This window comes from Lissotriton vulgaris, chromosome 1_1 (assembly GCF_964263255.1).
Source record: "Lissotriton vulgaris chromosome 1_1, aLisVul1.2, whole genome shotgun sequence".
Classification (NCBI taxonomy): Eukaryota; Metazoa; Chordata; class Amphibia; order Caudata; family Salamandridae; genus Lissotriton; species Lissotriton vulgaris.
In genome coordinates this window covers 1,411,574,519-1,411,646,607 of record NC_141685.1, presented here as the reverse complement: position 1 = coordinate 1,411,646,607, position 72,089 = coordinate 1,411,574,519, and positions in this window count along the sequence as shown.

Below are 72,089 nucleotides of genomic sequence, written 5' to 3'. Positions count from 1 at the left end.
AGTCAGGAGCGGGAGCAGTAACTGGGAGCCTATTATATGGTCTAAGCGGACATGTAGGTCATGGACTGGTGAATAGTATGAGTATATTTTGTCGGCAGGGTGCTGTGCGCGCCATAGATCGTGCACTCCCCAGCACATTAGCCAGTCTCGTAGTGCCTGTGCGTTCGATGTTACTGCTGCAGCACGAAGGGGTTGGAAGGATCAGTCCAGGTGTGTGCCGAGAACCATATTAAAGTCCCCGCCTAGTATATGAATGAAGGGTTTGGTTTAAGTTTGCCAGGAATAAGGGTTGACCCGTGTTAGGTGCATATAAGGACCCCAGCAGGACCTCCTGTCGGTTTAGCCTCCCCTTTGCTAGAGAGTATCTCCCCTCTGGGTCCACCTGAGTGTCTTCACAGATAAAAGGGACACCGGCACTCACCCAAATCAGCGTGCTGTGCGCATGTGCTCTAAAGGTTGTACCATATATTTGTCCTCTCCTGCACCTGCGGAGCCTATCAAGTTCTATCTGGGACATGTGTGCCTCCTGAAGGAGCGCGATCCCCACCCTGAGTCACTGGAGATAGGAGAAGACAGAGTAGTGGCGCGATGGGGTGTGCATGCCGCGGATGTTCCAGGTCATGATGTTAGTGCATGCCATGTGTGGGGTCGTAATACAGCCGGTCGTGGGCCTGGGGGGCGCCCCAAGTGGGCAGTCTCTCAGGAGGGATTATCAGTGTGCCGCTTCTGAAACGTATTAAACAATAACTAATAGTGCAACAGAGTGGGCGAGTTTCCAACGGGGCATACATCCAAACCAAAAAGTGGGTCTACCACTTAGCGATGTGTTGTCTCACCGCAATGTGTATGCGGTGTAGCGCGCAGCCAATAGCCAAACTAAGGTGCTCCCATGCCTAAGGCCTTTTGGGCATCGGAGAGGTGCTGGAGGATGACTATGGTGATTAGGGTGCAGAACTAGTGCGGGCCTCCTGTACGGGCCTTTGTCCTCTTACTCATGAATCCCAACTGGGAGCAAGTGAAATTAAAGCAGCCAACAAGTTCATTTTTTAAAGCTACTACTGTAACAGTATCTATGACAGCCCACTTAGCTTCCTATGTACCTTCACTGCTCAGATTACACACAGGGGAAATATCTGAAGACAAAGCCCCAATGACAAAACCCTTTGGCTATCCAACCTGATATCTATGAGCTCAATAAATAGGGACAAAACCCATTAACCCACTGTTAAATGTTCAAGCTTATCATTGGCAGTCTCCACCTTCTTCCCATTGTCTATTTAGGGGTCACCAGTTATATCACGGAGGCAGCTGAGACTTAGTCCTCATTCTGGGGTTAATTCTGAACGCTGATTTGGATAAGTTACAACTCATCTCTTCTCTGTACCACCAGGTAACCTATATTAGCTCACTGTCAGGACTCAGGCCTCAGGCTCTATAACCTGGACCAGGATATAGGCCTTTTTGATCCATGTCTTGTTTAAGTATACTCTCCCTTTTGAGAGGATCCTTACGTTACACTGGTATAACCAGGCTGCACATTTATTCACACTCTCTTTCTTGTTTAAAGATAGTGTCACCGGAACAAGCCCTCGCTTGGCTTACTGTTCTTGACTTGTAACCCTGCCCTTTCCCTTCTCCTCCCTCTCCCTGGACTTCGTCTGTTTCTTGGAGACTACGCTACATTGTATCCTGACTCCGTTTCATGGGTTTGATTCATTGCCTCATTTGTTCTCGAGACTCAAGCGGTGTACACCAGCTTGGCCCTGGATCCCCGAAGGCTGACTTCGGTACTTCCGTAATACGGTCGCAGCTTTCCTGCATCCCCTCAACTCTGTGTGACCCTGCTACCTTTCACGCTACTTCTGCTGTGGAAAGCTCTATCACCGCTCACAGCCATCGGTGTCTTGCCTCTCTCAGACGCTGCTATACTTCCTCTGCTTCTATTACGGGAATCCCTAACTCTGTTTGCCGCCCTTCTCAAATGCTGCAACCTTCAACACCATTTCTCCACATGGAAGACCTCCTTCTTGCCACTCCCAGAACTATATATCTCTTGATGCTGCTATTTTGAGGTAACATGGTTACAACTTATTCTTTAACTTAGACTACAAAGGCAACAAAGCCTGACACATGCTATATTCTTTATGGTAGTTTGGACTGCTTTATAAGGAAGAAACATGAACCTTTCTTGGAGATCTCGTATTTTTTGGGATTTTGAGGAGTATTATTTCATTTGGATATTAGGTCTATCACATGGTCTATAAAGAAGCCTTTAACTGCAAGTTAATTAGGAGTGATGTTAACTTCTAATGTTCTTCTACTTAAAAGACTGGGAGATAGATAGCTGGTAAGTGGATTCTTCCTCTTATGCAAGACATGCATTAAACCTGTTATACTATGTATCTACCTAAGACATAACGAGATACTAATAGGTCTCCTTATTTCCTTTCAGGCCTCATCACCTCCTGTTCTCCTTCCTGGTGTGACGGGTTTCTCTTGCGGGCGGAAAGAGTGGTGGCCACTTTATGAATCCTTCCCCATATCTCCTCTGAGAAAGAGATCTGTGATTAAGTGTTGATCTTTACTCATCAAGACACTATATTGTGGGTGTGTGAGGGACTCCCCTTTGTTCCTGTGGAATCAAACCGGACACAGGTTAGTGGTGGCCCTACGCTTGACAGAAAGCCAAGCCTGCGCCTACCCCTTCCACCTGAACAAAAATGAATCCAGACGGGGCTTGTTCTCTGTTAGATACAGTACTACTGCCTGCACTGCAGAGCCCCTCAATGGAGGAGCTTGCTGTGCCATTAGTAGACTTGCAGGCTGAAGTAGGAAGGTTGAGATCTGAGAATCAACGCCTCCATTCGGAGGAAGTTCAGGTTAAACCTCAGATGTCCCCCGACACCAGAGCTACAGGCACCATACAAAAGAATAAGAAAAGTTATGTACAACTTGCCCACTTTACTGCTCCTCGAATGCTAGTGCTCCACCCAGAGGAGAAGGAAGTATTCCACCTGTCCATTTCATGGCACATACACCTAGTCCCGTTTCTCTAGCCATGCCTGAAAGATTTAATGAAGACAGTTCTAAGTTTAGTGTATTCATGAATCAATGTCAACTCCAGTTTCTATGTAAAACTGCATCTTTCCCTGATGATGCAGCCAAAGTTGCTTTTGTTATATCCTGTTTGGTAGGCAAGGCTGCCAGTTGGGCAGTGCCATTGGTTGAGAACAATGATCCTTTGTTTTATGATTATACCTTTTTTCATGACAAGATGCATAGTCTTTTTGTGAAACATACATTCATGCAGGCTAGCGACTATGAGTTTATGAATATTAAACAAGGGTCTAAAGATTTACTCATGTAAATCACCTGTTTCAATAGGTTGGTAGAAGAGACTCATTGGCCGGAGGAAAAAAGAGCCAATCTATTCTATTGTGGTTTATGTGACAAATAAAAGACCGCCTGTCCCAAATAGTAGACCCTCCAGAAGACTGCCCTGCCTTTATTGATCTAGTCGTCAAACTAGACCATAGACTGAGTGATAGAAAAGGAGAGAAATCTCACAGTTCACTCTCCTGGTTTCTAGTAGTTAGAAGTGAGAAAAAAGAGAGTAAAGACGCCAAAGATAGCTGCAATCCCAGGCAGATAGGGGGACTAAGAGGTCCTCTGTCAACCAAGGAGAAAGAAAAACGAAGAAAGTATAATCTATGCTTATATTGTGGGACAATTGGACATTACGCTCGACCTATCAAAGCCAAATGCAGATGCATTGAACGCCTTTGGAGAACGGACTACAGTAATGAACACAAAAGGGGCTACAATCTAGCCCTTGAGAAATACAAGGCAGCAATAAAAAATGCAAAAACTGTATACTGTACAACAAAAATTCAGGCAGGCAAAAACTCCTCAAAGGAGCTTTTTAAAACGGTGACAGCCCTATCCAGGCGTCCGCAGGACAGCCAATTCTCTCCTGACCAAAACTTTGTGAATAAGATTGCCTCCTCCTTCCAAAATAAAGTACAGACAGTCTATAATGAACTTCATAAGACAGCATCTAATCCCAGGGGAACAGTGAAGATTTGTCGGAGGACAATCCCACACATAGCAGTCTGTTACGGTTCTCTGTTTTAGCGGCAGAGAGAGTAAAAGAACTGCTACTACAGACTAAGTACGGCTCGCCTTTGGACCTCTGCCCCCGTATATCTTGCACCTGGCTCCCGGGGAAGTTAGTGTTCACCTGCCTCCCCTCCCAAACGAGGTCATCAGCTCGGGCGTCTTTCCACAGTGTTGGAAAAAATCTTGCATCAGGCCTATCCTGAAGAAAGCTACTTTGGACCCCACGGATGTGAAACACTACTGCCCAATATCATGTCTTCCACTTCCAACCAAAATTTTAGAAAAAGCCATGAATACGGAACTTACTGACTATGTAGATTGTAACAACATTCTAGATCCCACCCAACATGGCCTTAGATCTGAACATTCCACAGAGTCAGCCCTGATCATGGCCACAGAAGAGATCCGGAAAGTGATGGATGGGGGGGGGAGAGCCGTCCTCATCCTGCTAGACCCATCAGCAGCATTTGATACCGTGAACCATGCAGTATTGTTGCAGCGGCTGAAGGTAGCAGGTATCAGAGAGACAGCTCTAACCCTACTAACATCCTTTTTGGCATCTAGAGAACAGTTCATCCTCTGGGATGGCCTCAAGTCAGGAAACCTCTGCCTCCCATGTGGAGTCCCCCAGGGGGTCAGCTATGTCACTGACGCTGTTTAACATATATGTCACCACTCTGGCAAGATTAATCAAAGATCATGGTCTCACTTTCATCTCATAAACTAACGATACCCAGATAGTGGTATGGGTCATGCAAAAGATGGACAACCCAGCTGTCAGTTTCCGTAACTGTCTAAAAGCAGTCATGGCCTGGATGAACTCAAACATTTTAAAACTCAATGCAGTAAAAACTGAGGTCATCGAGTTTGGGCAGAGTCCTTCTATATGGAGCCAATTATGGTGGCCCTCCGAGGCTGGGAATTGTCCTGTTCCTGTGACTAAGGCCAGGAACCTCAGATTCATGTTCGACAACAAACTAAAGTTCACAAAGCAAATCAAGCAGGTATCTTCCACCTGCTTCTTTACTCTGAAAGTTCTGCGTGAAATCCTGCCATTTATCCCATTAACTCTTAGGAAAACGGTTGTTTGAGCTCTTGCCCTTTCAAGAATCGAATATAGCAATGCCTTATACCTCAGGACAGATAAAGGGCAGATTGGCAAACTGCAGTCCTTACAGAATGCGGCAGCTCGCGTGCTGCTTGATCTCCCTAAACATCACCCCACATCTGCCAGTATCAAACAGCTTCATTGGCTCCCAGTTCAGCAGCGAGTAGATTTCAAAGCCCTTTGTCTTGTACGCAAGGCTCTATACGGTGGGGGAGCTATGGACATTCAATGTTTATTTTCCTGGTACTTGCTGCAATGCAGTCCTGGTCAGCCAACACAGGACTGCTACTGGTCCCTAAGACCAAAAAAGCCAAATGGGATTTCAAGAGCTTCTCCCACCGAGCAGCCAAATTGTGGAATTCCCTCTCGACCACGATCAAACTACAACCGAATAGGGCTGTTTATAGGAAACTGGTAAAGACGTGGCTTTTCCCCTAAGCTCTTAGATTGGTGAACCTGTGCATTGGTATCTACTCACCTCAGCGTGCTTTACAAGTATATCAGTTAGTCAGTCAATGTCCTGCAAAACCTCATTATGCTCCTAAGACTCTAGCAGGTAGTGAGAACTATGTACAACAGTTGGGAATCTAAACAACTTGAAGAAACATGAGACCGGTTCTTCAAGTTGTTTGGTTTCTAAGGTCTCAAAATACTTAGCGAATACCGTCGCCCTTATGCCTAAGCATTTTACCTTGTCCGTTACACTGATTATTTCTTCTCAGAGTAGAAAGACGTTATCTATTCTTGTAGACTCAGGAGCCACAGGGAATTTTCTTGATATCAAATTGGCCCAAAACCTAGGGATTCCGTTCTTACCCTAATCTCGACCCGAACTGGTGAGAGCGGTGAATGGGACAGAGATGTCGTTGGGGTTGATTACTAATCACACCCCTGATGTGATTATGATTTGTGGCAATTAGGTATGAGCGGAAAATCCGTTCCGCTCGCGGATTTTGCGAATTTTCGGTAAATTCGCGATCCGCGAAGTCCCGCGAATTTACCGAGAATTCGCAAATCCGCGAGCGGCGGATTTTTCCGGGGGCAAAAGTTGAAGCCTGGCCTGTTGTAACTATTTTACGATGGCGCCGGCAAGCTGCCAGCGCCATCCTAAAATAGTTACTAAGTTAGCTTCAACAGGAAGCTCTAATAGATAAAATAAAGCAGGTGCTCGATTTTATCTATTAGAGCTTCCTGTTGAAGCAAATTTAGTAAGTATTTTAGGATGGCGCTGGCAGCTTGCCGGCGCCATCCTAAAATATTTACCATGCCCTTCCTGTGACTCATTCATCACCCCAAAAACAATCATGAGCGTCGTCGAGGCAGGTGTACCTTCTTCACAAATCTACCGTGGAAAATCAGCTGTGATGCTGGATAGAGGCTTTTGCATCTGTGACTTTCACGAGCTCCATACCCGTGCTGTTTCTGTGACCAGGAGCTTATTTCTCTTCATTTGCTGAACTGATCTTTCTCTGACCTTTTATACACACTAGAAGCATGTGTGAACTCGCATGGTAGCCCTGCCCGTTTGGCCCCGCCCACACACTCGCGGTTTGCACCGTCTTCCCGCCATTCACCCACTATGATGGACAGCTCACTCAAGGGACCCCTGCGCCCTTCGGGGCGATTGCATAGTAACACACACATGGTCGCTCGAACTAGTTGATGCTCAAATTCAGTGACTCATTCATTAGCCCAAAAACAATCGTGAGTGTCGTCGAGGCTGGACAGGTGTGCCTTCTTCCCAACTCTACCGTGGAAAATCAGCTGTGATGCTGGATAGAGGCTTTTGCATCCGTGACTTTCACGAGCGCAATACCCGTGCTGTTTCTGTGACCAGGAGCTTATTTCTCTTCATCTGCTGAACTGATCTTTCTCTGACCTTTTATTCACACAAGAGGCACATACCCTACTGGGCACATTGTGTTCGCACGGGTTTCTGCAAGTTCGCGCGTGTTTTGTACAATTTCGCAATTTGCGAAATTGTACAAAACCCTCGCGAACTTGCAGAAACCCGTGCGAACATAAAAAAATTAAAAAATCCGCGAATTCGCGGATTTTGCGGATTGCGAGTTCGCAAATCCGCAAAATTCGCGAACGCGAGATTCGCAAAATTCGCCCATACTTAGTGGCAATGGTCATTCCGAATCCTTCAGATTTTACTTAATCGATACACCAAACTTTGGTGCAATCCTTGGATCTCCCAGGTTGCAAATTCATAACCCCCATATTGACTGGACTTCCCGTAAAGTCACTTTGAAATCTCCTCACTGTATGTTGCATTGTTACGAGGAAGCCAGTGAGTGGAAGAACCCCCTATGTTGTTCCCTTGACACGGCTTGTGAGACACTTAATGTTCCGTATACATACGAGGAAATTCAGGTCTTTGTTGAAGTGAAAGCAACTATGTTACCTCCTTATTTGAGTTATGACTGCAGGATTGATCTAGTTACAGGGGAAGAGCTATCTGTAAGTAGAACATATGCTCTAACCGAACCTGAAACTGAATACTTACAAAAGTACATAACTGAAATGCTGGAAAAAGAATTTATAAGACACTCCACTTCTCCTGTATCCTCTCCAATATTTCTCATTGCCAAACGGGAAGGAGGACTACGCACATGTTTGGATTATCACACTTTTAATAAAGAAACCATAAGGAAACAAATATCCGCTCCCTCCTATTTAGGTCTTATTAGATCAAGTGTGAGGAGGAAAAATATTCACAAAGTTAGATCTTAGAGGGGCATACCATTTGATCAGACAAAAAGAGGGAGACAAATGGAAAACCGCGTTTCGTACTAAATTTGGTCTCTGTGAATACTGCATGATGCCATGTGGCCTCTGAAATGCCCCTGCAGCATTTCCAGTTTTTTGTCAATGAGATCTTGAGAGAATACTTAGATGTATTTGTCATAGTTTACATAGGCAATATATTGATTTATTCCCAATCCGAACAAGAACATATAGTCCATGTCAAAAAGATATTGCAACGACTCAAAAAAAACAGTTATTTGCCAAATTTGACAAAAGCACTTTTCATGCCACCCAAGTGGATTTTCTTGGTTTTGTGACTTCCGTATTAATGGTATCCACATGGATCCTAAGAAAATAGAAGCCCTGGTGAACTGGCCAAGTCCTGGCTCTGTAAAGGAAGTACAGTTTTTTTTAGGATTTGCTAACTTCTACAGAAAATGTATTGACCTTTTCTCAGAGATTATCTCTCCCATCACTCGATTACTTTGCAAAGGAGTCTTGGTTGTATGGTCCAAGAAAGCGGAGCAACCATTTGTAAAAGTGAAAGAGCCATTCACTACTGCACCCATCATAATACAAGCGGATAACACACAACCCTACTATGTAAAAGCAGATGCTTCCCAATATGCAATGGGAGGGGTCTTGTCTCAAAGGGATCAGAACACCAGGCGTCTACATTCTGTTGCCTATTTTTCCAAAACTTTTCTACCGGCAGAGCAGAAATACACTATAGGAGAATGCGAGTTATTAGCCATCAATCTCGCTTTTCAGTAATGGAGACATTACCTTTTGGGCACCCCACTCACCATTACTATCTATTCAAATCATAGGAATCTACAGTTCTTTAAGTCAGCCAGGGGCTCATACCTTGGCAAATGAGATGGGTTTTATTCTTTAGGGAATATGATTTTGTCATTATGTATCGTCCTAGTCCACAAGATGGTAAGGCTGACACTGTATCCAGAATAGGACAAGAAAAGACAAGAAATCCAAATACACGCCCTCCTTTTATACCATGTCATAAAATAATCAGTGGGAGACCAAAGAGATGAAGAGCCCACTTTATTTCTAGAACAATTATTGAACTCTTGCTCTGAAATACCTGCACCAAGTGGTTAAATAAACCTGTGAACCTTGTTAAAGATGGATTGTACTATCACAACAATAAGCTGTTTGTACCCACTTTAGAATTACAACTTCAGATAATTCAATGGTGCCACAATAACTCTCTAGCAGGACATCCAGGGCGAGAAAAGGCCTTACAGACATGTCAAAGATGGTTCTGGTGGGATGGGATGGCCAAAGACATAATAGCTTATGTTAGTTCATGTTCTGTATGTGTTAGACAAAAGTCTTCGCATTGTGCTCCTGCAGGATACTTACGAACCATTTCAATTCCCCCGGTACCTTGGCATTCCAACAGTATGGACTTTATTACGGATCTCCCACGAGCTCAAGGTTACAATACTATTTACGTGGTAGTAGATATGCTTACTAAGATGGCTCACTTTATACCCCTAAAAAATATTGCCTTTGTTAAAGAGCGGGTGCATGTGTTCCTTGAACAAATAGTCCGATTACATGGACTTCCCTCCATTATTATCTCTGACAGAGGACACACAATTTGTGTCTAGAATATGGCAAGGGACGAGTACCACTCTTGGTATTGATCATAGATTGTCCATAGCTTACTATCCCCAGACTGACGGCCAAACCGAAAGAACAAATCAGTCTCTAGAACTGTTTTTACGTTGTCTATTAACCACTATCACAAGTAATTGGTTACAGGCTCTTCCACAGGATAAATTTGCTTATAATAACACTACACATTATTGCACTGGAATCTCTCCCTTTTAATTGTCTCATGCATATCATCCCAGATTCTTGCCTTTCCCTCTGCCCTCCCCTTAGTTGAAACCCCTGCAGTCAAAACACACCATGAAACCCTTTTAACTGTATGGGAGAGAGGGGGCGTGGCACGGAGGCGAACAAGATGGCCGCCTCCGATTGAAGCTCCGCTGTTCGGTCGGCCAATTTACCACATCCTGCGGGCCTAAAACGGGACCTGCCCCTGCAGCCTACCTCCATCCTGAGGATGTGGCGATTTGCTACCATCTGGTACCCGTCTCGGGCTCGGGACTGACCAGAGGGGCGTCATCGGCGGAGGGGACGGAGCCTCGGCGTTCTCCCTATCTGCACCCGGACGTCTGGTGAGTGCTGTGCCGAGGCGTTTTACCTTGTCCCAAGCTCGCTCGGGGCGCTGGGGGCCCCGTGCTCTCCCGTGGTCTGGACTAGGGGACGGGCTCCACCGCGTTCGCGGCTCTGGGGCGTGCTGTGGCCTTTGGGCCTGGTGCGTAGGCCGGAGCCGGGGGCTCGATTTGCGGTCCAGCCCGGCGAACTCTGGGGGTTTGTGCGTGGTGTCCTGGGTGCTGCGGGGGCGTGTGGGCTGTGGGGGGTGCCTCGGGTGTTTGGGCCGCTCTGGTACCTGGTGGCCCCGCCATCCCTCGGTGTCCTCCTCCCGTAGCCGCTTGGTGGGTTTAGTTGCAGCGCTGCAGGACCAGCAACTCAGCCTTTGCTCCCACGGAAGCTCCAGTCAGCTATTTCGCCAGGGCGTGCTGCCTTTTCTATTCGAGTCTACTCTGAAGTCCCAGGGCCGGAGCATCGTCCTGGCCAGCAGTGACGTGTTGGGGACGCCTCTTCCCAGATACAGTGGTGGCATGTGTATGGCCTATTTCTCCCTATTGTGCCAAGTTCTGCCGCACGTACTGCTTTGCTGCAGATTACGCCGTGCGCAAGATCTGCCGGCGCCACTCTTCTGTTCTTGGGGCCCAAGCTGTAACACACTCCACCATTCCCTAAGGCTACCTTGTGGTTTGTGGGCAAGTCCCTGATGCACAGTCGTTATTTGCTTGCCACCGGTTGGCATTTCACTGGTCTTAACCACTGCTGACCTGTGGACAGGTGTGTCTACCTCTTGGTCCTTCCTGCTGGTGCTCGTCACTCTGCTGGGGACGCTCCACTACTCACTACTGCCCGCCCGCCATCATGGGGAAAAGGGACCCTAATCAGCGGAAGCTTAGCTTCAACAAGACCTCCCTGCAGGCTGCTGATGCCCCCCCAGGATCCACTTTGGGCGCGGGGCTCCCCCCGTTCCTGAAGACACCACCTCCCTGGTCACGGCCATGATGGGTGAGATGAGGGCCCGTTTTAAGGCACTAGACATTAGATTTGAATCTCTGGAGCAGAAGCTAGCTGACATGGGGTCTAAAGTCGAGGCCCACGACCGCCGGCTGGACGTAGTTGAATCCCGAGTCTTAGACATTGAAGATGCGGCTACTAAGTCATTGAAGCGGTTCGAACGTGCAGAAAAAATCCTGAAGGAAGTGGCTATTAAAAATGAAGACCTAGAGGCGCGTGGACGACGCAACAACATCCGCATTTTAGGCGTGGCAGAGACTACCCAAACAGGTAGAATGGACGTGTTCGTCGAAAATCTCCTCATCGAATTGTTTGGCAGGGAACCATTCACTCAGGGGTTTGTGGTGGAGCAGGCCCATCATTCCCTGGACCCTCGGCCTCGGCCGCGATAAACCACTGCATCCTATAATTGCCAGGATCATGAACTTCTGCGACCGCGACTCTGCCCTCCGAGCTGCCCGTGAAAAGGGAGAGATACAGTGGCAGGGTGGTGCACTGTCCTTCTATCCGAACTTCACCCTCATGGTACAAGAAGAGCGTCGAAAGTACACTGGAGTTAAAGCTGCCCTGAGGAATCTAGGCCTTAAATACGGTATGCTTTACCCTGCACGCCTCAAGGTTGAAGTAGCTGGCAGATTCTGCATTTTTGATACCCCCACGGAGGCGCAGGAGTTTTGTCATACCTATAAAAAACAGGGTTCTCAGTCAAACACCGACTCCAGAATGCCCTCCCCGGGGTGCAGTGATTCCCAGCACAGCGTTGAATTATTCTCGGACTAAGGCCCTGGCTGACATTTTCACATGTTTTCTGTTTTATCAGCTTTGGGATTGCTGGACTGAATTCAGGTCAGGTTCATCCATGATTAATCGTATTGGTTTGCCCGGACGTCGTGGCATAGCTGCCCCCCATGGCGTACGCCTCTGATGTCTTGGTTTTTGCAGGAATTTTTGATGCGGTGGTCTATTTATGCAATGTACCTATGCCATGGTCATCGCTTCATTTCACTGCCACATTGTGTTGGGTTTTCCTTTTAAGGGTTTGTAAGAGGTTGGGTTGGGGGTGGGGGGGGTTTGTTTGGTACTGTTTCACTTTTGCTTGTTACATCATCTGTCATTTAACGGAATACGAGGTGAGACGCTCATTGTATAGGTCAATTTTGCCCTCCATGTCTATATGGTCAAGTTAGGTTTGCAGCTCGGCCCTTCTGACCTTTCGTTAATGTCCTGGAATGTTCGGAGGCTGAACAATTCTAAGAAATGTAAGCAGGTCCTTAATTACATAGCCAGGCACAGGATCAATATAGTCTTTTTACAGGAGACACATTTATCTCTTGCTGACCCAACACATTTTGCTAGGAGTTGGGGTGTACACCGCTACTTCTCCCACTAAAGCAGATATTCCAGGGGGTTGCTATATGTATCCACAAGGGTGAACCATTTGCTCTATCTCATACCATCATCGACAAAGCCGGCAGATATGTCATAGTCGCGGGGACCCTTTTGGGGCACAAGATCACACTGGTTAGGGTTTACGGTCCTAACACCGACACTCCTTCTTATTTCCATGATTTACAGGTTCATCTACTCAATTTGGTGCCAGGTTTATTGATCGTTGGAGGTAACTTCAATCTGTTGCTTAATCCGCTCAGAGATAGCACATCTTCTGCCCATGACACTAAGGCCCGCTCACGCCCAGTTCTCCTCGACATATGCTCTCACTTTTCTCTTATAGACATTGAAGCGGCCATGCACGCATCGTCGCCTGCATACTCCCAATACTCCGGGTACCATAATACCTGGGCCAGGATCGATTACTGGCTCATCTCCCCGGGGGTGGTTGGCTGGGTAGATGACCTTCTTACACTCCCACGCACCCTGTCTGTTCACTCTCCCATAGTTCTGAGATTGAAGATTCCTAGGGCAGGTGGCTATGAGAGGCAATGGCGCTTTCCCGGGAGGGCTCTGATGGACCCTGTTTTCACGGAAGAGGTTAGGACAGCCATTGAGGAATATTTTGAGCTCAATACGGGCACGGTGGATACCTGGGCGGTCCTTTGGGAGGGATTTAAGGCCACCATTCGGGGAGTTTGCATAGCTAAGCATACCGGTGTGTTGCGTGACGTTCGCACTATGCTGACCCGAATTGAGCAAGACATTGCAGCGCTAGACGTGGAACAGCCCCGCTCTCACTCTGCAGAGAGAAAGGTGAAGCGTTTACAGTTGATGGTGGAGTTTCGAGATGAGGCCGATAGAGAACTAAGGTTTTTGACTAAACAGAACACAGCTCGGTAGTATGGTGAAGGCGACAGGCCAGGCAAGCTTTTGGCACACTTGCTTCGTCCCCCTAACACTTCATCTTACATTACGGAAATCAGAAACCCCATGGGAGACATTCTCCGTACCACACCTGAGGTTTGTGAGGCCTTTTTATCCTACTATAAATCCTTGTATACATCCACGTTATCGGATGACCGCACAGAACGAGGTGACTACCTCAACGAGATTGTGCTGGTTTATTTGGAGAAACACGTGCAGGACTTCTTGGCCACTCCTATCACACAAGATAGTATTGTTGAAGCGATTGACTCCTTGAAAGGTTCCTCAGAACCTGGCCTGGATGGCTTCTCAGCAGACTTCTGCAAGGCCTATAAGGAAGTATTGGTCCCTCGCTTGGTGGAGGTCTATGCTGAGGCTCTCGAAACGGGCTGCTTGCCCCCCACCTTCAGGGAGGCGGTCATAGTGCTGCTCCCAAAACCGGGCAAAGACACCACCTTGTGTAGTTCATATAGACCTCTATCTCTATTAAACCTGGATTACAAGATCCTAGCAAAGGTCATTGCCATCCGACTATCGTTGCTGATGGAATCAATTATATCTCCAGCCCAGTCTGGCTTTGTTCCACACCGATCTACCTCACTCAATCTTCGGACCCTCTTCTCTGTGCTGCACCGCATTGATCCGGCCACTCCTGCAGCGGCGGTTTTTCTTGATGCCGAAAAGGCATTTGATTCACTGGAATGGCCCTTTTTCTTGTCCGTTATGCGACGTATGGGAATGCCCGAATGCTTCGTCTCCACAGTTGCACTGTTATATACTATTCCCACGGCCAGACTGCGTCTCAATGGCACCATCACAGAGCAGATCCCCTTGATGCCAGGCACGCGACAGGGATGTCCCTTGTCACCACTGCTGTACATTTTAGCAATGGACCCGTTGGTCCGTCATTTTCAAGAGAACCACTTACACCGCAGTCTCCAGTTTCGCACTGGCCCACTATTAATTTGCTATATGCAGACAATACCATCTTATATGTCAGGCAGCCTCAGATCAACCTTGAGCCTTTGATTTTAGAGATTATCCATTTTGGTAAGTTCTTGGGACTATGCATTAATTGGCATAAGTCTCTCATTTTTCCGCTCACCCCGGGTACGGAGGAGTGGCCTTCTTCCTTCCCCCTCACATTGAACCGGGACTCTGTGAAATATCTAGGTATCCACGCGCACTTAGACACCGCTTCCATCATTAGATTGAACTACAGCACCGCGGTGACTGTCCTGGAGGGCCAGATTGAGAGATGGAATCGCCTCCCCTTATCTGTAGCTGGGCGTATTGCCATAGTTAAAATGATTGTGCTGCCACGGTTCTTGTATCACTTCAACAATATCCCTGTGCCGCTTACCAAGGTCTTCTTTGCTCAATTACGATCCTTATTGCTCCGGCTGGTGTGGGGCGATAAGAATCCACGTGTGTCTTGGCGCGTTTTGACGCTCCCATACGAGCGTGGTGGTTTTGGGGTCCCTGATTTTTATCTTTATTTTTTGATTGCTCAATGCTCCTATGTATATCCTTGGTTCCACCCTGATGCCCGCATTATTTATTTGAAGCATGAGGCTGACCTGGTCCTGCCCGGGCTGCTATCCACTACCCTCCCGTCGGGTTTCCCCAGAGATCCGCGAGACATTCAAACGGTCTCTTCAACCTGCTGGGGGTGGGGGAGACTGCACAGACTCATTGGCCTCGAACAACTATACCCTCCGGCTCTCCCTTAGCCCAACCCTACCTGGCTCCCGATTACTGGGTAGTCTGCTCTGGGACACACCTTGATTAAATTTAATATCTCCACTATTAGTGATTTGTTCCCGGATGGCCACGCCTTCTCAATCACTGAAGATCAACGCTTTACAGACCGATCGTTAATGGACTCCTTTGTGTTGACCAGATTGCGCTCTTTGTTACGTGCCTCGTTTCCCACATTTCCCCTTGCCCCTGAGGAGGCGTCCCCCCTCACCTTTCTCATCCAGCATCCCATGGGTGCTCATTTAGTTTCTAAATTATATTGTATGTGCAGTGATTTCCTCCCTTCCCTTGACTCCAGGGTGCGATCTGCATGGGAGGCTGATCTGGGCTACCCTATCTCAGACGAGCAGTGGAAGTGGTGTTGTAGGGTCACAAAAGACGTCCCCATCAACAGCAGGTACAAGTTTTTACACTTTAAATTTTTGCGTAGGTTATATCATACTCCAGCACGCTCACACAGGATTGACCCGGACCGTTCCCATGCCTGCCCCAAGTGCAAAGCCCCTTTCGCAGACTTTGCGCATCTCTCATGGTCCTGCCCACTAATTCAGGACTTTTGGTCCCAGGTTCACCGCACGTTTAGTGATATGCTACACCTAAATCTAGTCCCCACCCCTGAGATTGCCCTTCTGGGCTATGTCGCCAACTTTCCACGTGGTGTGCGTAAACTAGCGGCACTGGGTTTTTTGTTGGCTAAGCGCGAGGTGGCACTGCTATGGTGCGATCACCGTCCTCCGAAACATGGCTCTTGGCTCCGGAGTTTGGCCTTCTGCAACATTAACAGTGAGGAATTTTCCACCATGGCTCCACCTCCTCTTCTAGACCCATTGACATCTGGGGCCCATACCGCACGTACGTCACCAAAACTATGGCTGAGCGCCAGACATGTATAGATCATCATATTGTTCCCGAGGGGATAGGCTGAGGGGCTGTGCATTGATTCATTTTTTGTAAATTAATTTGTATGTGCCACAGACTGATGTTAATTTCCGGATGGACGTGTGGGGTGAGTTGTTGAGCTATCGTCTATTGGGTTTACTGTTGATTGGCATTGGGTCGAGTCATGTGCTCTCCCCCCTCCCTAGGGGTTTCCCTGATGATTGTCTCCTCTATCCCTTATTTGCATTTTCCTTTTGATATTTGATATTTGCTGTATTATATCGAATCCTTATTGGTGATTGCTGCAATGTTTACGCCCTTTAATCTGCCTATGACTTGGTTGATTGTTGTTATAAGAGTATGCTCTGTCTCTTGTACTTTAACACATGTGGCAATATGTGACACAATATGATACAACTAATTTTTTTAATTTTGTTTTTTTTAGAAAATGATAAATAAAGATTTTTTTTAAAAACTGTATGGGAGAATGCTAAACAGGAGCTAAAGTGAGCCAAAGAAGCTATGAGACAACAGGCAGATAAACACCATCGACGTGCTCCTACCTATGAAATAGGAGGGAAGGTCTGGGTATCCACTAGGAATCTAAGATTAGAGGGTCCAAGAAAGTTACAGCCCCGATACATAGGTCCCTATTCTGTACAGAAGGTGTTATCCCATATTACCTTAAAATTGGACTTACCTGAAGAGTTGTGTATCTATCCTGTTTTTCATACTTCATTACTAAAAAAGTATAGCCCTTTTCTTGAACCTGATATTCCACCCCCTCCTGTTATGGTAGAAGGTGAAATTGAATATGAAATAAAACGTGTTCTTGATTCCCGCAGACACAAAGGAAAACTGCAGTACCTCACAGATTGGATGGGTTATTCCCCTGAGGATAGAGCCTGGGAACCTGCTGACCACGTTCATGTATCTCTTTTAGTACGCAGATTCCATGCACTCCACCCATTAAAACCTCACCAGGTAAACAGGCCTTTGGGTGGGAGAACTGTCAGTACTCAGGTCTCATGCACCTAGAATAGGATATAGGCCTTTTTGATGCATGTCTTGTTTAAGTATACTCTACCTTTTGAGAGGATCCTGTATGTTGCACTAGTATAACCAGGCTGCAAATGTATTCACATACCCTTTCTTTTTTAAAGATAGTGTCATCAGAACAAGCCCTGGTTTGGCTTACTATTCCTGACTTGTAACCACTCCCTTTCCCTTCTCCTCCCTCTCCTCGGACTTCGTTTATTGCTTGAAGAATACTCTACATTGTATCCTGACTCCGTTTCATGTGCTTGATTCACTGCCTCGTTTGTTCTCAAGAATCAAGTGGCGTACACCTGATTGGCCCTGTGATCCCCGAAGACTAACTTCAGTACTTCCGTTGTACGGTCACAGTTTTACTGCTTCACCCAACTCTGTGTGATGCTTTTACCTTTCAGGCTACTTCTGCTGTGGAAAGATCTATAACCCCTCGCAGCCATCGGCGTCTCACCTCTCTCAGACGCTGCTACTCCTTCTGTTTGCCGCCATCGGCGTTCCGCCCTTCTCAAACCCTGCAGCCTTCAACACCGTTCCTCCTTATGGCGTACCTCCTTCCTCTTGCCACTCCTAGCCTTATACATCTCTCGACGCTGCTATTTATCAATGTTACAACGTATTCTTTAACTCAGACTACAAAGGCAACAAAGCACATGCTAAATTCTTTGTGGTAGTTTGGACTGCTTTATAAGGAAGAAACATGAACCTTTCTTTCAAAACTCGTATTTTTGGATTTTGAGGACTATTTTTGCATTTGGATATTAGGTCTATCACATGGTCTATAAAGAAGCCTTTACACCTGTGATCCAGCGCTTCTATAGAAAATCTGTCTCACAAACACCATCTGTCTCCTCAATACTCACCACACACCTCTAGACTCATATACCCAGGCCCATAACACCAATGAGACAATTTTTGAGCAACTGAATCAGGTGGTTTGATTTAGCAAACTATTCACTAAATATTTACATTTATATATACACACTGCAGTTTATTCTTCATTATCAAACTTTTAACGTTAAATCAAGCCACATATGGTGGATGGATCAACTAATGGAAACTAGACCATCAATAAACAAGACCAGCTTGTCACTTCAAATCTAATTTTTATTAATTTTATTCTTATAAAAGAAAAGCATTTTAATGTTTAGGATCTTTATTTCATAAGCAAATAGGAAAGCAGCATTTTAATAGAGAAACAGAATTAGAACTGACATTCAGAAGAAAGCTCAGAAACATGAATTATTAGCAAAGAGGATTGTTTCCATTCCCTAGATCTATTTCCCTGTCTACCTCACGCTTCACCTAAAGGGTAAGAAATCAATAAAAGTATGCTGTCCTTACATGCGCCAAAAGTCCAACAGCATGTCGCCTCCTTCAGGAATCGGAAAGTAAGAGTTTTTTCCATACTCGCAATGGCAGACTTTATAACTTTTTCTCTAGCTAATCTTTCTACATTTTACATTCTTTCTGAAATTCGAACTCCTCATTGGCTGTTCCAAGTCAGTCCACCATTAGGTCATTCGACTCCTGACCATGTTCAGGCTTTATACAAGCCATATTGTCCTTTTGCTTTCCACAACACTCTGCTTCCTTTAATTCGGCTAGCCCCCGTGAACACGTTCACCATCAAAGAAATGTTCTTTACTGTGGCTCTGTAGCAAAGTCCTTCACAGCTACGCATGTGCAGAATATCACTCTGGATAAGGTTTCTTGTCTGCAGCTCTGTCAGCCATATTTCTGAATGAGCCTTAGGCCTCACTTTGGAAGCTATCATTAAACAAACACAAGACATCAATTAATTCAAGAATTGAGACCCATTCTGTTACCCTCCCCCTTTGCTAATTAACAGAGATAATTATGTTACCTAGCGAGCACATGAAGGCAGATTTATAATTACTGTTCCTTTTCGAATAGCTGGAACTCTTTGAGCTTTTATCACAAAAGACGTAACATAAGCACATAAAATAAGCACACGCCATTATTTAAAACTGCCGCATTTAATACTGACAAAGACAATAGACAAGGTTAGTTTGTTATTTTTCTTTGCAGATGCAACATAAAGCATATTAATACCACTTGTAAACCCATGATGAATGCATCTTTAAACTAAGTTGATTAATGATTTCACCACAAACTTGTTGATCTTGTTACTTTTATTAGGAGAGGTTAACTTCGCAAGTCTGAACAAAATGTTGTCCTTTATCTTGCTCCATCAACTGCAAGTTAATTATGAGTGATGTTAACTCCTAATGTTCTTCTACTTGAAAGAATGGGAGATTTATAGCTAGTAAGTGGATTCTTTCGCTTATGCAAGACATGAATTAAACCTGTTATACTATTTATCTACTGTAGACATATCGCAATACTAATAGGTTTCCTTGTTTCCTTACAGGCCTCATCGTCTCCTGTTCTCCTTCCTGATGTGACCAGCTTCTCTTGCGGGGGAAGAGTGGTGGCCACTTTCTGAATCCTTTCCCATATCTCCTCTGAGAAAGTGATCGGCGATTGCGTGTTGATCTTTACTCATCCTAACACTATTTTTTGGGAGTGTGAGGGACTCCTCTTCGTTCCTGTGGAATCAAACCGGACACAGGTTAGTGGTGGCCCCAGCTTGGCACTCATGGTATTCCAGAATTGTTGGGATTGTGGGTGAGTATCAATGGAAGTGAAATTGTGTAGGGTACTATGATGTGTAGTAGTGTGGCATGTACTGGAATAGTGTTGGATCCATTGGTTTGAATCAATTGTTAAAGGGGTTTGTAAAGCGCCTGGTGACACCTCCCGGCGTATCCCCGCACTGGAAACATGCAGAATTAAAGTGCAACTCATAATGGGGGCCTTTGCATGAAACAGAAAGACACAGATTCATTCAAACCCAGGTACCTGCCTTAGCAAGTCTCTGAGAAGAATGCCTCAGGGAATGAAGGGGGAATTAAAAAACAAGAGGATGATAGCTGCCAATCCAAGAGGAAGGACGAGGAGTGGGGCTACCACAAAACAGGATTTCTCCTTCAAAGACAATTATAATACATTAAAATAAGGTTTTTATTTACCTTTGAAACCTAAAATCAAATTCTAAGGCTTTTGTGACATATTTGGCAGCACTGATAGAAACTTTTAAATATAAACACACATTCAGAGAAACACTGGCCTGTAAATCACATCTTGCACATAGTTTCTTAGACACAAGTGGGTATTCGTCTGAGTAAGTAAGCATCATTAAAAAGAAGAAGGCACAGAATGACTGAGCAGTATCAGTGAACTTGGATTGCGAGGCATTTCAGAAATCAATACATTTGTGGTTACACTTGTGTAGATCAGTTAATGCAGTTTATTTAAAATCTGTCCCCATGTCTTTGACCTTACCACACAGCTGAAGCAAGATTTTGTGTGCTTTTGAGGCGGACTTTAAAAGTGCATGGCTGAAGCTCCTCCCCTCACCCTTTGATTGCAGTTTCTGTCTAAAATGGTTAAATTGTGAATGATTTACGTAAAAGCATGGAACATGGGAGAAGTGTTGTTTGTGTCAAAATTGTAATTTTAAGCATCCTATGTTTTGGCTTCAGGAGCTGCCTCATTTAAAAATTGGCGGCAAAATCTGTTTTTAAATGATCACTCCTCAAAATGTGTCCATCAATCAATTCTCAATGAAAAGACAACAAAATATTTTCTATGCAAGCCATCAATGTATCTAACATTGTTTTAAAGAATCAATATAGGGAATTCCCTGTTTTGTTTGGGTCTAAGTTATTAAATGAAGAAACATATTTGAAAGGGATCATGATTAGTTCAAACCTCAGAACAGTGGTATTATGTATAGGTGATATGGCGCCACTAAGAAGAATCACACAGCAAATCCAACTATCTCAAATTTCTATGACGGTGCTGAAAGGTGTGGAGAACCACCAACTTCCACAGAAAAAAGCCTCAGCTAACAGGAAATAGACTTCATTCCCCAGCACACGTCCATTATAGATAAGGTTTCCGAGTTTAGCTAAAAAACACAGTCGTGTGGCAATAATGTGTTTGACCTGAATGTTAGCAGCATTTCTATAACAGCGGCAATGATAAAACATCACTGGAAAGTTATTTTACATAAACGTTTTTACCTGTGCGGAGCGTTTCTGTAAATTCTGAGCGCGAAATGCGCAAGGAAGTGCTATAAAGAGTGAGGTTACTACACATACAATATAAAGTTCCTCTTCGTTTCCTGAAGATCCCTCCTACTGTGCTTTGTCTAGTTCTTGGTCATTTTGGATTTGTATTTTGGAAGGAAACCATCATTCTCTCTTTGCCTAAATCTCCGCTGCATCGTCCACCCTTGAAGTTGGAATCTAAACTTTTGTTTAGTGAAGTGAGTTCTGTGTCATTATTTGTAAAATGCTTCGTTTGGCAGACACCACTATTTGTGCTCAGTTTTGTTTTTTCTTCATTTTGTTTGTTGCTTATGCCCTGAAGTTTAAGTTAGGGAGGATGCAGGCAGGCTTATCTGGGAGAAAGGGATAATGGATATTTTTGGATGGTAAAGACTTGGGGCCAGATGTAGGTAAATCCGATTTACCGACTTTTAAATACCGAGTCATACCGATTCGGTATTTAAAAGTCGGTAAATTGGAAGGAGGCAGATGTAGGTAAAAAATTACCGAATCTGTCAGAGTCGGTATTTACAGATTCTGTAAATACCGATTCTGTATTTCCCATTGATTCCTATGGGCCTTGAAGCCCATAGGAATCAATGTGAAATACAGATTCGGTATTTACAGAATCGGTAAATACCGAATCCTGCAAGGGTGCAGGGGGTGTCACTTTGACACCCTCTAGCACCCCAATTCTGGACCTGTGTGCAGTGTGGCACACAGACATGCCCTAAGGGCATGTCTGTGTGTCACAGTGCACAGGTGTGCATGCACACCTGAATTCGGTATTTTACCACCCAATAGGATTGGGTGGTAAAATACCGATTTTTAAGGGCCTGTGGCACTCTTAGGAGTGCCACCTACATATGGTTGTTCCGAATCGGTAAATATACCGATTCGTTATTTTACCGATTCTGTAAATTTACCGATTCGGTAACTTTACAGAATCGGTAAAATATAGGCCCCCTACATCTGGAAACCCAAATACCGGTCGGTAACGGCCGAATTCGGCCGTTACCGACCGGTATTAGGGCTCCTACATCTGGCCCTTGGAGTTAAAAATCAACATTTTCCTTGTGGTTTTTGTGCATACTTGCTGAAATATATACGTACTACGGTGTTTTTTTACGTTTTGTCTGCTGTGAGCCTTGGATGTAGTTTGTTTATTTATTTTTCGTATTTTCCCTGCTTCTGGGTTACAGATTTTTTTTATCATTTTAGGGGCATGTGGTTGGGCTTGCATTCATGTCAAATGTAGGTTAATTTTTTGTCTGCTTGTGGCTGTTGGTGGCATGGGAGGTTCCAGGTGTCCAGGGTGATTTAACCAGATACTTTCCTCTGATTTTCACCATGTGCTTGCCCACCATTTGCATTTGTTTGTATGAGATGGTTGATTACATATTTTTTATTGGCTTTTAAAAGTATTTTGCTGGGGTAATGTTTGCCTTGTATTTTCTGGGGCATTTCGGAAGCTTACTTTAACCTTTCTCACGGTTTCCATTTTGCTGTGATGATGACTTTTACAGTGTTATTGGTGCTTTGCTTGTGGTGTACTAAGGCCTAAGAAGAAGACACAGTAATAATTTGGGTGTACATCTGTGTAATCCTTTCACTGCAAACCTATACCTGTTTTTGGTGGGGTGAAGGAGCTCCTGCAAGAGTAAGCCAGCCATGTTCTTGTTGTTTTCCATGCCTCTTTCTTTGTTGGTCACGTGGAAATTTTTTTGTGGAGCCAGCGTGGAATGTCATAGGCACCAATTTTGTCTTTGTTCTCCACGCCTCCTCCTTTGCTACTCATTTGGTGAGCGGCACCACTTTGGGGCGCAATTGTGTTGGGTGGTCAATGTTGTCTTACTTTCCATGTCCTCTTCTTTCCTGGCCATGGGGTGAGTGATCACCATTTTGTGGAGCCAGTGTGTGTTTCACATTATAAATCATTTTATTTCACTTATAAAAGCCATTTTGTACAGCATGGCCAAGATGCCGGATGCCCAGAGCTAAGCTCTCTTTTGTCCCTACTTAATCATCGATAATCTAAGATTGTAGCGGTAAGGATTGATGATGCTCGGTAGAATCTCCAGAATGAAGTGGATAGGGTATTGGACGGCTGTATCTCAGAATATGAAGACCCAGTGAGAGAGCTCAAATTCGAAGTTTTCTGCTTGTTGACAACATCCAAAACTCTAGTAGCCTGGGCAAGGATGTGGAGAGCAAAGTTTGCAGAAGCAACTGCTGCTTTGATGGCTTTCCAGAAGGTGTGGAAGGCTTAGCACCAGAGAGGTTCTTTGAGCAATTGATCCAGTCATGGATTACCATGGACCAACTCTCACCATACTTTATAATTGAAAGAGCTCACAGGTCACTTGCACAAAAACCTCAACCAGGCGCACCGCTGCATCTTTTGATTACCAAGCTGTTAAACTACAGCGATACCATTTTGAAAGGAGCTCAGAACCTGGTCTGGCTCTTGTTTCAGTCTGGCAACTTCATGATCTTCCCGTAGCAACAGAAATCGTACGGCCAGATCAAGTTGAAACTCAGTGCCATTAAGCTCCAACTTATGTTTCTATACCTAGTGAAGCTACTGATTGTTCACAACTCTAAGTCCATTTCATAGATGCACCCAAAGTGGCAAGAGACTGGCTGATGGAGCAGTGCCCCCTGAGATACAATCAAGTCCTGAGGTTGGGTTTGCCTAACTACAGAACACAAACTTACCTGAACGAGGAATCCAGCAGACCTCACAGATGCAGGAAATGCCACAGCAGGCATGGAGAGACCCCAGACATGCAAGTATCCCCATGCTTGGAGACCGGGCATGACTGAGGGGAATACACCATGGACATCAACCCAATGGGGTTCTTCTCCACATGTAGATAAATCGTCACCAAAATGTGAAGGTTAGGCTTCTCCAAAAAGTGGTCTTAGACATAAACCGTAGGTTAATGAGGGTTTATTGAAGAACAGAGTTACATTGAGACCCCATTCAGCAGAGAGCTGAGAACAACTGAACATGAATTTTAAGCAGCGTTAGGCAACGAGCACCCCACTCCAAGTTCTAGAAGCTGTGGCTGTCAGAGGGAAATGCTAAGAACACCACAATAACATAATATAAGATAACATAACATGTTCTTTCTCTCACCAGATCTACACTCCAGGCTATCATGGAGCTACTATTGGAGTCATGGCTCTTGGGGGGGGGGATTTCAATGATATGGGTGCACTTGATTCTGCCATGCTTCTAGGGATGGGGCAGAGGGGTCAAACAGAGTGGGTGAATGTCCTGGGATTGTATGATGCCTCGCAACTCTGAATCCCACAGGACAGGTCCTTTCATGTTACAGCAGCCCATGAGTCACTGTTGTGGATTGACCTGCTACTGCTTTCTGCTACTGACATCATCTACACAAAGGGTTACTATTTCCTATTTCCAGTCATCCTGGACCACATCCCAGTGATGGTCTGCCTGGGGCTTACAGAGAGGGCTGTGGACCAACATGGCTTCTCAATGACTGATGTCTGGTAGATAAGCAACTTATGCACTTCCTACTGCAGGAGCTTCAGGCTTTTTTCAAAGCAAGCCAGGAAATAGTCACCAATCTGAGCAGGTAAGGTGCTGTCTTAAGGTCTACGGGGCCTGCTGAGGCAACTCTGTCTAAAGGAGGCATGCCAGTGTTGGATGGCATCCACTAGACAGGTGTATGACTGGGAAGATAAATCAAGTAAACTCCTGTGCTGGCTAGCAACAAAATATATTGTGACCTGCATGGTTACCCACCTTAAAGTTAATGAAAAGAGGCAATTCTCAGCAGCTTCGGAGATTGCCTCCACCTTCACACATTACTACTTCTCTCTATACGCAGAGATACCATGTCCCTCTCAGAAGCCTGAGTCACCACTCATTGTGACTCTTCTGCTGCACCACCTGACACCGATGACAAATCTCTTTCTCTGGATGAAATAAAAGAGGACATGAATCCAAGTAAGACACTGGGATCTGATGAATACCTGGTTGAGTACCTGGTTGAGTAATTGCTTCGCCCCTCCTAGAAATGTATCACAAAGCAGCAGTCAGGGAATACTTCCCTTTGGAGCAGAACTTGGCAAACATTGTGGTACTCCATAAATAAGACCGACCGCCAGACAGTGGGCCTCTTACAGCCCAATCTCTCTTATCAACACAGAGGTGAAACTTCATGCCAAAGCTTTGGCGAAGAGAGTCCTCTGATGTAAGCACACCCAGTTCACCCAGATCAATGTGGATTTGTCCTACCATGCAGCACACACCATTGCATAAAAAGAGTACACATAACCCTTGCACGCTTGCATCAGCTGAGTTGCATCAGTACCGTAATGCTTATTGATTTCGAAAAAATGTTTGACTCCTTAGACTGGACTTTCTTCAAAGGGGTGCTTGTAAATTTAGGGTTTGGTCCCAGGTTCAGGTCATAGGTCTGAGTACTGTATGCACAACCGCTCCATGTGAATGCGGCCATCTCACCCCAATCTAAAATTGTCATGGGTACCAGGCTGGGGTGTCTTTTTTCCCCTCCTATTCACTTTGACCACTGAACCAAGGAGGTATAGGTCCGCTGCGATACTTAGGTGCAGGGCTTTGATTGGGGAATGGCAATAGATGACTGGATCACTCTTTATGCAGATTATATTTTCTTATTTTACTTCTTCATATCCGTTACGGGGCCTCACCTGACTTACATGTTCGAAACTTATATGTAGGCAACCATTTCAGTTTAAATGGTCCTAAGCCATTCTGGTTACCTTGAAAGTTGATAATAGTGATAAGAACTGGCAACCATGCCCACCAATACATCGCTTACGTTTTTAATACTTGGGAATTTATTTTGCTTTCGAGTTGATGCTTAAACTTTTACTGATCTGGACAGGTGATCTAACAAAACGCTGAATATTCTAGGCAGTGCGGCCATGTTTAAGATGATCCTCACCACAATTACGCTATGTGGTTCAGAATGTCCTATTATTTATTCCTCAGGGTTGGTTCTGTGACTTTGTGTTCAGAGTATGTCTATTTCTGCGGTCAAATCAGTCTCTTACCCGAATGACCATTGGCATATGTGTGCAGTCTACATTCGTGAAATGACATGGGCAGATGTGCGCCTTTATTATCGGGCAGCGCAAACCCTGTCCCTTAATGACTGGCTCAATAGGGGGGGGGGTGATGACCCAGCATTCTGTGGGGAGTATTGATTGGCCACAAGAACATCCTGTGGTTATTCTATCCAGCAAGCCCTCCCAGAGGTCACCAGAGTGGTCTTGCTTGCATGGAGATCACTGTGGCAGTGAACTGGCTGAAATGGGGGGGGGGGGGGTGACACTGGAGACTCCTCTTTGGAAAGGCAGTTGGCTAGCACACTCCGCTCACCTTGAGGGTTTCCGAAAATGGGGCCTCATTGGGATATCGAGGGTTTTGGACATTTGGGAAGGGGGGCATATGAAATCCTTCCAAGACCTGCATATGGGTATGATTTACACAAATCTCGGTTCAACAGCTACTTACAGTTATGCCACACTCTCACATATCAAAGGAGTCATTTGCTAACATATCCAATAACAGCCCACTCAAGGCAAACATTCTTTTGATCCCACTGGGCAAAGAGGGGATATCCAGAATCTATAAGGCACTCGTTATTAATTCACCTGATCTAATGCGGGGACTGAACACACAGTGGGAGGAGTGGCTAGGCTCCCTGGTTGACAGTGACTTTTGAGATGCTTGTATGGGCCCACATACATTTACCATTCCAGCAAAACTGTCGTTCATGCAGAGTAACTAACTCCATTTTACCTATCTTACGCCCAGGTAGCTGTGGCAGGCCAATAGGCTCCGTGAACCTAAATGCTTTTGTTGCTCTGGTGACACCGGGGATATCTTCCCTATGGTATGGGAATGCCCAGTCATAACATATTGTGAGAAAACAGGCCTTTTTGCAGATGCCCCTCACTTTTTGCACTCAATTTGACTATTAGCTGATGGGTTTTACTCTGATAGTGCACTGAAGCCTGCAGGCCAGCCACCAGTTCCAGGGCTCTCTCCTTAAACTGTTATGTATAAGTTGACAACCCCAATTGACAAGGACTTTGCCCACTTATAAGTCCCTAGTAAATGGTACCAGTGGTACCTAGGGCATGAGTGGTAAAGAGGTCCCCACGGCTTGCAGTACTGATTGTTTCACACTGACTGACCCAAGTAAACTACTGAGAGCAGGCCTGCCATTGCAGACTGCAGGAGCAGTGCAAACTGCTCTCACTCGACTTTGCCCTACCCATTTGTGGCAACGTGAATGCACTATTTTAAATATTTGTCAGTCACCCCTGAGGAAGGCCTCAGAAAACCCAGAAGTCAGGGTGAATTATAATAAAGGTGTGGATATGTAATTGCATGCTTATATGTATCTATAGTGGCCCTTACTATTAAAGGATACTGTAAGTGCTAGATGGTTCATTGGATAATATGAGCTGGTGCCTGGGCAAACCAGAGGTTGACAGTCCCATTACAGTACTGCCTAAATATGCCATGTTTGGTATCAAATAACATGCCTTCTCACCCCTGACATGAATCTTGTGCCAGGAGTGATGTGGCATACACCCAGGTGGCTACCTTAGAGGTTGTCCACTTGGTTGCCCCAGCTTTCTTGTGCTCTGGCTGACAGCCTGCACTTGCTGCTTCCAAGACAGGATTCTAACCTCCGGCCAGTAAGTATGAATACTCCCAAGAGTCAGGAACAAAGGCTGGGGCAAGAAGTAAGTCACATTTCCTCCGTCCCAGGATGCCTAGCGAAGTGGCACATCTAGGCAGTGAGCTTCAAAGTAAACACCTCATATGATATGCTTCTAGGCTGCCTCCCAAAGGAAGCAACAGCAACCACCCTGAACCACAGGCAAATATGCACTTGGGCAGATGGGAAAATTAGATAATCAGGAGCCATAAACTCCAGAAGGCTAGCCACACCTATAGGGTCTGTACAGCCATGGAAGACTTCTGCCATTTTTAAAAGTGGTAGAAATAGTGGGTTCTGGATAGAAAAAGTGACTTATACCCCAAATGTGGTCTCTTCTGGGGCCGATTAGCTGCTATGGCTAGTAGCCCCCACACTGCTAAATGTAGGATTTAAGGGCTACCCCTGGCACCAGAACCTTAGTTCTGAACATCCTGCATCGACGAGTACAAAGAAGGGACCAGGGTCTTCAACTACAGGACGTGCAAAATGCAAAAGAAGAATACAGTGTAACTGTTTCAATGCTCTTGGAACTGCCTGATCGTGACTAGTCCTAGGCTAAATCTTGGTTTCCCCAGTCAGAGAGACCCCTGTGGAAGCGTGAGGCACCCTCAAACTCCCCTGGACTAGTGGCACTAGTCCCCTACAAACTGCAGGGAACATGACATGCCAAATCCAAAGATCGCTGGGCATCAGATCCTCTGTGGGATCACTCAAATCCAGATTCTCTAGTGCATTTTGGAAACTGTAGTCCTGCCTTCCACAAAGTTAGAGGCAACTACCGTGTTCCCGAGGTCCACCAGACTTCAAGTAACCATCTGCTCTATTTATCATTGCCAAGCCTTGTTTGTCGCCAGCCCGGCAACTGACCTGCATCTAGAGGGAACTCCATTCAATTTTCCACTAACATCAGCAGGGGCCCGTTTTTTGTGTTTTTGCATAACATTTACCTACAGCACTGTTTGAGCCGTAAAAGCAGCTCTCCACCGGCTCCCGTTCAGCACCAGTGACAGCAAGGACAACTGTGCACCCAGGCTCCACCGATCAGGTAAAATTGCACTGACTGTCGATGCTTGGTTCTGGGACCCACATCACCTTTAGTTTGCAAGGGGTACACGCAAATCGAACTACAGGTGATCGATTGTCACATATGGTTTTTCCCATTGACTGGAATGATAATGTTTTATTGTATTATTTTGCACTGATTTTATTTTGCTTCAAAAATCTATAACTCCGGTTATATGTATGTTATTTTGTTCATTTTTGTGTCTAAATTAAGCTACAAATCTGCTTTATTTTTTGTAAATTGTTGTCGGATTTCTTTCGAGTCGTCTCTTTTACTTATTGTCCGTGGTGGTACTCTGAGATGTTGAACACATATTCCTCTAACGAAACCTGACTGCTGTTTGCCACACTACCGGGACTAAGTAAGGATTTATTGGTATGAATCCAAGGACAATCTTTGGGGTTTGTGATAGAATGGCAATGTGAAGCCTTACCAGCATCACCACATAATATTCCACCTTCCTACACAGAGTATTTGCAGGGAAATGTCACCACGCTGCCAGGGTTCTGGGAAGATTTATATATACTTTGCCAATATCACACTGTTAGGTAGGCTCTAAGTATGGGGGGGGGGCAGGGTGGGGTTGACCACGAAGATTACACCCTGGTAGGGATAGACATAACCAAGCACTGGAACGCTGCAAGACTTCCCTCTTTATCTGAATACTGATCTCATATGGACCTATGCATGAAACACAAGTTATCTATATATGTGGGAAGCTGATGTCCTCCAAAACACACAAAAGTATAGGGGAAATGGTGGGCATATTATAGCATGGGAGGAGTTGCTTTGAACTTTATAAGATGTATTGAATGTGTAAGTAATGCATGTTATGTTGTGATGGTAATATGTGCCTTGTTTTGCAGCATTTTTCAAATCTTGATATAAACAGCCATTTTCTAGGACTATTGGTTGTAGAAGAAGCTTATTTCATTTTTTTCATGTTTTGTTTTTTTCCTAAAATATTTTTCTGATATATTTATTTGTGCTTGTGGTTGATTGTAGTAGCCTGTAGTTAACAGTTCTTTTTATTTAATTTATTCTGGCTTGCCGGCCTTTCTCATCTCTCAAAGGAGAAGGAAAAGCACTAATCCATCTTCTTAAAGTACCCCCCATGACCTTAACATGATTTGGACCAGACCAAAACTGCCAAGAGACGTAAAAAAGGAAGGTTCCTAAAAGGCTCGTAAGTGAGGAAGAAAATTAACTGTGAGAGTGGCACAGAGGAAGTATAGATCAGCTATATTCAAACTGCCCTCAGTTATGTAGTACCACTACCACCTATTTCCATCGTTTTGGTAACCCAAAAACATGCAGCAACCACCACTATCACCACAGCAATCATAGTCCTCTCCAGAAGAATGGCAAACCCAACCACATAGCTCTACTTCAACAAGTTCTGAGGCCATTGGCTTAATAAGAAAGCTCTCTTACCCAGTTTGGGATTTCTTCACACTTGGGCTGCATGAGGAAAACATTGTAGAATGGTCACTTTGCTGCAAACTAGGATATCATGGCTGATCAGGTGGACAGTACGCTACAAGAGGCCAACTGGCCCATCTGAAGAATCAACATTCCATAATGTGGGGTAGGTGTTGGTGAGAGAGGAGAAGACGTTAAACTGATAGAAGGTAGTGGTAGTGAGGAAGAAGTAAATGTTGTCATGTGAAGCAGCTCTGTAACTGTTGCTCATAGTGTGCAGTCACCACCAGCAACAACCTCTGCAAGACATAAGAAATGAGGAATGCAGTCACCACAATGCATTCAAGTAGTTGACAAGCTGCCTGTGCTTCACTTGTTGAGATATCTTCACAAAGAATACAGTCACAACAAACCAACATCAAGTTTCAGATCAGCAAGGAGTCGCTGTACTTCTAAAAATATGAAAATGTTCATTTATACAATGGGGAGCGTGTCAAAATGTTAGCTTTTGATTTCTTGCTTTTTCTTTGCTGGATGGAGATGGGTTTCTGGAGATCCTCCGTTCAATATGAAAGATTTCAACCCGAACATATTTTTCCAATGTTGCAGTCGGAGAGTTGCAAAAACATGTGCTGCAGTTGGTTGGTGAAGCAATAAAGGAGAGCACTGTTCAGTCCATCAACCTCATGACTGGCATGTGGACCAACAAACAACAGACTACATGTGCATTGCCGCACACTGGGTGTTCTTCAAGGGCTTTGAGCAAAGGCTAGTGGTTGGTCTCACCATTAAGGATGTTTTTTGAGTCATTCAGCAGTTTCACTCATTGCAATGTTCTCCATGTAAAAATCATATCAGCTATCAACATCTTGGAAAAAACTAAAACCAAGGTCTTCGATTTATTGCCACTGACACTGGAAGTAATATTGTATGTGCCATATCGTTAGAGCAGTGCATCAACCTAATTGTGCAGGACATCCTCAAAATGGTAGTAAAAAAAATACTGGTCACCTGTCGTAGATTTGCAACTCATTTCAATGATTCTTTGAAAGCCTGGAATTACTTAAGGATCATGCAGTTTGCTAATAGAGACCCTGTAAAAGCCCTCACACAGACTTTATACATGCTGTAACGTCTGTTGGAGCAGTGCAGATCTATCAATGATTACGTACTACAAAGTAGAGAGGATGCAACTGCCAAAGCCATGACGATTAAGGTTGACAAATGGGGACTAGGGGACTGCCTGATCCAAATGCTAGTGCCATTTGAGATTTTGACATGGGATGTCAGTAAAGTGCATAGTATCGCGAACTAAATGATCCTGTTATTGCACATGCTGCAGGAACATTTGCACAAGATGGAAATAACATGTTTCAATGTCAATGAAGTGGCTGCTGCTTCAGTCAGCCACGTAATCTAAAACAAAAATCAAAGGCTGTAAAAATAGATTATGTCCTCTGAAAAAGTACATCTGTGCCACAATACTGGATCCAAGGTACAACAAAAGGCAGCCCACTTTAACTAATTTCAACAGTGGAGATTGCATTTTGTAGGAACTGAATCTTCAGTAAAGCAGGTGATCTAGAAGATTAACTATTGCAATTTCAATCAATAGTAGAACTGAATTGTTGCCTTTGACCTTCAGAGAGCTCAGCATTGGCACAGAATCAAGAAGCATGTTGCAACTGCAGCAGCAGCACTCACCAGTGGTAACACCATGGACTACTACTAAATCTACTGTGTCAACAGCTTCACTGCCATCATTTGCAATTGGTTTGGGAATGGATAGGGCAAGACTAAAATGAAAATGCAGAGGTGCAGGCAATGCAAAACAACTTGAGAAGATGGTACAGGATAGAGGTCTATGTAGATCAGGCTTCTCCAATTAGTAGCTTGTGAGCTAGTGGTAGCTCTCCAGCTAACTGTGAGGAGTTTTCCAGTGTGCCACTAAACCTATTACATTAGAAACTTTAGCTTGGCTGAATTAGAATCTGTGCATTGTCATTCAAAGGTGTACTTATTATGAAAATGTGTATATTTTCAGAACTTCTTTTTTCTGAAACATATTTATAGCTAGTTTGGTTTGGTTTAAATACTTTATTCGACAACATTGTCATAAAAGCATATATCCCTAAGCTAAACAGAATAAATACTAATCTAGAATGGTTAAAAAACATATTAAATTCCATACAGTTTATACTTTGTTGACGAATAACGCAATAAAATGCACATTTTAAAAATAGGGACACAGCACAAAGTTTAAAAAATGAAAGGTTTGAATATCAGATAATTCATAAGAGTTTTAAAGTGCGCGTGCGTATTATCCATGCCCACCCCATGTATTTAGCTACAGCAATTGCAAGGTTAGGGGCACTATTTGATTTTAAAATCCTTAAGGCCTCTAAATATTTCCTTGTACCCAAATTTCTACATGCTGGCTTCAACCATCTATTCCTTGGGGCAGCATATAAAGGGCATACAAATAGAAAATGTGGGATATCCTCTGCATGTGTTTTACAGTAAAAACAAGTGTTTACATTATCAGGAGACCATTTGACCGTAAAAGCATTTAGGGGTAAAGAGCCAATTCTAAGCTGAAAATACAGTTTCCTATCTAGAGGCTTGGAGATCAAATCCCAGTACTGTTCAAATTTTGGGATCGTTTTAACTTCCAGAAACTGGGATGTCAGCACGGATGGTTGATTGGAAGTCAATGCAGCGTTGTTTATCATGTCCCAGTACAATTTTTTCAATGTAGTCTTTGATGGGAAATCATCTGGGTCTACTGCAGACCACAAGTGTTCAAGGTGCAGTTTTTGGAGTAGTTTCCTCACTTCTTTGAGCCAAAGTACTTTATGGAAAGTGTCAGAGTTATCAACATCCAAAAGGGCAGCTGCGTAATGACTCAACTCAGGAATAGTTTTTATGCGCCTCCAATATAGGAGGGGACGCAGTCTGACCATATCCTCAATCTTTTTCCTCCCAAGATCGTAATGGAGTGGGGTCGAGGGGGTACTCTGTGGGACACCAACTATGCGCCGAAGAAATGTATTTTCTGCAACTACTAAAGTGTTCAAATTGGTGAAACCCCATAATTCTGATCCATAAAGACATGCACCCAGCACTTTCATACCATAAATCTCCATTATAGGCTGGATTGGTTTTGTAAATGAAGATTTGTGCTTTTGGGCTATTGCCCCTGCCAGCTGATTAAATTTTAGCACTACAGAATCCATGTGGGATCTCCAGTTCATGTTAGCATTTAGGGAGATGCCTAGGTAGGTAAAAGCATCCACTTCTTCCAAAAAAGCCCCGTTGTAGATCATTTTCCCCTTGAATTTCTTAGTGGGATTCAGATTCATAAATTTAGTCTTTGATGTATTTATTTCCAAGCCCCGAATCCGACAGAGGTCACCAAAAGCGTTTATTGTCTTTTGTAAACCGCTGGGGGTCCGCGAGACCAGCAAGGTGTCATCTGCGAACATTAGTACTGGAACTCGCTTCCCGTCTAATAGTGGAGCATCCGTCGGAAATTGCTTCAAAAAGTCAACTATGCCATTGATGTAGAGAGAGAATAAGGTGGGGTCCAGGACACAGCCCTGTCTCACGCCTCTCTCGACAGGGAAGGATTCCGTAACATCTCCCTGGGCACCCCACCTAATCCGGGCATAATTGTTCTCATGCAACCTTACAAGCAAAGTTAGTAGTTCAGGGCTTATTCCGAGTTCCCTTAAGACAACCCAAAGTTTTTGCCGGGGAACTAGATCAAAGGCTGACTTCAGGTCAACGAGAACAGCAAACAGAGGACCATTTAGCAGGGTAACATTTTTCCAGTATATAGTTAAAAAGTGGAATACCTGATCGACAGAGCTAGTTAGAGGGCGGAAACCAGCTTGGTACGGGGAGAGGATGTCCTTGTCAACTATCCAGGCTTGTATTTTGTTTTGTACCATCCTGCCCATCAGTTTTTTGGGCGCAATCGATGAGGCTGATGGGCCTGTAGTTACTTGGTAGAGCCTTATCCCCTTTTTTGTAGACTGGTATTATTTCCGCTCCTTTCCATGTTGCTGGTATCTTTGCCCCTTGTGCAATGGCATTTCCAAGCCATACAAAGTATTTACACCAGCTGTCCCTGTCCGATAAAAACACATCTGCCGGTATTCCATTGATTACTGGCGCCCTACCTCTGGTCACTCCATCCATTGCCTCATGTACATCTTTCAATGAAAATAGTTCGTTGGTAAAAAATACCCTTTCTGGAGGGGAAACAATTTGCGAACCTGAATTGTCTGCATATTGGGGTTAGAAAAAGTCCACCCAGGCCTCCTTTGCTACATGATTTTTCGGGCAATCAGCTATTCCCCCTGAGCCCCACTTTAATATGGCCCAAAACTCTTTCTGGTGTTTATCAACACATGCTTTCTTCAGGTCTAGCCAAAGGTTCTCATCCCACTGTTTTTTTGCCTTAATCTGTGTTTTTCTATATTCGTCCCTAGCATTTAAAACTCCTATTTTAGATCTCAGCGCTGTACTAAGATTTTGTCTCGCTATTCTGCGGGATTGGTCGTACCATCCCCTCTTTATGGGTGGTCCAGTGCCCTTCCTCTTCTTAATTGTTTTAAAGAATAGCTTCTGTATGTTAGCAAAAAACTTCAATTTGTAGTTTAAAATTCGTATCATTCATAAAAGCCTGTAGTCTGGTTACTTCATCAATAACTAACCCCTCAAGGGCCTGCCTATCCTCTGGGTTGTCTACCAAAGTAATCCATTTAATTTGACGGAGATTGTTAGATGGAACAACATCTAGGGTCGTAAGGTTCCTAGCCGGGTTTTCTGGAGTTGCTCTTGTACCATGTTGAAGAGCAAAGACAAGGGGTTGTGGTCGCTCTCCAACCTTGGAATGACCTGCATATCGACCACTTTACTCCATCCTCTAACATATACCAAAATGTAATCTATCCTGCTACTTGATCTTAGGTTATCAAAGGTATGCCTACCCTGTAGGTCAGAAGGAGTGCGACCATTGACTGCCCTCAGTCCTCTGGATAGGCATAAGCTTTTGACCTGTATTGCTACTTCTGTCCACTTTTTTACCAGCGGGAGGTCTAACTGGGGAATTCCCCATTTGGTATCTTCCTCTCGTGTCAGATCGTTATCCTCACAGCCTAGAGGTTCAAATGTTGTGTTTAGGTCTCCACCCACCAAGATAGTGTACTGCGTAGGTAGCATCTCTAAGTCATTATCTAGAGCACCTATTACATCAGATAATGTGCCCCCTTCGGTTCCCCTTGCATAGATATTATACATTGCCAGCTTGTGACCGTCAACCCAGGTGAGCACAATAGAAAGTAGGCCACTATTAATGATGTGGCTCTGCTTGATGGTACATTGCAGAGATTGGCGTATCCATATGACTAGACCCCCAGAAGGGCGTCCCTTGATATTCTTTTTCGCGGGCACGTGAAAATTTAGAAAGCCCTGGCAAAAAACTGGTAACACTGACCATGTTTCCTGTAGCAACACAATATCATAACGGTCAATGAACTCGCACCAATCTGGAGTCTCTATTTTATGTTGGATACCCGCAATATTCCATGAAATGAATTAATGCTACCTTCCCTTTCCATATTCCTCTTATTTAGGGGAATAGTCTGGTTAGAGAGGAGCGCACGAGGTGGAGAAATAACTTCAACAACGTTAATACTAGTATGAACGACTGGTAAGTTGTTCTCTACTGCATTGAAGGCGTGATCTCTAGGATCAGGTGTCTTGCCCTCACAACAATCTGTTCCTAATATCGTAAGAGTACTAATGTTTCCATGTTTAACCTCTACAACCTTAGTTTTCCCTAAACTCCTCGATTTTTCCAGTCAATCACATTGGCTTAGGCCTGAAAGGGCAGAGAACCTGTTTTCGATCAAGATGCCCCAATTATTTTTATTTTCAGGGATTTTGGCTTTTCTTATTACAGGGTTCCATTTCGTTTTCAGCAATGTTGGATTTAGAATGTTTCCCTTTTTTATATAAAAGAAATCCAACGTTAGTGGCACTATTTCGGTGGATCTACGCTGCGGGGGATATATATTAGCTAGAATGTTTGGTAAAACTTCTGGATCTGAGAAATGTAGCACCACACAATCCCCCTTGAATTTTTTGATGCCACCCCCGATCCATTCAACCCTTCTAGCTTTTACTACTTCCTGTGCCAACTGGTCCCTGCCTCCTGGTTTAAAAGCCATTGTCTTTGATAACCAGTGGAGTGATTTATTTATCAAAGAAGGGATGTTCTCTACTCGCCCTGGTTCTAATTGAGGAACGTTTGCTAGGACCAATATTAGTGGGGAAGCTTCCACTATTAGTTCGACAGGCCCCTTCTCTATATTGTCGAGATCTTTTGTGCTTCTGAAGCTGGGCCCTGCAGAATCCTCAACAATGGTAACTGGGTTTGGGTCTCCCGATCCCTCCCCCCCTTGGGCAGGCCTCCTCATGGTATTCTGGGAAGTATTTGTAGAAAAATCTGACCCAGGTGCAATTTTAGTGGTTTTTGGGTCAGCTGTAACTGGATTTAACAAAGCAGTATTTGATCTTTCTTCTGTTGTTTTTTGCAAAAGCACCCCCAGTCTATTAACCTCTTCTGTGAGCTGGTCAATTTTGCTTAGGAGTGGTTTGGTAATAGTTTTAATTTTATTATCTATGGCATTCAGCAGCTTCTAAAATTGGTCTTCATCCAGATGAACCTTTCCTCCCACATTACTCCTAGTATCATCTCCGGTATTTCCCTGGGGGGAAGCGTCAGGGCGCTTTTTACCTGATCGAAGACCATCCCTTTTTGGTATATTCTTTCCCCCTCCCTTTGTTACTCTAGGAGCTGGGACCGGTGTGGGGGTTTCTTCTTCTAGAGTAATAATGTCAATGTCAGTTGTACTTTCGGGAGCTGGTTCATTGATTGCTACTAGTAGTTGGGTCAATGGGTTGTTGTCTGGAGTCTGAAACACCTCATTGCTGATATCAAGAGCTGGGGTAGGTAGAGGCGTATTGTCAATAAGCAAGTCTGGCGAATAACTAAGACCCAGGGATGATCTCCTGTCCTGGTTAATTTTGGCAACTTTCTGTACCATGTAATTGTCTATTGTATTAAGTGAAGCTGAGGATGTTTTCGCTTTAGACATTTTCCGTGCGATTATAAAAGGTTACAACAATGCAGGTCCATGGGGTTTTAAGTCAATATGATATCCCAGGCACTTACAGGGGTTGGAGGGAGTGTGTCACTTACTTGAGTGTTTTTGGGCAGCGCTCTTGGCCCTGCTCCTGCCTCTTCCTGCCGATGAGAGCCGCAGTAGCCCGCAAAGCGGGTTACTGCGATGCTTATGTGCGCCTCCTGGCGCCCTCGCGTTGTCATAAAGCGCGCCGCCGCGTAGGCTGCCGGGAATTGTAGTCCCGGAGCGGCGGCGCGTGTAGTCAGCTGTTGGTTGACTCTTGGCGGTGGCGGCGTGCTTCAAGGTTCCTGGCTGCCTTGAAATGACTCCTGGCGGTGGCGGCGTCTGTCAGGCAAGTGCAGGTTCGTCTCCCCCGCTCCGCCGGTTTCTGCGACGCTTATGTGGGCCTCCTGGCGCCCTCGCGTTGTCAGAAAGCGCGCCGCCGCGTAGGCTGCCGGGAATTGTAGTCCCGGAGCAGCGGCGCGTGTAGTCAGCTGTTGGTTGACTCTTGGCGGTGGCGGCGTGCTTCAAGGTTCCTGGCTGCCTTGAAATGACTCCTGGCAGTGGCGGCGTCTGTCAGGTAAGTGCAGGTTCGTCTCCTGTCCTCTGTACTCTAAATCAGGCCATTAGTGTAGACTAGGCTAGCTGAAATGTTTCAGAAGAACAAAGAAATGTTGGCGTGCAATTACCTAAATGCTTTTATAGTAACACTCTAGCATTCATCCTCAATCAAATGATCACACAAGCATGAAATGCCGAATTTACCCAAGCGAAATTGGCCACATAATCACATGAATCATTTGGCTTACACCAATGCAAATTCCCTATTTCAAGTGTCATGTCCGATTCGATCTATGTGTCTTTTTTTCCATGGGAGTAGCGTACATAAACTGTGAAGTCCAGTACATATCTTTGCATCTTCGCTTTCAGCTGAGCACGAGAGTGCAGGGTCAGACAGTGAGAGGCAGACATCTTGTTTTGTCAGGTAAATGGGGTTGAGTCACCCATTGCTAACTTAAATACAATTGATTGCTCCCTCCAAAGCCTAATGTTGACCCTAAGGTTGAATTATTTTTTTCTTCTTAGTCACTTCTCATGTAAGAGTTAATATTTGGGGGGTTAAAGCGCTACTCAAATAATAAACACAATCCTTGCCATGGTGAAACATAGAAGGTCACTAAATTAACCTGTGCTTAACCCTATGTAGCTTGGCACAAAGTAGTTCGGCTTAACTTAGAAGCAATGTGTAAATTACTTATGCAGCACAAAAACACTAATAAAGTGAAAATACAACACAAGAAAAATCCTACACAAAATTAGAAAAATAGGATTAATAAATAAAATCACATCAAAACAAATTAAATCCAATAGATCCGTAGTTAAGAGTTTTAAAAGTTTTTAGTGAAAAATAGCACCTAAAAGATCAAAGCACCAGTTCCGGGTAGCTAGTTGTGCAAGATCAGGCCCTGTTCAAAGTTAATTCTGACCATGAAGGACTACAGGATGGATCAATGGGGTTTATTGGCCCTGTCTCAGCCCACCTTGGGACTTAGAAAAAGTTGTAAGAAACGTTTAAAAGAAGGTAGAGTCTCAGTGGGGCAAGGTAGCAGGCTGTATCCTAGAACACATCATTGATGACCTGGAGCTGCTGGACGGGGTCTTGGTGAAGCTGTCGACAGAGGTGGGAAAAAGCTCCAAGCAGAAAAAGAGAATTTCCGGGCTGAGGAGGTTATCGTAATTGATGAGCTGCTATCTACTGAACAAGAATTGTTTACCTCTGGCTTATAGGTTTTTACGGTGCTCGGATTTACCCATAGGGAGGAGGCTGCAGGCTGTGCTAAAGTGGGCTCCTTGAGGCGGGATAGCGCTGCTGGCATGCCCCGTTGAAGAGAATCTGCTGCTGCTGTGAAAAAGAACATAGCTAGAGCTACTGCGAGGTCAAGCCAACTTGGGATGCATCATGGGCTAATCGGCTGGCAGGTAGATCCTGATTTTCTGTAGGTTCTCCAGGCAGTTTTGCTTAAAAAGTATTCTAAGTCCCAGCTTTTGGGGCTAGACAACAGCAGTACCACCAACATAATTTTCAAGGGTCAAGGACTTGAGGGGGGGGCGGGCACCACTTGGGGGGTTTAGCACTGACTCAAGCAGAGTCCAGCAGGAAGGTTCAAGACCTCTGGAATTTGTTGAGTCCCTGCAGCCCACACAAGAGTCCAGCCAGCTAGCCATTGGATTTGCTCCAGTGTCCTGGGTTCAAGGTGCAGGTCCAGTCTTCCATCCTCAGGCAGCAGGATAATCCTTCCAGCAGCAGGACAGCAGAGTCTGAGTCTTCCACAGGTCCAGAAGTGATCTTGAAGAGTAGTTCTGGGGGGAACTATTTGTGGGGCAAATCCCAAGCCTCCCCCCTACCTGCTGGTTTCTGACCACAGATCCTTCTTCCCATGCCACTAGGTCAATGGGTCTTAGTGTAGGTCGGGGTCTCCAACCTTTTCAGCTACTCACGTCCAGTTAAAATCATCCAGGGTGACTAAAATCAATAGATTTTTAATAATGAACACATCAGACAAGATTATATTATTGACCATCGCAGTGCAAGTTTACCATCCGTAATTTCAAATAAAAAACGTTCTCAATCTAGAATGACTCTACATGGGTAATAAGTAACACCTGTAGCTGCAATGGCCTTGCCACCAAGGTAAAAAGGTTAGTAAAAAGTGTGCTCCACACAGCATGATTTATTATTCCAATATCAGCTATAAATATGTAGATGTGACACTGTACTCTGCCCATCAAACTTTGGGTCTGCCTGCCTCATTTAGAGATGGTTGTATGTTAAGTGTTGCATAGTTGGTGCTCTGGCCAACTCCATCACAGAATGCTTTTTTCAATAGCCCAATTGAGTAGGGGCCATCGAGGAAGGACGTTATACCACTTGCACTATTTAGTGTGAATGGTCTTAAGTCATATTTTCATGTCTGTCTCTGTCACTAAAAACTTGGTGGTGCGAGACTGAAAAACAGCTATAATGCCCCTGCCATAACCCGAGGTAGAACTCCCAGGGTGTGGGTGTCATTTGTTTTTTGCTTTTCAATAACAAAGTCAAGCTTTGGAGTTTGTGGCTTTTTTTCAAAAAAATTTTCATTAATTTTGATGCAGTTACATTGATACGTCACCTCTTTGAATAATACAAGGAAAAAAATACATACGCGGTCTTATGTCAGTCTTCGCCTGTATAGACATTAATGTGGTTATTCCCAATCATCACATTCCCCTTCCCCCCCACCGACTCTGAAAACAAACATTTGGGAACATTAACAAATAGCAACACAGATAGAGGTAATGCTATACTTTAATATGTTTTCCTATATTTCCAATTGCAGTAAACATAATTCTCTCCTTAACAAAACATCTCTAGCAGGGCTAGTAATTATCCTACTTGTAGGGTACAAAATGGCAGAGCCAGTGCAATGCTTTCAGCCATGGTGGCAAGGCTCTAATTGAGGAACCCCCACAGATAGATGGGGAAAAAGTGGCTCCCAATTCGTCTTACAATCTTCCATGTTCTCAGTGAGGTCCCAGGTATATTTCTCCATGGCTATTAAGGTCCAGAGTTGAGCATGTCATTGGATGATGTCTGGAGGTTCTTTATTTTTCCAGGCTGCTTCAATAGTCATATTTGCCTTCCCCACACAGTTCCACCAAATAGGATGTAGGCTGGTGTAATCAGTATGGTGTACCCCAAAATTTTACGTAATCCCGCCTGGATCCTCCCCAAAAAGAGTTGAATCTTGGAACATGCCCACCAAATATGCATTAGATTCCCTATATTGCCACACCCTCTTCACCCTTTCGGGCTAAGAGCTGGGGTAACATCTGTGACGTTTCATCAGGTACATGTACCAAACACATAGCATTTGGTAATGTGCTTCTTTATGTTGCTTTGAAAAAATGTCACCAAGAGTGTGATGATTATTAGTCTGAAGGGGGCACCCCCAAATTTTGCAGTCCACCTGTTTTCATAGGGGTGCATCCCCAATAATGTCCACTCTAGGAGTATTTGATATATGGAGGAGAAAATACACTAAGTGCCTTAGTCAATCAGAGAAGCTCGTCTATGGGTGTCGGGTCTCTGGAGAGCGCCTCTTTAATAGATAGATGGACATAGAACCCAATGCCTGATATGTGAGCATAGTGTAATCTCTCTGTTTCTCCCAGATTGAAGTCCAGCTTGTAGTCCTCAAAGGGTTTAATGCCCCCTTATTATAGAGGTTGCATATCATGAGGCAGTCTCCTGCCTGGCATGTGTCGAATGGTCCAGGTCTCTAAGCAGGTGTGAAGGATGGGTTAAAGTGTAGTGGTGTATGCAGGAAGGGGTATGTAGTCAGAGTTAGCTTTTTGTTGGTGACATCCCAGACCTTCAATGTGGTGTTTGTAAGAGTAGACATTGGGGTGTGTTTCTAGTTAGAGCACCAAACATGATCCCATAAATATGGGCCTGCCGTGGCCATGAGAATGTGTAGCCAGGGTTGTTTTTTTTTTAACCTTCTTCCACCCCACACCACCAGCAGATTAAGCTGGCAAGCCGTGTAATATCTATGTACATCTAATAAGGCTAAGCCTCCTTTTTCTTTTGGGTGGCATGTTAATTTGTAGGCCACCTGCAGTCTCTCATTGCCCTAGATATAGCGCATAAATGCACTTTTCATGGATGTAAAGATGGTCTGTGGGATGAGTAGTGGAAGTGCTTGAAATAAAGATAGGACGCTGGGTAGGATATTCTTTTTATCTGATTATTTTGCATAAGCCATGAAACTGGGGGGTTCCCCATCTTTTGAGGTCACTGTGCATATCTCACAGGAATGGGATCATGTTGCTAGCATACAGGCCTGATATGGTATGAGTGATCTTAACTCCCAGATATGTAATGTATTTTGATATACATTGTTCTGCTTCCCTTTCCTTGCCCCACAGACTGTTGAGAAAGGTTAATATTTAGAATTTCACATTTGAAAGCATGTAAGTAAGTATGAGCAGAACATCATCAGTGAATACCATCACCTTATGTTTCCCCCTTCCAAACTGTAGACCCTTAATCTCCCAAATTGCCTCTGAGATAGGCGTCAAATGGTTCAATGCTCAAAGCAAAGAGAAGGGGAGTCGGAGGGTATCCCTTTCTGGTTGCCCCTTGTATTTGTAGAGATGGGGAGATTCCTCTATTCAGGGGAATCATTACGGTAGGATTATATTAGCTCACTGATGCCATCTTATTAAATGTAGGGCCTATAGCCGGATGTATGACGTTACAACGCATGCTTTTACCACGCATGCTGTTACAACGCCAGTTTTACATCCCCGTGGACACTAGGGAAGGTGTTGGATAGTAAATTAAATATATTCCCTATCCTAGAGCGCCCCCCAGCGCAATGCGTTGTAATGGTTTTCGTTGTAAAACCTGCGTTGTAATAGCACTGTGTTGTAAAAGATTTGTTGTAAAGGATGTTTCCCCCTATAGCCAACGTATCTAGGATTTTTGTAAAAAATTTCCAAGCCACCCTCTGGAAGCAGTTTTCTGCATCCAAGGCGGTCTGTATTGTTGGGGCAGCTTTTTTCTATGCCATCTCCCCCAGGTAGATCACCATTCTGATATTGCTGTGTGTCTGTCTGTTTTTAATGAACCCTGATTGGTTGGGGAGGATGAGACCTGTAAGTATCTCCTCTAGTCTTGACACAAGCATTTTGGTGTAAACTTTAACATCAATTTTTAAGAGTGTAATGGTCTATAAAACACACGATTCCCTCGGCCTTTTCCCTTGTTTGTGTATGAATGTAATAATCATCTTGTTCATCAGTAGTGTCATGTTATGGGTAGAGTAGGAGTTATATATGCTTGTTAATATAGGAACTAGGTGATTCCGAAATGTTTTCTAAAAGTTCCCTGTCAGGCCTGCTAGGCTAGCGCATTGAGTTTGAAGGCCTTAATTGCCGTTATAGTTTTATCTTCGTGCCTCCAGCCTATCGCTGTGGTCAGGCAATGTGTGGGGCAGGTTACAGCCCCTAAATACTCAGCTTGTGCTTGGTCTGATGTGGGGGTCAGTTAAGTATCATTTTGTGCAGAAAATGTAGAAGGTGTTCAATTTATCTTCTTTCTTTTTTGACCTTAGTGCCATCATTTAGTCTTTCACAAATGCTTTTTCTATTTTTATTCTGAGCGCATGAGCTAAATGGGGTCCCACCCTGTTCCCATTTTCGTAGTGGTCTTGTTTAAGTCCTAACAGGGAGAGTTCTGAATTATTTGAGTCTCGGGTCTGGATTTGACCTCTTAAAGAGGTGCTGTATCTAGGTTTTGATGAGTGGACCCAAGTGTATAATGTTCTCCTCCTTTCATCAGTTCCTTTTCTAACTGGGTTCTATATTGATGTCACAGTTTTATAAGGTGAGCCACCTTACCAAAACAAACCCCCTGCTAGACCACATCAAATGCGTCCCAGAGATTTGATGTTGATGTTTCATGGTTATCCTTGTCTTGAAAATAATTTACTATATCATCATCAGTTACTCCCTAAGAACAGGGTCATCAACAGGGAAAGGTGGAAAGTCCACGACTCCTTCATGAATGCAAGTAAGTTTGAGTTGATGAGGTAAATTCAATTCTTTCTTTCTCACTACAGTACTTGCTGTGATTCTCTTCCATTCCATCTTCAAATCTCTTCTCACCTGCATTTTAATTCCGCTCCCCCTTAGAACTCTCAGCATGAGACTCAATACGCTACTCATGGTGGGCTAGTCTAAAATTAAGTTGATAGTGCATGGTCTAAACTGCTATTGCGTCTATAGTGGCCTTGAAGATGCAAAGGAGGAAAGTGGAGCTAGTGAAGAAGAAAATACATTTTGTGAATGTTTGAGAAAACAGTAAGTCTTTGTCTTGTTCATGGGAGATTCTTCAAGTGTCATACAGTCTCAAGCCCCCAGTTTAGTATATAACAGTTTCAAGAATGCTCCAGAATGGGGGAGGTGGATCCTGGTACAACTTTTTGGGGGCCTCACACTGTGTTGAAATCTTATTGGTCCTCTACATACCCCCGCCAGAGCGTCCTGTTAATTTGTGTGAAGTCATCTTGGCAAGAGTTGGGTGGCGGGGATATAGTACTGCAAAAGTTAAGGGGGCCCTTCTACTGTGTCTTTAACGAATAGCAACCTGCCTTCATTGTCTCTCATATGATCCGTCTTTATGAATGGGAGGTTTTGATGTGTAAAGAGAGCTACTCCATTATGTTTGGATTTGTGTGAGGAGTATGAACCAAATTGGCAGTGCTAGTGTTGGAATTTAGTTTCTTCAGAACGGTTATGTGGGTTTCCTGGAGAGCAATTATGCATGTGGCATGCTCTTCATGAAGTGCTATATCTTGGCATGTTTCTGCTGGGTGTCTAGTTTCTTCATATTTAAGGATACAATTTTAACCATAGTTGTGTGGTATCAATACTGTTTGTGTAGATAATGGTCCTGAATTTGTGACTCATAGCTGGAGAGGATATGAGAATGTGAGTGTAACATGGGCTTAGCCCCTTCCTGTATGCCAAAAGGCATGTCACTTGTATGCTCCCCTCGAGTCCCTTAACTCTACCTTCTCTCACCTCCCTTCTCTCCCCATACATTGAACTAAAACAACAGCTTACAAACGTTATCAGTGTCTCAGGATCCATAAGGGGCTCCCAAGTGCTCGACGGAGCCACACCATCTCATTGAGTGGAGAGATGATGCACCAGTCGGGTGAGTACTGTCATGCTGTGACAAATCATTCGGTGGCCACTTGGTCGTGGTCTAATTTTGTCCTCCATTTTGCACCCGTTAGTCAGCCGCAAGAGTGGTGGTTGCTCATCTTGCTTAATGGCTGCTTTAGTCTATACTATTTTGCAGGTTGTCACTCCCCAACCTCAGTGAAGTGTGCCTTAGGGAACACTTGATGTTTGTCTCATTTTGGTACTCTGTGAATTTGAAGGCGCCGTGTCTACATGGCTTTGAAGGCCAGGTTTAATCTGTTGCTGGCTTCCCAGTAGTGGTTGCCGGGAATGTGGAGGCCTCTAAGGAAATCGCTAGGATTTGACCTCTGTGTGATGGTCAGAAAATAAGAATATTTTATTTTTCATCTTAAAAACAATCCTGGAAGGGAAGAGCCATTGGCATCTGATTTTGTTTTGTCTGAGATGATCGGTGACTGGTCACACCTGCTGGCATTAAAGCAAAGTGGCCGGGGGTATGTCATTGTAGAGGGAGCACATGCGGACTTTGCATGTAATTTGGTCAAGCACCCTGGTCATACCCAGTAGCTTCTCCTTGGATTGGTAATTATGAATTTAGCAAGGATACCTTGCGGTCTGTTTAGGCCTTCTACTCGGTGGTGTGCTCCCAATGTACTCTATCTACTTTAATGTGATCTACTGCAGTACAGGTGATCTTAAAGAAAAGACCTCTAACTAAGGTTTCAAGGTCCGTACCTTCCACTCCCTTGCTGAGGCCTCTTAAGCATAGGTTGTCCCTCCTCAAACATTTTGAGGTCTACGTTATTATGCGCAGGTAGAGTGACGCTCTTATACATCAGGATATATATGTTTATTCCTTTAATGTTTCAATGCTGCTTTCTACCTCACCAAAGGGGCCTGCAGAGTGGAGATCTCCCTTCAGCATTGCCATTTTCTCTCCAAGATCAAGTCTGTCCAGCAAGCCCACCTTTTTGAGCGACAGGTCCCTCTGTTCACTGTGAGTGGTTGTCCAGATCTAGGCCGAGGGCTCTACTCCGCTGCATCTTATTTGGGCCAATGAATCCTGTAACTTTCTTTATTGTCTGCTTTTTGGAGGCATGGGCTAGCTTGGCAGCAACTTTCACAGTGCTGAACTTCGCCCTACTACTGACAATTCAGTTCAATTCAATCTTGTTTTATTTCGATTTTGGTTGCAAATCATAAAAGCATACAAAAATAAACATACATATATACACAAAAATATACATTTAAATAATCGTACATAAGTACAATTTAATAAAAGTACAATATTTACAGGTTAAAATATAAGACGATTAACAACCAGCAGAATGAATAAGTTTAAAAATGTGGCATCTTGATCGACCGTGTCAAAAATGCGGGCATCCAGGGCATGGCTCTAACATGGATCAGCTCCTTCCTGCACCAGCGCTCCCAGTCAGTCCATTTGTTCACTTTCTCAGCCCCCTATTCCTCACTTTCCTGTGGTGTCCCTCAAGGCTCTGCTCTTTCACCCCTTTTATTTAATCTCTATATGCAACCCCTTATAGTTACTCTCCGTCACACCCCGGTCACTATCTTCAATTATGCGGATGATTTACAGCTGATTTTTCCTATTGATTCCTCCCCTTCTACCTGTGTCAATTTCCAATCCACCATGCTTGCCATCTCTGAGTGGATGCATTTTAGCCAGCTGAAGCTCAATCCCAGCAAGACGGAGTTGGTGTTGACAGGAGGGTCGGCCAATCCTTGGAGCTCTAGTTTTTGGCCCCCTTCCCTTGGCCCCCCACCCTGTCCTGTCAATTCGGTGAAGAGGCTTGGTGTAATCATATCTAGTGATTTATCTAGGAGGCCTCAAATCAATGCTGTCACCTCTTCCTGCTTTTTCCATCTGCGCAGGATCTGCAAAATTCGCAGGTTTCTCACTACTGAGGCTCTCACACTTGTCATCATGGCCCTCGTCACCTCCCGTATTGACTATGCCAACTCCCTGTATGCTGGGATTCCTGCTTACCATCTTCATCGGCTTCAGCTGGTACAAAATCAGGCGGCCAAACTGGTCTTTCAACAGCCTAAGTACCAACATGTCTCGCCCCTGTTGAGGAGATTGCACTGGCTCTCAGTAGTCTCTCGATGCATTTTTAAACTGGGTTGCACTGTTTTTAAGGCACTTCTTGCTCTTGCCCCAGCTTTCACTTCCCTTAGCCTCAAGCGTCAAATTCCCTCAAGAAATCTTGGGTCCTCTACACACAACCTCCTAACTGTCCCCAGGTATAAACGCAAAAAGCACGGAGGCTCTTGTTTCTCTTTTCTCGCCCCTGCACTGTGGAATTCCCTTCCGACTACAATCCGAGTCTGTCCTAACTATACCTGTTTTCACAAACTACTCAAAACGCATCTCTTCCAGTTAGCCTACGAGTAACCCTGCTGCTTGACCCCTCTGCTTTTGTCTATGAGCGCCATGAAACTGTCTGGTGACCGTGCGCGTTAAAAATGATATTAACATAACATAACATTGCTTATTGTAGTATTAGATTTCAGGACTGACTGTTGTGCAATATACAGTCTAAATTCATGCGATGTCGAACAAGACATTTAAGAAAGCTGACCACTATAAATACCAACTGCTCTCCCTGTAGCAGCTGTAAAAAAAGCAAAGCCGGGCGACATTGTCTAAAACCAATGTGCCTTAAAAAAGGAATAAGCCATTTTTTCCTGAGTTCACAATACAATTTGAAGAAAAGAATGGTGTGCAAGGTAGATTGAGAAGAGGTATCATCACAAGGACAAGGCGTAAGCTCTTTGGCCCAATTATTTCTGGTAGGAAATGCAACCATTCTGTGGAAAAAGTTCATCCTAAACCTTACCAGGAGGTAGCGCTCATAGCTCGTGGTGTTGTAGGTGAGGTACGGCTGTATGGTGGGTACCGATTGTATCAGCAAGCTGTGAATGACCGAAGGTTTAGTGACCTCGCTCATCAATTTTAAGTCCTCAAGATGAGCGAGACATTTCTTTTTTAGGACCTTCCTCGATACCTCACGAATTAAGGAGGGGTTATGATAATATTGGTTCCACCCCAAATCATGAAAAAACCTTGCAATATACTGCAACCACCTAGAGTTATTAGCGTTATCCATGGTTAGGCAGTCAGAAAGAATAGATTGAGTAAAGGTTGCTTTATCCGAAGTCCAAATCCTACGCCATAGTAACAAAGGTTCGATTTTAGCTAAGTCCGTCACATACGCAAGACCCAACTCATTGTGACAAGCAAAAGTACCCGTACTACCAGGTACTGCGAGAAGGAACCTCAAAAAATGATTTTCTACCCTCTGAATACTGTCCGTAGCCACAAAGCCCCAAAGACCAGCCCCATACAAAGCCACAGATAGGCATTTAGCTTTATAGATCATAATGATTTCAGGGGGAGCTCTCTTTCCCAACTTCCTGGCAAAATTAACCAAGTCTGCTGTAGTTCTTTAAAAAAGCAGTTTGCGTGTTTCCACAGCTGGTTTCCAGGAGAGTTTATGATTTATTGTTATGCCCAAATAGGAGTATTTATGTGTAGTCACAATTTTTTCCTTATTAAGGTAGATGCCCCTCATTTTATTTTTGTGACCTGAACCTGTCCTCATGACAAAGGTTTTGCTGATGTTTATTTTCAGGTCCAGACCTGCCATAAATGTGGAGTATCTATCCAGATTCTTTTGAAGTTCAAGGGGGGTACGAGCTAATATAACGGTGTCATCAGCATAAAGGAGTGCAGGAATTGGACGATTGTTTACCATTGGGAGATCCTGGCACCCCTTCAACATCTCTCTTTCCAGCCCATTTGTGTATAGTGTGAACAGAAAGGGTGCCAGGACACACCCTAGCCTCACCCCTTTTTCTACTGGGAACTTCGCCGTCAGCTCCCCCCCACCCCATAGCGCATTTTTGCTGTGGCGTTTGAGTAAAGTTCTCTCAGAAACTTTACTTCATTCAATGGTGCCCCCATGTCCATCAGTAATGACCAAAGTTTGGAGTGGGAGACACAATCGAATGCGGACGATAAATCCACATAGACCATGAGCAGGTCTCCTCCTTTGATGGAAACATACTTGTCAATCAGGAGTGAGAGGTTTAAGGCCTGTTCAATGGTCCCCAAGCCCTGGCGAAACCCGTACTGAAGGTCTGAGATGATTCTGCCATCCTCTGCCCGTTCTTGCAATAGTTCTAAAATGACTCACTCGACCAGCCACCTTGCCAAGGGAGTCTAAGAGAGAGATTGGGCGATGCCAGGTAACCGACCCCCGATCCCCTTTTTTAAAAATGGGAACTAGCACGGACCTCGACCAAGATTCCAATAAACCAACATTGCAAGTTGCGTTCAGGACTCTGGTTAGAAGGGGGGTCCAGAGGTCCTTTTGGGCTTTAAACAAGTCAATGGGAACACCATCTGGACCCGGTGCCTTCCCATTTTTACTAGCTTTCAGGGCCTGTGCAATTTGCTTCGATGTGAATTGTAAATCAATGGGATAGGGGCTAACTGAGTCATCCCAAAGGATGGGATCATTGGATTTTAGGTCCTGGGGATTAAGAGGCTCTGGACTGAGAGAAAAAATCTCAGAAAAATGAAGGACCCACTCCTTCTCCTCTATTGCTGCCTCTAACTTTGGGTGATTGTATTATTGGTTAAAAAGGGAGGCTTGACCACTTGCCAGAACGCAGCCGAGTTTTTATAAGTACAACTTTCATGCAGTTGGTCCCATAGTTGGTTTTTTAATTCTTTTTTCCTTATTTTCAATGCAGAGTTAAATAGCTTCCTTAAATGTGTTACCTCTTGTGGGATCCTAACCGACTTCCTCAAAGCAGTTTTTAAGTTGGAAAAGGCAACCGTGCAATCATGGTTAAACCAACCCTTTTTCTGTTTGGATTTGTGTTTTAATTCAACCCACAAAGCCTCATTGATCACCTGCGTCTAAAGCAAGACATTTTATGAGGGAAGAGAAGGCCCTTACTACCACTAACTTTGTTATTTCTATAGGGTCTACTTTCCCCCATTTCAACGCATATCCATTTAATCTATTTAAAGCTATATTATTTTGTGCTAAGATGGAACTAAAGCCACTCGTTGGCTTGTGGGACAATGACATAGAAATACTGATAGGACAATGATCACTTAGTGCAATTGAGTGTGTGGTAAACAATGCATCTATAGTCCTTTCTCCATTTGAGACTAAAATGTAGTCTATAACTGTTTGATGCCCCCTCCCATGAAATGTAGGGGCAAGTGACAAGTCTACCTTGTTCAGGTTGTTTGCTAGGACTAAGTCTAGCTCAAACAGTGTTTCATTGAGAAAGTTACCTAGGGTGGAATGCCTGAAGTGTGTAATGGGATTTCCAAATTCATCTAGGATACCACAGGTGTCGTTTCTACCAAAAAGGAATGGTCCCACATTGAAATCCCCCCTCCCAGATAATTACCTCCTCCTTGGTTGCCTTCCCTATTTGAGTTAATAATACGGAGCGGATCAGGGATCCCACATTCAATGCCTCAGCGTCAGGCAAATTATTATAGAAATTGACTATAAAGAAGCTATCCCTGTTGTTGAGGCGTAACCTAAGAATCTGAAAATTAGGATCTAGTTTTATGGGCACTACTTCCATTGTATTAAGGAGGTTTGCAACATAGATTGTTAAACCTCCTTTCGCTCTGCCTGAGGTGGATGGTTGGGCAGATGAAAAATAGGTTTTAAAACCCTCCATATGTATTGCGTGACGTGACCAGGTCTCCTGTAGTGCTATAATGTCGAATTTAGGAATAAAAACCGTCCATTCGTCATTAGTCACTTTGGAGCGTTGCCCTGCCACATTCCAGAATAAAACTGTGATACATGGTGTTTTCTCAACCCCTTTATATCCCTCATTATCTAGTGGCAGTCTAATAACGGGTTTAGAGTTTAAATCCTGTCCAGAGATAGGAACTGAGTAAGGTTGATACTGGCCCGCGGACTTGGCCACGGGGTCAGTCGCTATGTGCTGCGAACAAGTTTGTTTTGGATGCGGGACACATGAGTTACCATTGGAAGATGGTTCTATGGTCGTGGAAGACACCTTTTGTAAACTGTCAACAGCAACATTTGCTGTGCCCCCAGAATGGAGTCAATCGACTCCCTCCATGCCTGATAAGGCCGTATAGCGGTTGTAAACGGGAATAGAACGATCAACCTGCTGTTGAAAAAAGAACCTAGAGCAGCCTTCCTGGTTTTGAAATGGAGGCCAAAAGCAATCATTCAGGTGTCGAAATGGGGGGCCAGTGTGATTGCTCTGAGATTGAAACAGGGGCCTAACGTTGGTTACAGGGGCCATTAGTCCTCTAGGATAAAAGTAAGTCAAATCATGTGCAGTGATTGCGTTACTGCCATTTTGGGGAAACCAATTTACAATATGTCTAACTGCTCTGTCATCTCTGAAATTTATTATTATAATATCACCCTTTATATCCTTTATTCTTTTTCCCAACCAGGGAAGACGCCTGACATGTAGGATTTCGCCATTTATATTTGGTGGTAGTGGACGATTCTGTCTGAGCAAAAATATAACTTTGTTTCTCAGATGGTAATGAGCTTCTCTGCTACCCTCCTCTGAAGGTGGCACTCCGGTAAGAACCACCACATATGGAACTGCTTCCGGAGGCAGTTCTACTATATGCCTCTTAGATGGAATTGCCCTCGGAGCATTTTCATGGCCATTCAGTTTTGGGGGATTTAATTTTGTGGCATTTCGTGGGAGATTAGATTTTCCACCTACTTGAGCCTCCTTATCTTTATTATTGGTATTTAACCCTGTTGTTTTGGGAGGGATTGATTTTGGCGGTTTTGTTTTAGCTAAATTAGTAGTTTTTGTTACTTTTTGAGCGATGGTATTTGGGGCTAGAACAGAAATTGGGGGCGCTGGTGTGGACTTTGACAATACCTTAGTGGCCCCTTTAATTTCCCCAATAGCTTGTTCCAAATTTCCCAGTTGTTGGGCTATTCTTTTTAGCCTCTCTACTAATGGCAATATAAGTGATCTGATTAGCTGTTCCATACTGCCCACTAGATCAATGGTGAATGAGTCTTTTATTGTGACGTGTGGTGGGATGACTACTACAGGTGTTGAGGGTGCGTTAGGTGAAGAGCTTTTAGAGTTCCCAAAATTTGTATGAATTATCTTGTTTTTCTGTGGACCACTCCCCCTCTTTCTCCTTTTTTCGGGGGTGGGCCTTGGGCTTGAGGGGTTTTAAGAGTTTTCTTTGATTTTTGGACAGACTTTGCTTGTGTTAACGGAGGATCCGGCAGAACTTTTACCTCCGGAATCAAGTTACAAAAAGAGGCTGAGACACGTATGATCGAGTCATTAGTTTCAGCTAATGGAGGGGATCTATCCTGCAAAAGTAGTGGGATACTGTCACTAAATGATACCTCACAGCCCTCCCTTTCGCAATATGTGCTCGGAACGGCTGAGATAGCTAGCTGTAACGGCCCAGAGACGAACGCTTGTTCTTAATAAGTTCCACTGAGCGGCGTCTCTCGGCCCGTCGCTCTGCAAGTGCGATTTCCCTGTCAGTTTCTGTGGTAACCCTGATGACATAATTGTCAAGTGTACCTTGATTGACTCCTCCGGCCAATAGAGACTTATCTTTGGGAAGAGATGACGTCATGATAGCCACTAGTCACTATGGGGAATTAGTTTAAGCACACTAAAACACTAGAAGTAGTCTCAAACAGGTCGCTAAGTATGCATTTATAACGGAAGACCAAGTAGAGTACTTTAAGTGAGTCTGCTTACTCGAAAGTTGAAGTAGGAATCCTTATTGTGTATTGAACGTCAATGAAAAAAGGGTGGGCCCAGCAGAGCCTCCTCCGGCCTCTGAGGGCCTAAGAGGGCCCGCCCTTTGCCCGGGCTCACGGGGGAAGCACCTGTGCTTTTCTGCGCCTCCGGGTGCAGGCGATGCCGTCGGTGGGCGGTGGGCGGTGCTTGCGGGTGATTGTGGGGGCTGTAGTCCCCCCGCACGGCGGCCGCGATCAAGAACACGGCAGCGGGGGGGACCAGCACCCAGGTGGCAAAATTCCCGGTTACACAATACTGCCCCAAAGTCAGAGGGACCTCGCAGGGGTTATGTGGCCCAAAAAGTTAAGTTCGTGCAGGTAAGAATTCCGCTAAGCTGCTGGAAAGGCTGACAATGTAAAGTTCTTTCTTTGGTGGTCAAAATCGACAGCAGCTGTCCACCTAACTGTTAGTACATTCAAAGGAACTAACATGATAGTCGTTACCTTCAATCTACAGAGATGACTACTGGGCCAGTGGTAATTTATAATTTTGGCTGGCAGGGTACCATCGAGATGTTGGAAGTAAAGCCTTCAGCCATCCTGATGGATAGTAATCTTTCTGCCACATGCTAAATCAGACCCCACGACTAATAATTCTTTTTATTTTCGTAGTCAATAGGTCTGTCTCCTATTGGAATAAATACAATCTGTAAGTCTTGACAGCAGCCTGCAGAAAAAGGACAAATGGTCATCTAATTCTCAGAGAAACAAGAGGCTTGACTGGAAAGGAAAATCAGGCCTTCCAACTCACACTGTGCCACCATATGCTACACAATATTTACTCTCATCACTCGGTCACCTGGTGAGGAGCCGATATTTCACAGTGTGGACACAATTAGCTGGAAACCCCTGCAGAGAGTATTTTCCACTTCATGTGAGGAGGTTATGCTCTGCTGATGTCCATTATGAGTTGTGAAACCTCCATAGAACATTGACAGCAGCCTCAAAAGCTTTGTTTATGGTGTTTTGCGGATGGGTGTGAATTTAAAAATGCCTCGGGCTGTGCATTGCACTAAGCCCCACACACTTCAAGGCCCCTACCCCCTTCCTCACATGGTGAAAGTCTCATAAGTCTGCAGGTCTGGGAATGGGGTGAGCTATTATGCAGACTATGGGCTCGGGTGGCAATAACCATGGTAATAAATTAAAAACTCATAATTAGAAAAGATTTGCAATACATAAACCCGACCCACTTCACTCACAACAGAATCTCTTCGAAAAACCAGAAAACATAACTATACCAAATAATCACCCCCTCCCCAACTGTTACCCCACATACCATCCACAAAAGGCACACCCTCTCCCTATCATGCCCCTATAATACTTGCAGTCCTATTAACATCTTGGTGTGGCCTTGCTTTAGTTCCTCAATGCCTCAGAGGAGGACTTCTATGGTTGATGGGGAATAGTAGGTGGTTACTTTGTGGGATTGTTGACAATCTACTCATCCCTCCTGAGGTGCTGCGGCAGGGGTGCCTTGCCTCCCGTTTGACCGATTGAAAACTGGAAGTCAAAGGAATTTTTGAATGCTCTTTCTTTTCCATTAAATTGGCGATACACCACTACAATCACCTATATTTTTGAGGTGCAGTGAGTGGTTACCACCTGCTTGCACCCATCCTCCTAGGATCTTGTTGTGAGCAAAGAAGATTAGAAAATGAATTGATACACCTTTTGCAAGCACAATTGTACAGTAAGCCAGGCACACTGGTTACTGGTTCTCTTGGGCTCTGCAATTTCTGTCATTTGTAAACTAATGACACATTAATCACATACATACAATTCACAGTACTCTGCATTAATTAATCCATCACAAGCACCTGCGAATGTACAAAATATATAACTTTTGAGCTTAAGTTTAGAAAGCTTTATTGAATCAAACATGGCAAGTAAAACCGTAGTACAGAATCACAATCAATAAGAAAAATTGAGGAGATGGGATAATAAAGTATAAGTGTGAATTATAAAACAAGGAATCCCAAAAAGCGAAACATAATGTAAATACTGAGGGAAAATGCTTTCTTAAACTTTTTTATGGAATAGAGAAAGAGAGAAAAAGAGGAAAGGAAAGAAAGAGAGAAAAAGAGAAAAGAAGGGATTGAGGAAAATAAAATAAAAGAAAAATAGGAGAACATAAAAATAAATAACAATAAAAATAAGTGATGACGTGAAAAGAAAACAGATGAGGCATATTAGGATACAGGTCTGGAAAGAAAGTCAGATAAAGGTAACCATAACAAATCTCTTTTAATTAAAAGAGACCTAGTCGTAGCATGGGCACGATTAAGTCTGTGATGATGACATTATAAATTCCACCATGCGGTATAAAAAATCTTTGAGGTGTCTTTCCAGTTTGTAGTAATAATCTTCAAAGAAATGGCTATGAACAAGTCTATAAATTTACGAACAGTGTGTGAAACAGTCCAAATAGGAGAAGAACCACCTAGGAAAATATGAACAATATCAAAAGTGTGATTGGAGCTCAAAATCTCATTCAGCTTGCACCATATATGTTGCCAAAGGGAGTTAACCAAGGTACATTGAAAAAACATATGAAACAGATTACCATCAGGATGAGGGCATGACCAACATTTACTGGAATCTAGGGTTTTGAATTTGAAAAGGTCGGAGGGAGTGAGAAAAAGTTGATTATAAAAAAAACAAAGGGTCTGAGTGGTGCTAGCTGAACGAGAAACGGTGTGAATTTTAGAACAGATGGACTCCCAAATCGGAAAGGAAAAATCCTGTGCTAGATCCTTTTCCCATGCAAGTTCGGGTTTGGATTTCGGGCGATCGGTGGCAGAGCGGGAGAGGATCTTATAGATAGCAGCGGCTTTGTGTGGGGTAGTAAAATCTAATGGAGTAGAGTCTGGAGGGGCATTATCAGATAATGTATTGTGGTAAGAGATGAGGGTAGACAGGGCTAATTTAAAATCAGAATATTGGCGAGAGTACTTATTAGGTAAGTGAAAGGAGGAGCATATGGTTGGAAAATCCGATAAGGAACCATTAACCAAGAGTTCATCTGCATACATAATAACCTTATCGATTCATTCTTTCCAGAAGAGGGCTTTTTTATTGATCTTTAGGGAGTGATTATACCATAACTGGGTGAGGGAGTGTAAATGCGCTTGAGAAAAAGAGGAGCGAAAGAATGAAAGAGAAAGCACCCTGGCGAGTTTAAAAGTGGGTGAAAGAAATCGTTTTGGGGGTTGAGATAAATGTGTAGCAGCGAGGAAAGGGAAAGGCGAAAGCTGGGCTAATTCTAGGGCGCTCCATGCAGTGATGGGGGAAGAGGATGAGTCTGCAAGGAATGGCCAAATTTGTTTTAAGGCAAAGGAAGAATGAAAACGAACAAGATTGGGAAAAGTTACACCTCCCAAATGCTTTGGGTGCTGAAGGTGAGATAGGGATATCCTGGATTTACGATTGTTCCAGAGGAAACGAACAAGGGCGCGATTGATAAGCGTGAAAAAATAAGCAGGGAGGGAAATAGGTAGCATAGAGAGATAGAAATTAATAATGGGGAGAAGCATCATTTAAATAGTCGCCAGCCTTCCCCACCATGTTAAAAATAGGGGGGGAGCAACGTTCTATAAGAGCAGAAAGCTTGGAAAGAATATCTTTATGATTAATTTTGATGGTATCTTTGATAGATGGAGCATAAAGGACACTCAAACATTTAATGCTCGTAGAATTCCATGCAAAACCGGAACCGTGAAACATATGTGAAAGGCAGTATTAATTAAGGGGTAAGACTTCAGACTTATCAATATTCAACTTATATCCAGAGACTGAAGAATATTCAGAAAGTATAGAAAAAAGTGCAGGTAAAGAAGTGGTAGGTTTAGAAATATAAAGTAAAATGTCATCAGCATATGCAGTGAATTTGATATCTAGCTTTTTATATACAAAACCAGAATAAGATGTGGAACACCAAATTTTTTCAAGGAAAGGTTCTAATGCTAAGATGAAAAGAAGGGGTGACAAAGGACAACTTTGTCTAGTACCCCTATGTAATGGAAAGTAAGTTGACTTAGCTCCATTAACCCAAATAGAAGTAGAGGGGCCAGAATATAATAATTGGATAAGTTTGATAATATGAGGACTAAATCCATACCAGCGAAGAGCCCCAAACATGAAATCCTAAGCTTTCTCAGCATCAAGGGTAATGGCTGCAAGGGGAGTATTCATTTTAGAGGCGAGGTGAAGAATATTAAGAAGGGTTCTAGAATTATCAGTAATGGACCTGCCTTTAACAAAGCCGGATTGATAGATATTGATAAGGCCCGGAACAACAGTATTCAATCGTGAAGCTAATATTTTGGCGTAAATTTAGCAGTCTGTATTGATTAAGTAGATAGGCCGGTAATTCTTACAAAGGAAGGGGTCTTTGTCTTTTTTAGGGAGTAAGCATAACATGGCTTGGGTAAAAGAACCTTTAGATTCGCCTGCGGAGAGAAAAGAAGATATCAATGAGAATAAGTGTGGTATTAGACAAGTTTTAAAATGAAAATAGAAGCGGACAGTAAAACCATCAGGGCTGGGAGATTTATCTTTGGGTAAGAGAGTAATTGCTTGCAGAATCTCTTTTTCCGAGATGGGGGAATCAAGAGAGGAAAAGTCAAGGTCGACAGATGAGGATTTAGGTATATTTAGAAAGAAGGAATCTATTTGAGAAGGGGATGGAGTCGATTCAGGTGTATATAAAGAGGAGTAATACTGAACGAAACAGTCAAGAATCTTATCATCTGTACAATGACGAATCCCATGTGCGTCAGTTATAACAGTTATTTTGGATTTTTGTTTCTTAATTTTGAGGTAATTTGCCAGCTTTGTTACGCCCACCATACATCTTAGAATTAAATTTAAAAAGGTGATTACAGGCCGAATCGCAAGAGAATTTATTAAATTGAAATTTAGCCTTGATGAGGGAAGATAGAGCTTCAGGAGAGTTAGATGTATAAAAAATGTGTTCTAGTTCTTTAATTTGTTTAAGAATAAGAGAGGATTTGGAAAGGGCCTGCTTCTTTTTACGCGAAACGAAGTCAATGATAAAGCCTCTAGCTGAAGCCTTAAAAGCATCCCAAACAAAATGGAATTGGGAGGTAGAATTAAGATTAGTATGAAAGAAATCTTCCATAAAAAGCGTAAATTGATCAATGAATTGGGGGTCTAGAAGGAGAGAGTTATTGAAACGCCAACGGCGAGAGCTGGGAGTAGGTGAAGGTAAATCAATATCTAGAATAACAGGAGCGTGATCTGAAATGAGAATAGAGCCAATTTTAACATTTGTCATGAATTGGAAAGTGTGCTGAGTGAGGAAGTTATAATCAATCCGGGAATGTGATCCATGGACGGGGGAGAAAAAGGAAAATTCGAGGGTATCGGGGTGAGACAGTCTCCAAGAGTCAATTAAACCTCTAGAGGAGATTGCTTTGTAAAAGGACTTTTGCATTTTATTAGGAATATATCTGGTCTGAGATTTACGATCCAAAAAAGGGTCCATTAACTGATTATAATCACCTCTAGTATGGGAGAAGAGAAACGTGGAAACGTGGAAAAAGCATTCCAAAAAGTGAGATTGATACGATTAGGACCATAAACATTGCAAAAGGATAAACATGAATTATTAACTGTAACATCTAAATACAACCACCTGCCATTTGAGTCTGAAATTTCATTTTTTAACTGAATTGACAGTGATTTGTGAAACAAAATAATAACACCATTCTTATTGTTAACGGAGGGCGAACAGAAAACATCACCCACCCATTGCTTGCGTAGAGAGGAAAGGTCTTTTTGGGAAAGGTGATTTTCTTGCAACAAAGCAACCTGGCATTTCAGTCTAGCTAAATGAGATAAAACCCGTTGCTTTTTAACCGGGTTACAAAGACCTTTAACATTCCAAGATATTACACGAAGACCATTCATTTAAGAGTGAAAAGGAAAGATATGCATGAGGACAGAAAAGAGTAAGGAGAAAAGGGATAAGTACGAACCGAAGATAAATAGTTTAGAATAAGAAAGAAAACAGCTGACAGAAAAGGAATAAGCCTAAAGAAATATAATATAACTTTGCCACAATACATAGAAAGGGAACAGATGAATTTTGAAGAAAGGTGAAAGAATGAGGGAGAACCTGAATGTAAAAGACAGAGGAAAAATAAAAAGAGATGAGCAGAAGTATATAAAGAATGCCATAAGGAAAGAAAAAGAAAGGGAATGAGAGTGGAGAGCTGAAAAGAAGGGTGGGAGATAGAAACTCCCCTGAGATAAAGTGAAGAAAGAATGATGGCAAAAAACCAAAAGGCTTCAGCCATGCAGGACAAACGTATGAAGGACAGTGAAGTGAGAGCGGGAGCAATGGAGAAAAATGACCGCACAGCAAAAGGGAATGTCAAATGCATGATCTTAAAAACATTGAATATAAAAAGGAAAGAATAAAGGAACAATTGAGTCGGAAGACCAAGCACGACAATGAAAAACCAATGAAGGAGACTTATCAAACAATTATGAAAGGAAGGCAGCGTACTGGGATGTATATAGCACACAACGGAATAGCACACTGAGGGGAAGGTAGAACCAGAACAATTGGAGAAGAGACCTAAAAAACAAGGGAGAAGAACAAAGACATGTTACAATGAGGAACAACATGACAGAAGGTTATAAATCAGCAAACAAAAACACTGAAACATTAAGAACTGCTGTGTTCCATGGAGTCTTCTTAATGGGTGTTGATTAATTTCCAAAGCAGGGGTGAATGAGGCCGTATCTAGCATTCATGGAACGAAGCGTAGGTCGTAAGTCCAAAAACTCCTTGCGACGTGCAGCAGTCAGCTTTGAAAAATCCTGAGTAAAAAAGAGTTTGTGTCCAGACCATAGTAACTGCTTGTGCTGTTTGGCAGAGTGAAGAATAGTCATAAGATCAGAGTAGAGAAGAAAATAAGCGATGATGCCTCTGGGTTTAGAAGAAGTAGAAGAGTTTTTGGGACCAAGACGATGCGCCCTTTGAATGTTAACATCCAGATGCTTGGGCAATCCAATAATAGGCAAGACTTGTGTCTTCAAAAATTGAATGATGTCTGACCCCTCCGAATTCTCCGGAATACCATAAATGCGCAGATTATTGCGCCTATTACGATTCTCCAAATCCTCAGAGGTTTTCTTGAGAATTGCAACTTCCTTAGTGAGGCTAGTAACCTTGGCACCAACATCTTGAGCGTCACTAATTTGTTGTTCAACATCTGAGACTCTTTTGTCCAGATTGGACCATTTTTCATCCAATCTCTGTAGAGTGGTGGTGGTGTCCGCCATGAAGGGGCGAATGAGGTGTAACTCCTCCATGATATCTTCTAGAGTGACAGGAAGTGGAGATTTGGAGGGAGAAGGGGGGTCTTTTTTGAGGCACTTACCAGAGGAGGCAGAGTCCTTGTGCGTAGCAGAGGCAGTGTTAGATGTTTTTGAATTGTGTGCGTGCTCCATTGCAGCGGTAACTGAGAGGACCAATATGAAAATAAAAAGAAGGCAGGCCTCCTGGATGTATAAACGTTGAGCTGACCCAAAATGCTGCTACAATGAAGCAAAAAGCACACTGAAAAGGAAGTAGGCCACCAAAAATCAGCAAACAGCGAAAGAAGGGTGGCATAGAGAGATAAAGCAAGGAATATACTTCATATGCCAGTGACGAACATTCAAGAAATGATGCTGAGGTAAAAAAATGTCCAGGAAACATCCATAAGTGAGGCAAAAAGAAAGGTGCTTTGAGGTTGCAGCAATAGATGAAAAACAAAGAAGTTGAAGAGCCAAAGACAGGTAAAGGAGGAAAAAAAAATCGTTTTAGAAAAAAAACGAGTGAAAACAAAAACAAAATGGTGGCCGTTTTCGAAGAATATGAATTTTCGCAGTTTTCTACATAAAAAAATCCATGTTAAGTGAAGCAGAGCATACCCAATTGTAGAGGGGCATTTCCGATGCTATAATCTGCCGTTTATAATGCAAAACGCTGGCAGAAAACAAGACCTTTGTAATAGAAGCGCCGCCTGGATCGCGGAGCTCAGGAAGGAGCGGCCATCTTGTCCGCTGCGTTGCGCGCTCTCTCTAACTTTTGAGCTTACAGGGAAGAAAAAGAAAAATAGACAAGTTTTAAAAAAATGATTTCATGGGGTGACACATTCTTTCACCAGACACTTAACACCTGCATAAAAAAAGTACTTGACTACCAAGTTGTATACTTATCCATCTCAAACATTGGTGCAACATTAAAGCTGGTTTGGAAGAGCAGCATTATTTTCAGACAACTATTGACACATAACAAGTGCCCATACTCTTATATGTACTCCAGAATCATGCCCCAAATACCACTACCCACGCCACACCATCACCCCTAATTCATTAAAAGTACTACAAATATAATTGCTGGGTTAGTGAGCAAGTAAGTTTTAGGCAAGGTTGATGTTTTTTAGCCCAGGGCTTGGGCTATGTTTAGGTCAGGTTATGGACAGGTTGGATTTTTAATGGAAGATAGACGACAGACTAGTAGAAGAAATGGCAAAAAAAAGAAAGAAATGAAAAAAAGTTTAAGGTGAATTTGGGGCATGCATCAGGAATGAGATGCGATGAGAAGTGGTACGTATAGGTGGGTAATTGGCACTGAGCAAGCGCGTAATCAACACAGCAGGTGATCCTTCTTAATTTAGATCACCAAAGACCAGGGAAAGAAATATAGGAGGGGTAATAACTTAAAACGGGTTGGGGGTGGGTTTAAAAAGGAGCAAGAAGAAAAGGAATACTTTAACAAAGCACAAAAAAAATGCAGCTTGTCGGAAATTGGGCTCTTAATTGACGGGAGTAAGTACCCACCTCAATGTATAATAATGAGAAGGAAACCTATAAAATCATTAAATAAAACCTCACATAGAGAAGACGGGTTTGAATTAGGGGCATTGTGAATGTATTTATGTTGTATTAGAACAGTAACAAAGTCGAAATGTAAACCCCAAAATGAATTAGAAAAAAGAATGCAAATCAATAAACAAAATAAAGCCAAAATGACAAACATTCAATACGTTGAATAGGAGATATGAATTTTTAAAGGTTTAAGTATAATAGTACAAAGAAGCGCAGCATGCCAAATATCGTCAACTAATCTCAGCCACTGGTAAATACTCGGTCTGCATCCCAGTCCATCCTTTTTTTGCCCACAATGCCTCCCCAAATTAGGCTAAGTTTTATGCAAATCAGCCTTGAACCTGGTCTAGTAGGAAGAGTCCAGCCTAAACTGCTAAGCCATGTTCTATCCAAAACGTATCACAAGCATCCCAACAGGTTTTTGCCCTAGTTGGGTCTCTTTAGTCTGGTGCAGCTAGGTTTTAGTGGAAAAGTGAACACTGGATCCATGTCTTTATATACCTGTTGCACTTTGGGCATCATACCGAAATAAACAAAAGTGATGGGAAGGATGCTGGAATTAATCTAAGCCACTGCTAGTTACTTTGGCTGCATCTTAGTCCTTTGCCTTTTTTGCCCACAATGCCACTTCAGATTAGACCGGCCTAAATGGAAACCATGCATGACCCTGCTCCAATAGGAGAAGTCCAGCTTAACCTGACTAAAGAGCACCAATCAGGGTAAACGCGGTCTTGGGTTGCTCTTGTTCTGGTTTAGGAAGGACCTGGCTGGGCAGTTTATGCTGGACTCTTAATGTTGGAGAGGGGTCAAGACCGATTTGCAGATGGGTGTTGGGCAGAAGAACAATGGATTGGAATCCTACCCTGAGCGATGGCCAATGGTTAGACAAATTGCCAGCATTCCTCCCATCACCTTTTGGGTGTTTGCTGCAACACCCTAAGTGGCAAGGGTATGCCTAGATGTGGGTCCTCTGCGCACTTTGCCACTGGACCCAAGCTCACCTGACTGAATAGCCCCAATCAAGGCAAAACTGATCTTGGGTTGCTTGCATTCTGGTTCACGGAGGACCTGACCTGGATGATTAAGTTGCGTATGGCTGAGTCTAAACTAATGGTCCTGGTATACCAGGACCTAGGCCCAATTTGATGCTGACTGAGATGATAAGCAGGCCGAATATACTGATTTAGTCCTTTTAGTCCTTTAAATCCGAATCTACTACAGGATTACATTTCTAAAGTCCCCATGATCTCGGGGGAGGTGCTTAAAGACTCACAGGGTGGCAGGCAGAGGCCCAGAGGAGGGTCCAATCCAGGTCCAGTTGCCACTGGTCAGCAGGGCAGTTCTAGAAAAGGCCTCTTGTAGCTTGTTGTGTCCCTGTAGCATTAATAGTAGGTCAGCCTTTTTGACCCTTGGAGTCCACTTCTTAGTCCTGGATACAATAGAGAGATCAAGGTATAGGTCTTCTTGGTCTCCCACACCAGATTCAGTTCTCGTCTGATCTGCCGTAGTTCTGGAAGTATTCTAAAGTGAGTGCCTGGAAAGTCACAGTTAAGCCTGCCATTAGATATTGGGGTGGAAATGGCACCTCGGCACTCTCTAACCAATGGGGTAAAGGTTCCTTGGGCTAACCCAACCCACTTTGGGCATATTCAAGATGACCAAAGTCTTGGGTTCTCACAACTGGGGGATGTGTGAGGTGTGTGTTATATTCTTCCGTGTGTTTCTTTTACAAATGTTTATTTATGTATTGCCTTGGAACACTCATACTCCCTAGCAACCTGTCAGTACTGTTACTGGAGTCATGCAGTGAGAGCTGGTCAGTTGAAGAGAGACGGTGCTGTGTTCCAGAGGTCTGTACCTATATACTTAATAAATACCTTCCGTGAATTATCTGAGCCCTGCCTCTTCAAAACTGGTGACGAGGATGGGATGACCTATTTAAAAGTTGGATAACTACAATTTCGAAGCAGGGCATCTTTGTTCAACATTTATAGCTACATTAGCAAGAAGGGCATTTACAGTTGCGCTAACCATTTTTATCATTAGTGCTGGAGCATTTAAAGACAGTAAGTGACCCCTGGATACATTTTTCTATTATTTTACTTTCGTGACACTACTTTATTCAGCTTCTATCCATTGCTGTGCTTCCAAGACGTGCATTGTGAGCCTTCTATTATAATAGTCAGTTGGTGTGCAGCCTAGTTCGAAGAAGAATGTATTACTAATTATTTTTGAGCAAGTTCAGCCAAGCGCTAAGAAAAGTTAACTTTCAGCATTGAATTTAGTCAGCCAAGCATAAAAGAAAGTTGGTTTCAGTTTTTAAATAAACTGTCTCTGGTGTTGCGAAGGAAAGTTTATTGTTTTTTTTTGTTTGTTTTTTTAAATAAACTATGTCTCTGCAGCCAGGCGCCGAGAGCTTTCTCTTATATTTGAGTCTTTGTTTAAAATAAACGGTGCATGTGCATCTAAACGCAAGGAGACAACTGTATGTATTCAACTTAAACAGCAAGGAGGAAGTCGTTATTTATTTAACATTGAGCGCAAGAATGAGGCTGTTATTTGAGCACCGTGAAGTACAAGGAAACTGTGATTTAATTGCTGGGAAGGCAGTTGCGTTTACAATTAAAAGTAAACGGCGCACGCACTTACTGTTTTTTTTTATTTCTGCTGGGAAAGGATTCCTTTGTCCATTAAAAGTAAACAGCGCGTGTTTTCCTTGTCTTCTGCCATTCGTGAGGCCTCTCGCGCTTCCAATTGATCGCCCACAAATTGAGACCACTCGCTTTCTCATAGCAGAAAAGGCCTCTTTATTCAGGATATGTATATTCATAAATTTCCCAACAGATCATCAAACATGTAAATTTGGCAGTTGAACCGAAACCATTTCTTTATTTATTTATTTCATGTCATTATAAATTTATACTTTATACCGAAACCATCAAATAATCTCTTTTCTTGTATTGAACTCATCATAACTTCCCCAACATTTTCTTTCCATTTTTCCCCTCCATTTTTCTGTATCATTCCCCCTATCTAACTAATAACTGGAGTAGCCTGCTCTAGACTCCTCCTCCCTGGGAATTTTCTGCCTTAAGCCATCTGTTGTGGGAAACGCATCCTGAAGTGGCAAACCCTCTATATGTATAAATATATTTAAAAAAAATTGTATTTACATTTTTTTTTTTTTTTTAGAGGGTGGGTGGGTGGGATTTCGCTAAAGAAAGAATAAACCCCCTTCTCTAACTACCTGTGCCTAATCTCCTCAGAAACTACGCACTGACACCTGCCCTGATGCTACCTCTATATCACGCTCCTGGACCCTACCTTTATGCGTGAAATCCGCAGGGGGAGACGCCTCGCGCCGCTCACCCCTGCGGAGCCATCGCCCACAAATTGAGACCACTCGCTTTCTCATAGCAGAAAAGGCCACTTTATTCAGGATATGTATATTCATAAATTTCCCAACAGATCATCAAACATGTAAATTTGGCAGTTGAACCGAAACCATTTCTTTATTTATTTATTTCATTTCATTATAAATTTATACTTTATACCGAAACCATCAAATAATCTCTTTTCTTGTATTGAACTCATCATAACTTCCCCAACATTTTCTTTCCATTTTTCCCCTCCATTTTTCGGTATCATTCCCCCTATCTAACTAATAACTGGAGTAGCCTGCTCTAGACTCCTCCTCCCTGGGAATTTTATGCCACCCAAGAAAACCAAGGAGTTTTCCTGGCCCCCACCCAAACGAAAACCGACTTCCTTCATAGTCTCGAATTGCACCATAGATTTACCTGTAGTTCTTGTGCTAGCATGTCTCTGAGTTCCACCAAATAGTATGCCATGCCTAATTGAGACAAATGGACTCCGTCATCCCGAAAAAGATGACTCTCACTACTCGAGATGTTTTCATGTTGCAAAACCCCAATCCTCATCACGTTACAAAATACCCTCATAGCCTTGTTTAGTTTCCGTCTGGCCTTCTCAACTGCTGTATGAGACCTGGCCTGTCGCCAAGATTGTCTGTATATGAACTCTGTCCAAAACAAGCGAGTGGTCGGCCAATTCATTCTCACCACCGTCAAATCAAGTTGCATCTGTTTTATGAGCGCCAGTCCTGACATCTTAACCAAATCGTTCTCACCTACATGAATGATAAGTTGGTCCGGACAACCTCGCATGTGAAACATCTGAGTTAATGTTGGAAATAGATCGTCCCACTTCATGTCTCCTTTACCCTTCCAGACCACTTCGTGCTGCGCACTAGGAATACCCAGTGATCGTCCATAGATCTGCTTCTCTGCAAACAGGGCTGCCCACTTTACAAACGAATGGCCTACTATCCAGGTCTGCCGTTTAAACTTCGAATTTGCACCCCGCACAGTACCTGAAATGAAACGAGAATTAGACCAACACACCCCAACGAGGTACCCAAACAGCAAAGTCATTTGCGCACATAACGTTTGTAACTGTTAGACTTCCATCTGCCAATGTGTTTTAGTACATCCAGACCCAAACCCAACCTGCCAGCCTCCGTGGCCGCCCCTATACGAAAAGAGTGTGTGGCAAAAAAGTTCAGATTTTCCCCCAAACATGTCAGAGCCCTTCGCAAAACCGCTAAAAATTGTGAACTAGTAATCTTCTCCCCAGATGCATGAATGAAAATATGTCCTGTTGTAAACGATTCCCTGGATACAAAACAAATCCACTCCTGCACAGGGCAACAGTGTGCCCTCCCGCTACTATTCAGAAAGACCCATGTACCTCGGCCTAGCTGATCCGTTTAAGACTTCCTCACCCATATCCCCAATCTATTGTCTCTTAAGGAAATTTCTGCACTAGATAAACCTCTGTCACTTCCCACACCCAACACCTCAGAGACCCTGAAAGCCCCAAAGAACATCCAAATCATAGCTAACCTAAAACGCCCAACCTCCCAAAGATCATAACAAAACGAACCCAACTGTTCTAATAACTTCTGCAACAAATCAAATGTGATAGGAGCTCGTGGCCGCTGTAAACCAATTGACCCCCTTTGCAAACCCCTCAACATTTTCTTCACTAGCTGGTCATCCACCGGGTCAAAACCCCACAACAATTGACCATAGAAAGATAAACCAGACAATTTTCCTGCAATTGTGGTGTGAGACAAACCTTTATCTATGAGCGTCAAAACAAAATCGCAAATACTACCTTTGACCTTCCCAACTGACTGATCCGCCCACACTCTGTAATGTAAAAACTCCTGCCATGCTTGCACATAACTTCTCCTAGTCGAAGGGGCAATGGACTGCTCGACTAGCCGAACGATCCTCACTCCCCTAGGGCCCAAAGGTCTTGTGACACTTCTGTTTTGTGGAGATCCGCCCCTGGCGCAAATTCGCGGAACTTCTGCCACTGAAATCGGGAAAGAGCATCAGCAATGCAATTATTAACCCCTGGGACATGTCTAGCTCTGAACATCATGTTGAATCGTAAACTTAACAGCATGAACATTCTCAGCAATTGTAAAACTCTAACATCTTTCGCCTTCTGGTGATTGATGAAGTTCACCACTGTCATGTTATCGACATTAAATAACACCGACCTGTTCTGAAATTCTTGGCCCCACACTAGTAATGCCACAATCAGCGGAAACAGCTCTAGAAAAGCGATGCTTCTTCCATGCCTCTTCCAATGGTCCGGCCAACTCTCCGCACACCACCTCCTTTCCCAAAAGATACCAAAACCACTGGACCCCGCAGCATCAGAATATATTTGCACTTGCCAAACAAACTTGTCATCCACAAATCATAAAGGAATGCCATTGAAATCATCCAGAAAACACAACCACACTCGCAAATCTTCTTTGATACTCTTTGTCACTCGAACTCTGTGATGCGGGAGATATGCACCAGATAAAGCCATGCCTAGACGTCTGCAAAACGTCCTTCCCGCCCTCACTACTCGACATGCGAAGTTCAAATAACTCAACAATCGCTGCACCTGCCTCACCTCGATCTTATTTGAGCTCAGAACTGTGAGGAGAAAAGCCTTAATCTCGCAAATTTTACTCTGTGGAAGGCGTGCTGTCATTTGTGAGGTATCTAATTCAATGCCCAGAAAAGTGATGACTGTACCAGGGCCTTCGGTCTTGTCTGGCGCTAAAGGGACCCCCAGAACCTCAGCAAGCTTCTGGAATTGCGTCAGTGCTTTTCTACCTTGTCCTGTGTTCGCCTTTCCTATGAACAGGAAGTCATCCAAGTAATGACAACTGACACCCTCTGTACAGGCTGAGAAAAGATCCATTGTATGAATGTGCTGAACATTTCGAAGAGCGCACAAGAGGCCGCACAGCCCATTGGCAACACCCTGTCAACAAAATATTGTCCTTGAAAGAACATCCCCAATAATTCAAAATCAGTTGGGTGAATTGGCATCAAACGGAAAGCAGATTGAATATCACATTTCGCCATTTCAGCTCCTGTCCCCACCTTTATCACTAGTTCCATAGCTTCATCCACTGTTGTGTAAGAGACCGATGTGTCCAACTCAGATATAAAATCATTTATAGATCCCCCTTCCGGCCAGGATAGATGCTGAATCATACGATATTCGCCAACAGCTTTCTTGGGAATTACTCCAATAGGGGACACAATCAAATTCGGTAAAGGACAATGTTTGAAAGGGCCCGCTATTCTACCTGCTTCAATTTCAGCATCCAGTTTTTTACTTACCACCTCCGGCATTTCCCTAGCCGAACGCAGGTTGTCAGCCCACCTCTGATGTCGTGGTCACTGATATCCCAGTTTGAAACCTTCCCGAAACCCCCAGAACAAACAAGATGCTGACTCAGTATCGTGATATTTATTCAACCAGGGCACCAAACTATTCAGTTTAATTGGAGTAGGCGCCTTTTGGGAAAGTAGGGAAAGGTGCGCCTCTACCTCTCGCTGCCCACCCACCCTGCTCTGGAAATCTCTGGTGATCACCGACTCTGTGCCCACTGAAACCCCCCGCTGAGGAATTACAGTGCGTGAGCGGATGACGCCCACCACAATGTGAGCAGTCGTGCTTGAAACGGCACAATGGTCTGTTGCACATTCCTCTGTTGTAATTCCAACAGGCTCCTGTACCTGACGAAAAACCTCTTCCCCATGTACCCGCTCCAGAGTGAGCGGGACGCCATAGAAAGGGCCGGTAGGGTACTGGCAAGCCACTAGCCGTGTGTGTCGTAGCCGCTGGATGCGATGTGGACATCCATTGAAGCCAAAGCTCCGAATCTACGTCACCCCAAGGCTTCTCCACGCAAAGACTAATACGTGCTCGAAACTCCTCGTCATAGTTAAGCCAGGAGTATCCCCCGAAATGTAACTGTGCCTTCCTAACTATGTCCATGTATTTGTACAGAGCGACAGACCTTTCCGGATACTTTTCACAATAAATGCTTGCGTAAATCAGAAAGGCCGAAGTCCAGTTCTCAATCGTACGAGGCACCCTGGGACGTCGCGCTAACTCCCATTCCTCCTCTTTCGAACCCTCTTTGGCCTGTACGTCTCTGTGCAGCAACTTAAATATGTCCACGAACTCGTGATTCCATATCCGCTGCTTAGTTTTGTCCGACAAGTGGGACCCCAACGGCATCGCTAAACCCATATAAGGAAGCCGCTGCCTAACATTAACAGCTACCCTCTGCTCCGATGCTGCCTCTAAAGCCTTCCCTCCCGTTATAACCTGTAACTCCTGAGGTAAAACTCTTGTATTTAATGCATTAATCGGAAGCAGCGTACCAGAAACCGTCGAAGTACCTGGCGCAACCTTTCTCCTGCTTTCCCTTCCCCCAACAACTTTCACCACAGGTAGCTCTCTAATATTCGCCCTGTCATCTCTTCTGTCATCCCACACCGCCCACCATTGCTGCTTACCGCATGGTAACTGACCCGCACGTTGCTGCAATTCGGCCAGAGACATCCGCTCTTGATAGTCTCTTGGGGTCACATTCACCACAGAAGAGTCTGCACTTGACCTCTGAAACAACAAAGAAGAATTCGTTGCCCCCCCCAACCTTGCCCCCTGTCCCCACCTTACCCACTACACTCTGTTTGGAATGGACACCCTTTTTGCCTTTCTTTGACGTTCGAACCTGACCCCCTGCCGTCCTACTAAAATCACCCCTCACGTGAACTCCACCACTAGTCCCTGGGCAATCTCCATCCCCCACTCGACCCTGCGGTACTGGGCAACTACCGACCTATTTCCCTTCTCCCATATCTGGGGAAGGTTTTGGAAACCTACGTCACCCGTTGCCTGAGCACCTTCATCGAGGAAACTCATTTCCTCGATGATCAACAGGCCGGATTCAGACCCTCCCATTCCACGGAGGCAGTGGCGATAGCGGTTATGGACACGCTGAGACAGGGAGCTGATAAGAACATGGCCCAGGCCCTGGTGCTACTTGATCTCTCTGCCGCTTTCGACACGGTCGACCATGACATCTTGGTCGACCGTGTCAGAAATGCTGGCATCTCGGGCCTGGCCCTGTCTTGGATTGTGTCCTTTCTCCAACTCCGGACCCAATCTGTACACTTATCTTCCTTTTCTGCCCCCTGCACTTCACTTTCCTGCGGTGTCCCCCAGGGTTCTGCTCTATCTCCCCTTTTGTTTAATCTTTATATGCATCCTCTCCTGGTCGCTCTCCGTCATTTTTCTGTTACCACTCTTAATTACGCAGATGATCTGCAACTTATCTTTCCTATCGACTCCTCCCCTCTCTCCTGCTCTAATTTTCAAACCACCATGCTCTCTATCTATGAGTGGATGAACTTCAGCCAGCTGAAGCTCAATCCTAGCAAGACAGAGCTGGTCCTGATTGGTGGGCCCCCACATCCTTGGACTCCCAACTTTTGGCCCCCTGCCCTTGGCCCCCCTCCATGCCCAGTTGACTCCGTGAAGAGCCTGGGTGTTATCATCTCCAGTGACCTCTCGATGCGGCCGCACATCAATGCTGTCACCTCGGCCTGCTTTTTCCATCTTCGCAGGATCGGGAAGATCCGAAGGTACCTATCTCCAGAGGCTCTCATTCTTGTCATCTTGGCCCTGGTCACCTTACGTTTGGACTATGCCAACTGTCTATACGTGGGGATTCCAGCATACCATCTTCAGCGGCTTCAACTGGTGCAAAACCAGGCAGCCAGACTACTTTTCCAGCAACCCAAACACCAACATGTCACCCCGCTGCTAAAAACCCTGCACTGGCTCCCGGTTGCGCAACGATGCATCTTCAAACTCGGCTGCACTATTTTCAAATCTCTTTTTGTTTCTGCTCCTGCTTTTATTTCTCTTCGCCTACACCCTTATGTCCCCCCCGACACCTTAGATCCTCTGCTCACAACCTGTTGGTCATTCCCAGGTTCAGACGCAAGAAGCATGGTGGTGCTGGCTTCTCCTTCCTTGCCCCATCCACTTAGAACTCCCTCCCCCTCCCAATTCGTCTCACTTCTGACTACCCCACTTTCCGCAAATCCCTGAAAACTCATTTGTTCCGTCTTGCTCATGGTTAGCTGCCTACACTCCCTGCGTCCTATTCCACGGTCCTCGAGCGCCAAGAAACCAATTCGTGTATGTGCGCGGTATTAAATATTTTTTAACATAACATAACATCCAAATTTGACCAAAGCAGATCAGAACTCCGCTCCTGAGGCCTGTCTGATCGCAAAAAATCCGCTCTGGATTCGCTGGAGTATACATTACCAAGCTCTGCAGTATACAGTGACACGGTAGGGACAGCCGCCTGAACAGCTGGCGCGTACTGAAAACTAACCAACTGCGA